General features: G+C 39.0%; 1 long non-coding RNA gene and 2 pseudogenes across 2 annotated transcripts in view; 1 reads left to right on the top strand and 2 right to left on the bottom strand.

Moving 5' to 3' along the window:
• Nucleotides 1-3,233, bottom strand: part of LOC144580543 (uncharacterized) — a 5,746-nt gene extending 2,513 nt beyond the window's left edge. Inside the window, exons 1-3 of one of the 2 annotated variants that reach the window (XR_013530188.1) lie at nt 3,147-3,233; nt 1,719-1,857; nt 974-1,114 (exon numbers count right to left, since the gene is read on the bottom strand). This is a non-coding gene — a long non-coding RNA (uncharacterized LOC144580543). Of the gene's footprint in view, nt 1-973; nt 1,115-1,718; nt 1,858-3,146 lie in introns of those variants that run through there. The other variant, XR_013530187.1, reaches the window with a different exon arrangement.
• A 4,933-nt stretch (nt 3,234-8,166) lies between these two features.
• On the top strand, nt 8,167-9,496 carry LOC144580542 (actin-related protein 3 pseudogene; annotated as a pseudogene).
• A 19,528-nt stretch (nt 9,497-29,024) lies between these two features.
• On the bottom strand, nt 29,025-42,997 carry LOC128931030 (RPA-related protein RADX-like; annotated as a pseudogene).
• Nucleotides 42,998-72,089: the final 29,092 nt, after the last annotated feature.

Genomic DNA, 72,089 nt, shown 5'->3' with positions numbered 1-72,089 from the left:
CACATTCTACTTGCATTTGTATTCTTCAGATATAGAAATGTTTTCTGTATACTAGTAGTTTTAATTACCTATATTAATTACAATGTTAACTCTTAATAACACTTTCTTTTAACTGAAAAATTTAAAAGGTAAGCAATTTTAATTAGCAATCAGATTCAGAGCACAGAACAAATGACAGAGGTGCAGATTATGTCCAATCATTACCAGCATCGTCAGAGGGCATTGTTGTGCTAGGGAGAACTCTACATGCCCCCAGGCCTTACCATGACTACGAGACAAACAAGTGAAACAATTATTTAAAATAACACAGAAGTGGTTTATGACCTTAAAACATTTAGCAAAAACAGTTTCTGACCTTCCTGAGCAGTTCAGACCAACTGTCTAAATTAAGTCTTGAAGATAGTTTTATGTTATGTTACCAGTATCATTAAATTACTTTTATTTACTAAAAATTACTAAAGTCATGTGAACTAAAGGACATTTGAGTGATAGTTTTTATTTTTCTGATAAAATATTTTATTTAAGCACTTGCTTTTTAAAGCAATTCATTAGATCTCTTTTCTGTATTTTGGTAGTGGAATATCACATATACATGACATGTGTAAACAAAGAGGCATACACATAGATAGAAGCACAACTTTCAGTCAACTGAAAAGAATTCTCAAAAATAACATTCAAAAACAATGCATTAAGGTCTTTAAATGTGTATACATAAAATATATATACATATATATGTAATACATAATCTCCCTCTATATATGTGTATGAGCTTAATTAAAAGCTGATATCCAAGATATATATATAATATATAAATGTATATTTAATTTAATTCATATTTAATATTAGCTTTAATTAATTATAAAATTTTAATATCAGCTTTAATTTAATTATATATATGATACCAGCTTTTAATTAAGCAGACTTTTAACCATAGAGCTTTTTAAAAAATCCTTTAAAATATCTTATCATTACATATTAGCCAGGGAAAACAGTTGATATTATTGGCTTTTGAAATTCTTTGTCAAACGTATTCTTCCAAGTGTCTGAACCAAGGTTATGATTTAACTGTAGATGCACAGTGTCTTCAGCAAGGTGGCAAGCAGGTGTTTTCATTCTTCAAAATTTATAGAAAGAAAAAATTTAAGACATGGAATCAGAAGCTGTCAATGGAAGGGCAATGAATCAATAAATGGCCAAGCCACACAAATATTAAAACAGAAAAGACTTAATCCTTGGCTCGGGATTAATCCTAGGCTGCCATGGTAAAAGAGGAGAGTCTTAGCTACCAGAATGCAGCATGAGGCAGTCTCCACTGGTTCTCAGCAAGGAATCTAGAGCTTGAAGTTTTGATCTTGCAAAGGATCAAAACTTTGCCATTGTTTTCATCAGAGACTTCTCAAAGCTAGCCATATTACTACTACCATATAGCCTTCTTTAATTTAACCTTCTCATCAATTGTTTAGGATAAGAGACCTCTATAATTTATTTGTATATCCTTTGGACATTGACAATTAGAATTTTCAATAGTGTACTTTATTTCAATATATAATACTCATAACAAGTCACTAAAGTACGCCAGAGTCACTATACCAAGAATAGTCACACAAATTCTTTCTTCTTCACTAATAAAAACTTGGCATATTAGACTGATTTTTACCATCCACTTAACTAGAGTGTGGTGAAAGAGGTGAGGAGCCTGGATGGTAAGAAATTCTTACCTTCAGCAGGAGAGTAGGTTTCTGTGTTCTCTTCAACTGTGGCTTCTAGAAGAAAAAAGCAACCTTGATCATCCTGCCTGCTTCACCGTCCTGTGGGGGTCATAGGCTCTTGACTCCATAAGGATTTATTGAAAAATAACTGACATGAGGCAAGCCAGAAACAAACACTGGAGATTAGAGTAATTAATAGAATAAAAGGCATAGACATTTATGTAACATGTATACAGCACCGCCTTCAGCATGAAGACCCAACTTTCTAAGTAACAGAAGCTCATAGACTACCTTGAAATTACAGAAAGAATGAAGAATCAGGGTACAGCTAACCAAAACAGATTTTAGAGGCAAGACAGAATATGTGAGGAAGAAAGAAAGAGGCTTGGCTATAAAAAAATGGCCTTGATAAAACTTTTCAGGTTAGTTAATTTTTTTATTCTTCTTAACTGGTTGGTTTTTAGAGATGGAATTTGACTTTTCTAGCTTAGGATTTTTAGTAAACATTAGAAGGGACCAGCAGTTCATCATATATAATGGAAGATAGAAAAAAACAAAGTACCACAAAATCAGAAAAATGCCCATCGCACAATTTTCATACAGCCAAGATCTCTAAGCATAAGTTATAGCCAGCTGACAATAAACATTAACCTTTAGTTGCCAAATCCCCAAATGATATTCCAAACCAGCTCCTACCTTGGAGAGGAGACCCAGCTAAAGACTGCTCTCTGCTTCCATAGAATTAGCAAACTCCCAGAAAAAAAAGTTTTACCACAGAATAAACCTCAGACTTCAACCAAAAAATGTGAGAAATTAGGGATCTCTGGAGGAAGAAGCTTCCAAACCTCAGCACATTGTCCAATTGGTCAGAGTTATAAAGAGCTTCTAGCTAGTACCAAGACCCAAATAGGAGAGTTGCTGCAAGCCAGAAGGCCAAATTCCACTCAGAATCCTTTTGTGATTGCCAAAAATTGTCTGAGATAGATCTCAATCAATGTAGAGGTTTATTTTGCTAATATTGAGGATGCACTCAGTGGGGGAAAAGAAAAAATCACAAGTTACAATAGGATCCGTGGTCTATGCTTTTTCCAAAGAGGGTTTTAAGGTCTGATTTAAAGGGAAAGAGTGGGCAGAAAGAGAAGAAGGAAGGAAAAAAAGGTAGGGAGTATAGGCTGTGAGGCAAGCACTTACATTCTTTATTTTTAACTGCATTTTAGGTTTTGGGGTACATGTGCAGAACATGCAAGATAGTTGAATAGGTACACAGATGGCAGTGTGATTTGCTGTCTTCCTCCCCTTCACCCACATCTGGCATTTCTCCCCATGCTATCCCTCCCCAGCTCCCCCCATTCTGTCCCTCCCCTATTCCCCCCAATAGACCCCAGTGTGTAGTGCTCCCCTCCCTGTGTCCATGTGTTCTCATTGTTCATCACCCACCTATGGGTGAGAATATGCGGTGTTTCATTTTCTGTTCTTGTGTCAGTTTGCTGAGAATGATGTTCTCCAGATTCATCCATGTCCCTGCAAAAGACATGAACTCATTGTTTTTGATTGCTGCATAATATTCCATGGTGTATATGTGCCACATTTTTCTATCATCGATGGGCATTTGGGTTGGTTCCAGGTCTTTGCTATTGTAAACAGTGCTGCAATGAACATTCGTGTGCATGTGTCCTTATAGTAGAATGATTTATAATTTTTTGGATATATACCCAGTAATGGGATTGCTGGGTGAAATGGAATTTCTATTTCTAGGTATTTGAGGAATCGCCACACTGTGTTCCACAATGGTTGAACTAATTTACACTCCCACCAACAGTGTAAAAGTGTTCCTATTTCTTCACATTCTCTCCAGCATCTGTTGTCTCCAGATTTTAATGATCGCCATTGTAAGTGGTTACATTCTTATGAGGCTTTGATAATTGTCAGTTATACAATTGTCTTGCAATAGGTAGATCTGAATTTTACAGAAAATAATGGAAGCTTACAAAACTACAGTTATCTGTTTAGGATCAAAAGGAAGGCAGCTTTTTTGTTTTGTTTTGTTTGTGTTTTGGCACTCTATTCCTATGCTTAACTTATTCCTTTGACATAATGAGTTTTGGATTCCAAGATTTAGCAGGATTGTTGGGAGAAAGTGCTTAGTATAAAATATGGTATTAAATGATTGTTCACACAACTATATATTTTTTATTTTGTTCTCCTTCATTAAAATAACTTTCACTACAACCCCTTACATGAGAAGAATTGCTTGAGAATGATACATATAAGGTTTCTTGAATTTTATCTAAATATGAGTAAATGTTACAGTATTATCCATTACATCAAGAAAGCCTTAAATGTTTTATTTACAATTTTATTATAAGCAAATACAAGCGCCATGTAGCAATCCCAGCTACAAAATATCTGCATTTAGGGTATATAAATTACAAGTTTTCTAATATAAAATGCCTATAAGTGCTAACTATTCTGTAAATTTGTTATTTTTTCTCCAAGATTCAGTAACAGAAATAAAAGAAACAAGCATTACAGTAGAATCATATATGGCTGTTAATTGACAGACTTGACAATTGGGGGTTGTAAATTCTACATTCACTGTCAAGAATGAGTAAGTTGACCAGGGCTTGGCACAATTTACTTTAATATCCTTTTTTATTAAATGGAAATGATGCTAGTGGCTCCACGGAGTTCTCTGAGAACGGAAGGTTAAAAGTAGTGTGAAATGCTCAGATTTGAAGTGTTACCCTAGAGCAATCTACTACTGTAAGTTCTCTCTTAACCTCATTGATACATTCTTGGAAACTGCAACTTTAAGTCCTTAAGCTAAATGCCATGTAAGAAAACCAATTTTGCTACATGCTAATTGATATAAATAAAAGAATAAGTTTCTACAGAATATTTCTGATCACAAAACATCACAAAACTTCTAAATAAAGAATCCAAACACTTCCACATTAACCACTGACATAAATGTGAGATATATATATGTTTACGAAAGCATAATAAAAGCAAGTAAGATAATTATTTACCCAATTATTCAGTTCAGAGTCTGGGGTGGCCAGAATCCACCCCAGCTACTCAGAGCATCAGGTAGGAGCCAACCCTGGCCAGGCAGCCTTTCTATCACACTGTGCTTTTATACACACTTGCATTCACTCCTACTGGGACAACTTAAGACACGCCAGTTCATTTAAAGTGCATGTCTTTAGAATGTGGGAGGAAATGAGTTTCAAAAGGATGCTGAACTATTGTCTTGTTTTGCTAAGGAAGAGTGGAGATTAGAGTGATATATTAATACTCATTTTGAAACACGTCTTAACAAAACACACTCAAATTCTTTCCACACACTCATACACAAATAAACCGATTCTGGGACATCCCATATGTGATGCAACATAAATCCAGTTACAATAAGTTTTTAGTTTTCTATCATATATTGAAACATGATTGACCTTACTTTTGTATTTATGCTAAGTAAATTATATTAGGAAGTGATATAAGTAAACTAAGCCCTACTTGAGGAGGGAGGAAATAATTAGAGGAAAGAATAGGTGTTTGTTCTGAGATAAAGTTTATTAGGACAGATAGCACATGATATCTAAAAAGAACACAATAACATATTAATTTCTAAGCATGGTACAGGAATCCAGGACAAGCTGGGATACAGAAATCTCAGTAGCTAGAAGCAGGACCCATGAGTGGGATGTAGTGGGAAGGCTAGGAATAGTAAAAGAAACGTTTTGTTTACTGTGTAAGGTTTTTAACACTTTTTGTAATTATTGGAGATAGAGTAAAATAAATAATAATGTTTTTGACAACTTCTTGATCTTGCTGAACTCTTTCTGTTTTAAGTAATATTCTAGGTGTTTTTGTAAAGATTAGGTTATTTAAACTCATAACAGTTTATAGAAATAAGAACATTAAGTCACACAGTATTGTTTGACCTAAACCACCCACAATTAGAGAGTAAAAATGAGAATTATTTACTCCTATAGTCTCAATTTAAATCCTCTGTGTTTGATGTCACCATTGTTATGTTTCCTACTATAATAATGTGGCTCCAGAATAATGGGCATCAGATAAAAAGTGGAAAATTTGGGTTTTCAAAACTCTGAGTTAGAAAAACCACCACAAAGAAGACCTGGCAACAAGTTGTTTCCACTGAAAATTATACTTTAAGTGAAGAAAGAAATGTCTTAAATAACATCCTATGGGACAGGACACCAATCACAAATGTTTTTGATGAGATAAGAAATATTGAAGCAGGCAGAATAATGACCTCTAAAGATGTCCTGGAAACTGTGAATATGTTTCTTGACATCCTGAACCCTGGAGACTGTGAATATGTTGCTTGACATAACAAAGGGACTTTGCAGATATGATTATGTTAGGATCTTGATACGGAAGATTAACCTGGATTATCAGGGTGGATCCAAAAAAATCACAAGGTTTAATTGGGTCCACCAAGAGGGAGGCTGGAAAATCAAAGTCATATGGAGAAGTGATAGCAGAATTAGAGGTCAGAGTGATGGGGATGCAATCTTTGAAGATAGTAGGGGGCCATGAGCCAAGGAATGTGGTCAGGCTATAGAAGCTAAAAAAGGGGAGTAACAAAGTCTCTTCTAGAACCTCCAGAAGGAACACAGCCCTACTGAGACCTTCATTTGAGGACTATAAGACCTATTTTAGACCATAGGCAACCAGATAAATAAGATAATAAAGCTGTGTTGTGTTAAGCCACTAAGTTTGTGGTAACTGGTTATGGTAACAATAAGAATCCAATATGTATATTCAAATACCCAAATTAACATCTCGCTTAAGGATTTTCTGATTCATTTTCTTTTATAAGTCTTGGATTCTGAGTAGCAAGTGCAGACCATCTGGCCTTCTGTTGTAATTAATACCACTTAGTCTGTGCTATGATTTTTAAAAATACTGAATACTGGATTTTGTAAACATATCTTTTCCTGAGATAATTATCTTAGGATGTAAGGATTGAAATGACTTCTAAATTAAACAGGTGTTGGCCCACTGCTGTGACAATCTAGTATGTCCTTTTAAAGTTTCAGACTCCAAAAGGGAGGGCAACTCAGAATTTGCAATTAAATTAATACAACTCTCAGGTTTCAAAAGAACTATATCTATTATTAGGAGAAGGAGCCCAGGCTAGTGACACTATTGGTAGCCTCAATTCTATTCAGGCATCAAGAAACCCCTGGCAGTGTAGGCTAGACAAGAAATTGGGTACTATTGTCTTGATTTTATTCAATTTAGGATTGTTGATATGGGGATTTTGATACTCAAGTTTTAAAGTAAATGATCTTAGACTTCTATTCCTTTGATCTTTGCATTTTAGTTTTCAAATAGATTTACTATTTTAACTTCTATTTCTTCTTAGGAAATTTATATGAAGATGAATTTATATTCAAATTTGGCTCATCTACATGTTGTTTGCATTCAGTGGTTGAAGTGTCTTTATAGATTTCATCTTAATGTGGCGTTTTATTCTCAATTTTATGTAAGCTGTTTCTTACAACTGCAAGAAAAATGACTGTATCTTATGGGGTAAGTTCTGGATAATGCCTGTACCCACCCTCTATAGCTGCCTAACATGGAAAATGTGGTAACTGCTATTTCAAATTGTGTTCAGTCACAGACACAAAACTTGGTGGACTTGCATTTTATGTTTCTATAACTTCCCATCCTTCAGGTAACATGTTTTGTGAATTCAGCCGCACTATAGACAAATTTAATAATCCACAGAAGTGCATGCATTATGACAACATACACTTGCAGAAGAGCTTTTTACATTTTTTTTCTAAATATGTGTACATAGCCTTCTGTGCACCATGTATCTTACATGTTGAACAATGTGAGAAGAAAACACTAGAAGGTTTGAATGCAGCTTTGCCAGGGCATGAACTTAATTAGATACAGTTCTGATCCATTACTGAGAGTGCTGGAAACAAAATGTGAAAATCTTACCAGAGTCCCAGAAGATCTGAAAGAAGCAATGTTTGGGAAACAGTCTCATGAATGCTGGCAGAAAACCAGTCACTTACCTGATTGAAAAATCAGCAAAAAATATTTTGGTATGATGAACTCAGCTATTTTTTTCTTCCTTTTGAGAGGAAATCTGCTCAGTGTTTTCTCCCTGGATCCTCCATGTGGTAAGTCTCACCGGGGTAACTCTCCATATCAAGAAGTCTCACCAGGGAAGGCTGCCTATTACTGAGCAATAAATTGCTCTAATTGGACTGCCTGCCTGGGTTGTGGAAGTGATAGCCGCAGACCGAGCCTGCTGTTTTCTTGCTGCTGCTTTGGCTTCCCAGCTACCCCCCGGACGGTGAGGGCAGCCCGGCTGTGAATGGTCAGATAGCCCCTGTCTCCCGCCTCCAATCTCTGGCCCCGAGCAACAGGGAGCAGACAGTGGCGGCAGCAGCAGCGGGCAAGGAGGAAGATGGCGAGATGGCTGCCGGCCTGTGTAGTGGACTGTGGCACGGGGTATGCAAAACTAGGATATGCTGGAAATACAGAACTGCAGTTTAACATCCCTTCTTGTATTGCTATTAAGGAGTCGGTAAAAGTGGGTGATCAAGCTCAAAGGAGGGTGATGAAAGCTGCTGATGACCTAGACTTCTTCAATGGTGATGAAGCAATAGGAAAACCTACATATGCAACAAAGTGGCCAATCTGCCATGGTATATTTGAAGATTGGGACTTGATGGAAAGGTTTATGGAGCAAGTGATCGTTAAATATTTAAGGGAAAAACCTGAAGACTATTATTTTCTCTTGACTGAAGTTCCATTGAATACTCCAGAAAACAGGGAATATACTGCTGAAATAATGTTTGAATCTTTCAATGTTCCAGGCTTGTACATTGCTGTGCAGGCTGTTCTTGCCTTAGCTACATCTTGGACCTCAAGAAAAGTAGGAGAACGCACATTGACTGGTACGGTAATAGACCGTGGAGATGGTGTCACTCATGTCATTCCTGTGGCTGAAGGGTATGTGAAGGGTTATATTAAACACATTCCAATCACAGGATGAGATATAACATATTTTAATCAGGAACTGCTGAGAGACCAAGAAGTAGGAATCCCTCCAGAACAATCTTTGGAAACTGCCAAGGCAGTAAAGGAGCGCTATAGTTATGTCTGCCCAGATTTAGTGAAAGAATTTAACAAGTATGATACAGATGGGTCAAAACGGATTAAACCGTATACTGGAATCAATGCTATCTCAAAGAAAGAATTTTCCGTTGATGTTGGTTATGAGAGATTTTTTGGACCTGAAATCTTTTTTCATCCAGAGTTTTCTAATCCAGACTTTACACAACCTATCTCAGAAGTTGTAGATGAAGTAATTCAGAATTGTCCTGTTGATGTCAGACGTCCTCTCTACAAGAATATTGTCCTCTCTGGAGGTTCAACCATTTTCAGGGACTTTGGACATCACTTGCAAAGATATTTAAAAAGAACTGTAGATACCCAGCTGAAATTAAGTGAGGAATTTAGTGGTGGTAAATTAAAGCCATAACCTATTGATGTACAAGTCATTACACACCACATGCAGAAATATGCAGTTTGGTTTGGAGGATTAATTCTGGCTTCCACACCTGAGTTCTACCAAGTATGCCACACCAAAAAGGATTATAAAAAAATTGGACCTAGCATTTGTCATCACAATCCAGTGTTTGGAGTCATGTCGTAAAATTGACTTCATAATTATTGGGGTTAGAAAGGTGGGAAAGAGACAATCTTTCTGATTACCTGTTTTGTCTGGATGGCTGGTTTTGAGGTTTTAAACCTGATGTGAAATAGTAAGACCAAACATGATTATACAGGAATATTTTAATAAGTTTATCAACAATGCAGATGTATAAGAGAGTGAAAGTCATTGTGTTTTTCTTTAGATTTAATATTTAAATCTTATATGTAACAAAAAGAAGTGGGTTTTAGTTCTTTCTGTGCCCTGATATTTTGTGTATTAATAAATTATCCAAGATTTGATGGGATTTATCCGTGTGTAGAAAGCTCTATAATGCTTGAATTGCACACTTCTAAGTGTGCAATGCAAGAGCTTGTTTATATTACATACTTTTTATACTTTGAGGAAAAAAGTCTAAGAAAAATTGTATTTGAGGAAAAAAAACCATGACCAAGTAAATGATAAATTCAAAGAATAGCCTCATGAGACTTGGCATACACACCCATGGAATTCCAGTTATTATGGAGTGCTTCCATCCGCTTCCACCCTTTTCCCCCAAAGGTTTTCTTTGCAAGTGCTTTTGGAACTAAGAGCTAGTATCTTGGATTAACTGATGGCTGCTAGAGTTTTCTGATTACTCGCATTCTGTTTCTTGCTTTAAAAGAAGAGTAAAGACAAGAGTGTTGGACCAGTATTGCAGTTCTGTAGTGTAATTTCTTATAAAAAACAAAACAACAACAATAATTTGATTATCAAAATTGGCATATTTAAAGCCTAACAACATTCTAATAAAGGCACAAATTTCTTTAAAAATAAAATAAAATAAATAAAATGTTCTAACTATGCATGGTGGCTGACAGATATAAACAATGTCTTCCAACTAGGTCTTTATTGGTAATTAAGGTGATATATCAGCCTCCATCTTTTCTAGGTTTTTTTAAGTCAACTTGTTCAGATATGGACAGACAATGGATATTTCATCGGGTCTAATTCAGAAGATGGAACATATTTTTATGCTGAAGACTACAGTTTAAATATAGATAATGTGTAATATTTTTAACTATACCATAAAGGATTGGAAAAGTAAGGACCCATGCATGTGCACATAGACATACACAAACACCCCTATTGTAGATATAAGTGGGTTTGTGCAGTGCTTTTTATTTAGGTACATTATTCCATTGAGCCACTAAACTTCAAAAAAATTATATGGTTACCAAAGGAAATACTAAGGATAAAACTTGCACAGGAACATGATGGCAATCTCATCAGAGAGAACCTATTGCAAAGGCCAGAAGTGAAACCAAAAAAGTGGTAAAATGCAATAAGGAGAAGAAACAAAGAAATAAACCACCCTTGGAGGGAAGTCACTGGAAATCGAGCTTACAATTTATATCAGTGTAATTTCCTGGAAATACCATCTCTCTATTTAAGCACCAATGCCATAAGGTTCAATGACAAATCTTTAGCAATATAGGTTTTATTAGTTCTACATCCATGCTCACACATTTGCACAATATGATACCCAAGTGTTAATGGACAGTGCAGGGGGCAATATCCATGCTAAGTGTTTTGCAGAAGGTGAAACAGTCCACCTGTTAATGTAGAAAAGTTTATGACAAACGCCAGAGGCACTTCAGAAGGTTTAAGATAGGACTCATGGAGAAAGTACAGCAGGTAACAAAGGGAGTCAGTCTTCTGATTACTGTTCTCTTTGTATCCTTTCCACTGCTATGAAGATGATTTTTCTGTAATGGCTCCAAATTGGAGCAAAGTATTATATATTCAGGAATAATTGTGAAGTCAGATCTGTGTCACACACAAGATATAAAACGGTTATAAGATAGGTAGAAAGCTAGGCTGATAAAATATATAATCTGGAAGTTTGTGGTAAAATTGACTTTAGCTCTCCAAAATACAGCATTCTGAAAAAAATGTCATGGCCCTTTCATGAGCTTTGTGTTCAGTATGTCTCTCACTTTAACTAAAACTAGTCTAATGTTCTGTTATTACTGACCTAACTTAGCACTGGGCTGATATGTTGCAGATTTGGAAAATTGTAATGACACAAATTTTAAAACTTCCAAACATGCTATTATTCATTGCCTAAGGTAAGAACATCTGAAAGCAACAGCAGCATAGTGCAATGGTAACAAACTGTCACTGGAGCTAGACTTCCTGAGATTAATGCCTGCCCCTTCTATTATGACTATAGAATAACAGGTAAATTCTGCACCTTATTTCCCTCAGGCTCCAAAGAGAAATAAAAATATTTTTATCTTATCTCATAGGTTGGATATAAGTATGATCTGGTTTAATAATTTCAACACTGTTTGGCACAAATTAGAATATATGTGTATTAAATACTTTTTAAAATTAATAATCTAGAAAGATTCCTGTATTCCAAGACCTTTTGTGATCTGTAAACCAAATTTATGGTCCTTGTTATGTATTACCAGGATATTAATTCTCTATTTCCCCCTTTATGACTTTTTAAAATTCTTATAAATTTTTATTGTTTATTCCTCAGTAGGGTGTGAACACCAGGATGGCAGTGATATTGCTTATTTTGATACCTATTGATTATCTTATGACTAACAAACAGTGCATAATACATATTAACTGAATATTTGTTAAATGAATGATTGAAAAAATGACTAATTCAAATGATCTCTGATATGTACAAGTGACTACAACAAGAGGTAGTCAGCACTCGATATTTGTGGCATTGAATCGAATAATCTCTACTCTTGATTACTCAGTCAAAATATCAGAAAACTGCAAATGCTATCATGTGGACTATAAATTATATTAGTTTTAATTGTAAATGTAATGAAAGCAATGTACAAAGCTTCAAGTAAACAAAGCTTGGGAGTTAATATAAAATGAAAATTACACCATGCCTGTTTCCTTCTTTTGCCACCTCAAAACTGCTAACAAGTAGTCACTGATTTTGGAATACGAACATCAGAAGAATAATTCTAGTAAAGTTTCTAGGTCATGGTAACTCTATGTTTGTAGAGTTCACCATTCTTCAGATTAAAACTAATATTCTGTGTGTGTAATTTTGGACTTTGTAGACAAATAGATAATCTATATATTTACATGGATTTTATGGTAAAATATACTTCCAAAATGTTATACAATATTTTGAAGAATAACATACAGTTTACTTGACTATTTTTGGTGTAAAGTTCTGTACATTTAACATACATATAGATTCATTTAACATCCACCACAATCGGTATACAGACTAATGTCATCACTACAAAGTATTCCTTTGTGCTATCCATGTGTAGTCAAACCTCGCTCCATGTTTTCTGACACCACTGATGTGTAATGGTTTTGTTTTTGTGAGAATTTCATGGAAATGAAATCATACAATGTGTACCCTTTTGAGTCTGATTTCTTTCACTTAACATGGTGCTTCTGTGATTCATAAAAGCTGTTTTATATATCAATAGTTCATTCATTCTTTGTCTCCAAAAGTATTGCATTGTATGAATTTGCCACTATTTACTTATTCTCCCATTAAAGAAAATTTGAGTTGTTTCCAGTTTTGAGTGATTATGAACAAAATTTTATAGAGCCTACTATGTACCATGTATTCTTTTAGGTGGATGAATATAGTGATGGCCAAGGTAAGGAAAAGTTCCAATTCTTATTATGCTTAATGTTTTTTGAGAAGTTAGCTATGGTTTAAAAAATTTAAAAAAAGTAATATGGTTAAATCTGTGCCTTTCTGATTACTTCAGTTGTCTATGATTTTATTCCAATCAGTGAATTAATACTACTGGGTCATTAATGTTTTTCAGTCTGCATAATGATGATATCATTCTAAAGCATACAGTAGTAGTAATTTAGAATCATGAATTGAGGTTGGTTGGTTGTTTGCTTTTAAGCTATTGAACATAATTCATCAGGGCTTTAAAGCAAGGCCCAGACAACATGTGTTTTGTTTAAGCCATAATAGGTGATTCTGATGAATATTTCAGGTAAACATTGACTCCTTTATGTTTTTGAAATAGAAACCTAGAGCAACACTTATTAATATGTCACTTTAAAAAAGATGGTATAAAGTAGTGTGTGTTAACACCATTTTTTTAAAGTGACATATTGATAAGTTTTGGATAACAAAGATATTATCTAATCTAACCAGAAAGTGAATAATTGGTTAACTTTGAAGAATTCACTTCAGATTCAAGTATTGACAAACTATTTTCTTGATGTCATCATTTTTATTCACTACCAAACAAGTTATTAATAATTATATTCATTATCAAGAGCATATTAAAGTTGACACCAGAAACTGTCTTCTGTTGAAATACATAGAGCTGTGAATCCACATTGCCCCCATTGTAAAAAAGACGGCAATGTTTTGGGGTTTTCTGTAAATGTCAAAGGAGAGAAAATAGATCAATGTGAGGACTCTTCCAATATTGCTAATTTACAATGGTCAAATATGTTTTAATGTTTAGTCTTCTATCCTAGAATTCCTTTCCCACACAATTCTGATCTTTATGCCCAATTGGCTGAGAAATTGTATTTTGTACATAATCCCATGTTTTTCAATAATTTTTGGTCAAATGTGTCTCTACTGTGAATTCTTTCCTTGACTTATTGAAACAAAAAGGTATATGTACATCTCCTATTGCAGTTAAAAATTTATTGGGAAATATTATATTGGCCTATTTTCTGTTTTATAAGGTTTTATGAGTTGTGAAATTTAAATTCCATATGTTTCACAAGAAATAAGATAAGTACAGGTTTAAACTAACATACCTAACCTATCTGGTAAAGGAGCCACTGGAAAGAGGTGAAAGAGTTAACCTGAGCTATTAGAATCAATTCAGAAGAGAAATAAGATAACTTGAGTTGTACATTATTTAAAGCACTGCTTCTCCCCTAAATAACAATATTTTTCTCAAATAGGACTATGGATGAGGAATAGATGGGCATAAAATTTGTAGTTATAAAATGGTACTATTTTCATTGAGCAATATTGGTACAAAAACTATGAATATGATAAAAAACAATAAAAGGAAAACAAAACAATGCATTTATATTGCTTTATATAATAAAACTATTTCAATTTATAAACACTTTCTTATTGACCAGAAGTGGTTAATTCAATTAATGAGAAAAATATCTTTTTGAAATGTATGGAGTTAAGAATAATATCACAGCTTTCTCAGAAAAAAATAGCTTAATGTGTGTTCCCCTCATGTGTGCAAGTATGAATAAGTTAGCTATAATACTCTCAAATTTTTAAAACCCTGAAATTTGAAGTTTAAGGATGACTTTCCATGTTTCTTGGAAAATTGGTGACATGGTTGCATATTTCTTTTTTTTTTATTTTTTTGTGGACTGCTATGGCATGCTGGTAAATTTTTTTTTTGAGACAGAACTTTGCTCTGTCACCCAGCTCTGTCATCCAAGATGAGTGACCCATAGAGAGATCTCAGCTCACCACAACCTTTGCCTCCTGGGTTAAAGTGATTCTCCTGCCTCAGCCTCCCAAGTAGCTGGTATTACAGGCATGCACCACCACACCTGGCTAATTTTGTAGTTTTAGTAGAGACAGGGTTTCACCATTTTAGTCAGACTGGTCTCAATGCCTGCCTTGGCCTCCCAAAATGCTGAGATTACAGATGTGAGCCACTGCACCCAGCCTAGACTGGTAAATTCTTAATAATGATTGTGTTAACAAAAGAAAACGTCAATTTTCTGTTGTCAAGATTAAGTGAATTTCTTTATTTATTTCAATTCATAAGCTTCTTATATAAGCTGTTGATTCAAATTTTCTTACAAAAGATTATCTGAGCTACTGGGAATATCTGCTAAAAGACTTACTTAAGCACTTTAAAAAAACTATCATCTTTCTTGTTTATAATACAATGAAGCTTTCATTATACCTTCCTTGTTTTCATAAATGCCAACCAGGTTAAAATAACATTTAAAAATCCCACTTGTTAATGACATTCACTATCATTTATATTTAAATTAGTGTTCGGCTCTCATAACATAACTAGCTATTTCCTTTGAACATTAACATTTCACAATGCTTTAATTAATATTTCATTCCAACATTCAAATTTTGTTTTAAAAATTACAATGCAAATGAAGTTATGCTTTTAAAATTTTACTTTAATAAACATAATCATGAATCCCACTTTAAATGTCAAAAAGAAATGTGATAGTACATGATCTTTCCATTTCATTGTAACATAACAAAACAAAAACCCTGAGTATGTGTTCCAAAATAAATTTTACAATCCTCTATCAACAAACAATTTTGATGTTTGTTCCTTCCTTCATCATAACTATGTAGGGATCAGCCCCAGTGAAGCAGGTGTAACAACTGAGCTTCCCTGTGAGCACTACACAAGCATGACAAAGACGATTATTTTTTCTTACCATCACTGGGACAAACTGGATGTCTAAATAAACAACCAACAAAACAAGCATTCTTTTTTTGTTAGATATTCTATTTGGTATCATTACATAGTCTTTATAATATATCCTATGCAAAGTTACATAATTCCTTTTATATTTAATATTATAAAAACTAATTTTGAAAATACTTTTATCAACTATTATAGGTAAACTTATATGAGCTAAATCAATACCAATTGCCTCTTGATTATTATTAAATGCTTATGTGTCACAAACTGTGACAGACAAACAGATATTCTTTCACAAAAGGGAAGACATACAATAATAAAACTATGACAATAAAACGAGGTGATTATCGGATCCTACATTATGTTTATCTTGTTCTAGGCACTACTAACTCATTTAGTACAGTAGAGTGTGAGTGTGACTGATGTGTTTTGAGCTACTCATAGTTGAAACAGTATCTTTTTTTTTTTGAGACGGAGTTTCCCTCGTTACCCAGGCCGGAGTGCAATGGTGCGATCTCGGCTCTCCGCAACCTCCACCTCCTGGGTTCAGGCAATTCTCCTGCCTCAGCCTCCTGAGTAGCTGGGATTACAGGCACGTGCCACCGTGCCCAGCTAATTTTTTGTATTTTTAGTAGAGACAGGGTTTCACCATGTTGACCATCATGGTCTCGATCTCTTGACCTTGTAATCTATCCTGCTCGGCCTCCCAAAGTGCTGAAATTACAGGCGTGAGCCACCACGCCAGCCCCGAAACAATATCTTATTCATCCTTTAATTCCAAGTTCCTCAAAAAAGTTATTGACTACTATATAAGCCTCAATAAATAAGTATTTTGGAAACATAAATTTAATTGTCCCAAATAAGCAGTGTACTCGATTTTTTTTGCATTGGTAACTGAATATCAATGACACTCATACATTTATTAAAATTGTTATAGTTGACTTTGACAATTAATTTCTATCCGTGATATTTAATGCAACATATTTTTGAAATAGTGACATAGACTAAAGAATTCTATAATATTGTTACATACCCAGTATATGTTTGTGGCTTTATAAATCATTACATAAGGTTATTGATCTGTATGTTCAGTTAACACATAGCTAAATTATAAATGTAAAGATTGAAAGTAAATATGTCTCTTTAAAATTGCTGTAGTTTTGCCCCTATTCATGAGTGCTTTATTATGTACTTTATAAGCATGAAAATGTTACCATCTTTATTTTAAGTTTGAAGATCAATTTCTGTATTTAATTATGAGCTTGGAAATTGTGTTTAGATGTTTGAACACCTAACTGGTTATGCTACGTTTGTTTGAGCATGGTTGAAATGTAATTTTATTGCTGTTGGTGATACTTTTTTGTAAAGTATTAAATGGATTTGCTGCTTAGGAGTGAATCACTTATTAAAACAGGTTTTCTGGAGTCTTCCAGGAAGAAAAGCACATGTTTTGATCCTTATTATTATTATTTTTAACAGAGAATGAAAATAAATGGTTAGAAATCCAGGAAGTAATCAGAAAGCAAGACTTGAACTGAATTTAAAACATGAACTCCTATTTGACATTGTAGTGTTTGCAAAAATGTTTTAGCTATTGCATTAGTAAAACCAATACTCATATTTATTTTTTAAGGTGAATTATTGTTCTACTAAGATAACTTTGTGTAAAATTTCAGTTTGTCAAATTTTCTAAGCATGTGCCAAATGCCAATAACAATGTAAAAAAAATAAGAGTAAGAGAAATATGGTTCTTGAGAAATGTTGGATGAAATAAACAAAATAGTATTTTTAGTGTTCTTCATGGGTAATCAGGGGACACAAGCAAAACCTATCATTCTGCCCCTGGTGACTCCCAAATGTCTTAACATTTCAAAACCAATCATGCCTTCCCAATAGTCCCTCCAAGTCTTAACTCATTTCAGCATTAACTCAAGAGTCCGCAGTCCAAGGTCTCATTTAAGATAAGGCAAGTCCCTTCTGCCTATAAGTCTGTAAAATCTAAAGCAAGATAATTACTTCCTAGGTACAATTGGGGTACAGGCATTCAGTAAATACGGGCATTCCAAATGGGAGAAATTGGTCAAAACAAAGGGGCTACAGCCCCAATACAAGTCTGAAATCCAGCAGGTTAGTCAAATTGCAAAGCTCCAAAATGATCTTTTTTGACTCCATGTGTCATATCTAGAAGAGGTGAGTTCTCATGGTCTTGGGCAGTTCTACCATTGTGGCTTTGCAGAGTACAGCCTCCTTCTCGGCTGCTTTCATGGACTGGCATTGAGTGTCTGTGGCTTTTCCAGATGCATGGTATAAGCTGTCACTGGATCTACCATTCTGGAGTCTGGAGGACGGTGGCCCTCTTCTCACAGTTCCACTTGCAATGCTCTAGTATGGACTCTGGGTGGGGACTCTGATTCCACATTTCCCTACTGTACTGCCCTATCAGCAGTTCTCCATGAGAGCCCTGCCCCCACAGCAAACTTCTGCCTGGACATTCAGGTGTTTCTATCTATCCTCTGAAATCTAGGCTGAGGTTCCCAAACCCCAGTTCTTGACTTTGGTGCACTGGCAGGCTCAACACCATATGGAAGCTGCTAAGGTTTGAGGCATGCCCCCTCTGAAGCCATAGCCTGAGCTGTACATTTGCCCCTTTCAACCACAGCTGGATTGGCTGAGATACAGGGAACCAATTCCCTAGGCTACAAACAGCAGAGGTGCACCTGGGCCTGGTCCACAAAACTTCTTTTTCCTCCGAGGCCTCCAGGCCTGTGATGGAAAGAGCTGCTGTGAAGGCCTCTGACAGGCCCTGGGGACATTTTCCTTTTTGTCTTTGGGATTAATATTCCACTCATTACTTATGCAAATTTCTGCAGCAAGGTTGAATTTCTTCTCAGAAAAGGGGTTTTCTTTTTATCATATTGCCAAGCTGCAAATTTTTCAAGCTTTTAATGCTCTGCTTCCCTTATAAATCCAAATGCCTTTAATAGCACCCAATTTATCTCTTGAATGCTTTGCTCCTTAGAAATTTCTTCTGCCTGATATACTAAGTCATCTCTATCAAGTTGAAACTTCCACAAATCTGTAGCGCAGGGGAAGAATGCTGCTAGTCTCTTTGCTAAAGTAAGAGTCACCTTTTCCTCAGTTACCAACAAGTTCCTCATCTCCACTTGAGATGATCTCAGCCTTGATTTTATTGTGCACATGATTATATACCCATTCAACAAGTCTCTAGGAGGTTCCACAAGATACAATTTCAACAGGTTGATCCACTAGAGGTCTGTAGTTCAAGGCCAGCCTCGCCATTATGGTGAAATCTTGTCTATACTACAATTCCAAAAATTAGCCAGGCATGGTGGCAGGTGCTTGTAATACCAGCTACTCAGGAGGCTGAGCCTGAAGGGTCACTTGAATCTGGGAGGCAAAGGTTGCAGTGAGCCAAGATCACGCCACTGCACTCCCTCCTGGGTGCCAGAGTGAGACTCCATCTCAAAAAAAAAAAAAAAACCCAAAACTCAAATTGTACAGTTTATTCCCTTCTTCCAGATTTCACATCACACCTACATTAAAAAATAAACTGCTTAACTTCCCCCACCTCCTCAAGGCCCACAGGCCCTGCCCAACCCATCATCCTTCCCTGCTCCCTCTCTCTCATTCCTCACTCTGCTCAAGCCACACGGACCTCCTTGCTGTTCCTCCAACACGACACACACACTCCTGCCCCAGGGCCTTTGCATGGGCTGTGCCCTCTGTCCAGAAAGTGCTTACCCCCAAATACCTTCCTTCTCACACTGGTTACCCCTTTCCATTAAGATGTTGGCCAAGGCTGGGCATGCTGGCCAGTGTTTATAATCCCAGCAATTTCGCAGGCTGAGGTAGGAGGATCACATGAGCCCAGAAGTGTTTGCTTTTGTTTTGCTTTTCATTTTGTTTGAGACAGAATATTGCTCTGTCACCCAGGCAAGAGTGCAGTGGGTGATTTCAGCCAAGTGAAACCTCCACCTTCCAGGTTCAAGTGATTTGGCTGCCTCAGCCTTCTGAGTAGCTGTGTCACCATGCCCAGTTTTGTTGTTTGCTTTCTATTTTGTTTTCAGACAGAGTTTTACTCTCATTGCCCAGGTTCGTGTTCAGTGGCAGTATCTTGGCTCACTGCAGCCTCCGCCTCTCAGGTTCAAGCAATCCTGCTGCTTCAGCCTTCCAAATTGCTGAAATTACAGACATGGGCCACCATGCCCAGCTAATTTTGTATATTTAGTAGAAACTGGATTTCTCCATCTTGGTCAGTCTGGTCTCGAACTCCCAACCTCAGGTGATCCACTTGCCTCCCCCTCCCAAAGTGCTGGGATTAGAGGTGTGAGCCACCAATGCTGACCAATATCTTATAATTAAAACATAAATTGAAAACTGAGGCAGTTTAATCCACTAGAGGTCTGTAGTTCCAGGCCAGCCTGGCCATTATGGGGAAATCCTGTCTCTACTATAATTACAAAAATTAGCCAGGCATGGTGGCTGGTGCCTGTAATACCAGCTACTCAGTAGGCTGAGCCACAAGAGTCACTTGAGTCTGGGAGGCAGAGGTTGCAGTGAGCTGAGATCATGCCACTGCACTCCCACCTGGGTTGCAGAGTGAGACCCAGTCTCAAAAAAAAAAAACCCAAAAACTCAAATTGGACCGTTTCTTCCCTGCTTCCTTATTTCCCATCACACTTACATTAAAAGATAAACTGCTTAACATACCCCACTTCCCCAAGGCCCGCAGGTCCTGCCCAACCCGTCCTCCTTACCTCCTCCCTCTCTCCCATTCCTTACTCTTCTCAAGCCACAGGGACCTACTTGCTGTTCCTGCAACCTGCCAGAAATAGTCCTGCCCCAGAAACTTTACATGGGCTGTTCCCTCTGTCTGGAAAGTGATTAACCCCCAATACCTTTCTTCTCACACTGGTTACCCCTTATTATTAAGATCTTGAGCCAGGCTGGGCATGGAAGTATGTGCTGATAACCCCAGCTATTTCGCAGGCTGAGGTAGGAGGATCATATGAGCCCAGAATTGTTTGCTTTTGTTTTGTTTGAGACAGAATCTTGCTCTGTCACCCAGGTAGGAGTTAAGTGAGTGACTTCAGCTAACTGAAACCTCCACCTTTCAGGTTCAAGCAATTCTACTGCCTCAGCCTTCTGAGTAGCTGGAACTACAGGTGCCTGCCACCATGCCCATGATTTTTTTTTTGTTTTTTTGAGACAATGTTTTACTCTTGTTGCCCAGTTTGGAGTTCAGTTGGCATGATCTTGGCTCACTGCAACCTTTGCTTCCCAGGTTCAACTGATTACCGTGCCTCATCCTCCCAAATGGCTCAGATTACAGGCATACACCACCATGCCCAGCTAATTTTGTATATTTAATAGTAACGGGATTTCTCCATCTTGGTCAGGCTGGTCTGGAACTCACAACCTCAGGAGATCCAGCTGCCTCAGCCCCAAAGTGCTGGGATTACAGGCATGAGCCACCAACCCCGACCAATATCTTTTCATTAAAACCTAAATTGGTGGCAGAGACAGGTAGATCCACTTGAGGTCAGTAGTTCCAGACCTGCCTGGCCATTATGGTGAAACCTTTTCCCTATTACAATTACAAAAGTTAGCCGGGCATGGTGGTGGGTGCCAATAATACCAGCTACTCAGGAGGCTGAGCCACAAGAATCACTTGAATCTGGGAGGCGGAGGTTGCAGTGAGCTGAGATCACACCTGTGCACTCCCACCTGAGTGACAGAATGAGACTCCTCAAAAAAAAAAAACCCAAAAATTAAATTGGATTGTTTCTCCCCTGCTTCCTTATTTCCCAGCACACTTACATTAAAAGATAAACTGCTCAACTTCCCTCACCTCCCCAAGGCCTGCAGGCCCTGCCCAACAGGCCTTCCTTCCCTTCTCCCTCTCTCTCCCTCCTCACCATGCTCCAGCCACAGGGACCTCTTTGCTGTTCCTCCAACAACTGAACATTCCATGGCTCCATGAGCTCACTGCCCTACTTCACTCTGGGCCACCCACCAAGGGGCTCTGTCTTGGTCTGGAAGCCCAGGGACCCCTGCAGACGCACACAGATACACACACACACACACACACACACACACACACACGTGCGCAGACATCCAACAGTTGCAAGCAGCTCCTGAGGCTGCGGAGTTCTGCTCTCTCCTGGGAAGCTTCTCCGGGAGAGAGCAGCCCCGGGGCACACAGGCTGGCGGTACCTGGAAATCCCAGCAGGGACAGATTTCAAGGAGACGCACCCCCCACAGCGTCTGAGCAGGCCTGAAGCATCACGGGGATCCTTGGGGATCGCCCTGCGCATCCCTGAAGTTCCGCTGCAGCTTTTCTCAGCCTGGTCCCGCCCTGCTGGACTCCTGAAATTGCAGGACCCTGGCGACGATCTCGGGGAGAGGGGGGCCATCGCCCAAGGTCCAGGCACTTCCACGGAAGGCCGCTGTTCTGCCAAGCCCCTGAGACGGCCGTTTCCCAGGCCACAGGGACTGTCACTGTGATGCGAGCCGCGGATGGACGCTAGCGCTTGTGACGCGCCGCTTGCACATGCACATTGGCGTGCCCGGCTGGCCAGCGGCAACGTGGGCGCTCTGTGGCAGGGGAGCCTCAGCGGCACCAGAAAATGCTGGCGGCGGTGTCCCAGGCGGCCCCAGGGAAGGAGGCTGCCTGCCACAAGCGGAGCAGGAGCCCGACCGTCCTGACCTCAGTGGCTCCCTGAGCCGACTTTCCTGTTTGGGTCAGCTGGATGGGAAGGTGCTTGATACCGTGAGGTGGGCACCCGGGTCTGCTCTTCCCACTGGATTCCGGATCGGACGGCGTGGGCAGCGATTGGGTCCCGCGGGGCTGGAGATTCAGTCTGGTGATGTGTGGCGGGGGTCGGTGGACCTCAGAAAGATGCCTGAGACCCTCCGGGAGGGTGTCAGCAGAACGTTGCCCGGCTCTATGAGCTCACTGCCCCGCTTCGACCTGGTCCACCCACCAAGGGGCCCTGCCTTGGTCTCCAAACCCTGCTTCTCAGCGCTGCTGGCCGGAGAAGGTGTGAACAAAGACAAAGCGGCCAGCCCAGCCAGCCGCAGAGGTGGCCACACCCGCAACTGGCCTCCCCCGGGGGTGGATCTGATGGAGAGAGTATCTCAGAAGCTTTCTGGTGCGAAGCCCAATCCCGAGACGGATGTCCAGGTATGCCGCTGAGGACCTTCACGGAAGCCAAGCACAACATGCTAAGGATCTTAGTCACTTTATTGTTTTCACGGAAAACATCATCATCTTGCTACAATGTGTTTCCCTCAAATTGCTTTGATGGCCTGTACAGGGAGACCCGTGGTCACCTTGTCCTGTGGAGAGAAAAACAATTCCGGGTGTTAAAAATGCAGATTCTCACTCTTACGTGCTGTGCCCTCTGTCTAGAAAGTGCTTAGCCCCCAATACCTTACTTCTCACACTGGTTACCACTTTCTATTAACATCTTGGCCCAGGTTGGGCATGGTGGCACTTGCTTATAATTCCAGCAATTTCGCAGGCTGAGGTAGGAGGATTACATGAGCCCAGAATTGTTTGCTGTTGTTTTGCTTTTTGTTTTGTTTGAGACATAATCTTGCTCTGCACCAAGACAGGAGTGCAGTGGGTGATTTCAGCCCACTGAAACCTCCACTTTCCAGGTTCAAGAGATTCTCATGCCTCAGCCTTCTGAGTAGCTGAGACTACAGGTTCCTGCCATCATGCCTAGGGTTTGTTTTTCTTCAGACAGGGTTTTACTCTAGTTGCCAAAGTTGGTGTTCAGTGGCAGAGTCTAGTCTCACTGCAACCACCGCTTCCCATGTTCAAGCGATTCTACTGCCTCAGCCTCACAAATGACTGTGATTACAGGCATGCAACACCATGCCCAGATAATTTTGTATATTTAGTAGAAATGGGATTTCTCCATCTTAGGTTGGTCTCAAACTCCCAACCTCAGGTGATTCACCTGCCTCAGCCACCCAAAGTGCTGGAATTACAGATGTGAGCCACCAACCCCGAACAATATTTTTTATTAAAATGTAAATTGGAGGCTGGGACAGGTTGATCAACTAGAGGTCAGAAATTCTAGAACAGACTGGTCATCATGATGCAATTCTGTCTCTACGACAATTACAAAAATAGGCCGGGAATGGTGGCAGGTGCCTGTAATACCAGCTACTCAGGAGGCTGATCCTGAAGGGTCACTTGAATCTGGGAGGCAAAAGTTGCAGTGAGCCGAGATCACACCACTGCACTCCCTCCTGGGTGCCAGAGTGAGACTCGATCTCAAAAAAAAAAAAAACCCTCAAATTGGACAGTTTATTCCCTGCTTCCTGATTTTCTATCACACCTACATTAAAAGATAAACTCCTAAACTTCCCCCACTTCCCCAAGGCCCACAGGCCCTGCTCAACCCATTCTCCTTCCCTGCTCCCTTTTGTTCACTCCTCACTCTGCTTAAGCCACACGAACCTCCTTGCTGTTCCTCCAATATGCCACACACTCCTGCCCCAGGGCCTTGACATGGGCTGTGCCCTCTGTCCGGAAAGTGCTTACCCCCAAATACCTTCCTTCTCACACTAGTTACCCCTTTCCATTAAGATGTTGGCCCAGGCTGGGCATGGTGGCCCATGTTTATAATCCCAGTAATTTCACAGGCTAAGGTAGGAAGATCACATGAGCCCAGAAGTGTTTGCTTTTGTTTTGCTTTTCATTTTGTTTGAGACAGAATATTGCTGTCTCCCAGGCAGGAGAGCAGTGGGTGATTTCACCCAACTGAAACCTTCACCTTCCAGGTTCAAGTGATTCGGCTGCCTCAGTCTTCTGAGTAGCTGGGACCACAGGTGCCTGTCACCATGCCCAGGTTTTTTGTTTGTTTGTTTGTTTGTTTTTGTTATATTTCTTTGTTTTCAGACAGAGTTTTACTCTCATTGCCCAGGTTCAAGTTCAGTGGCAGGATCTTGGCTCACTGCGGCCTCTGCCTCCTAGGTTCAAGCAATCCTGCTGCCTCAGCCTTCCAAATTTCTGGGATTACAGGCATGGGCCACCATACCCAGCTAATTTTGTGTATTTAGTAGAAACAGGATTTCTCCAGTTTGGTGCAATCTGGTCTCAAACTCCCAACCTCAGGTGATCCACTTGCCTCGGCCTCCCAAAGTGCTGGGATTACAGGTGTGAGCCACCAACCCCGACCAATATCTTTTTATTAAAATGTAAATTAGAGGCTGAGGCAGGTTGATCCACTAGAGGTCTGTAGTTCCAGGCCAGCCTGGCCATTATGGGGAAATCCTGTCTCTACTATAATTACAAAAATTAGCCTGGCATGGTGGCTGGTGCCTGGAATACCAGCTACTCAGTAGGCTGAGCCACAAGAGTCACTTGAGTCTGGGAGGCAGAGGTTGCAGTGAGCTGAGATCATGCCACTGCACTCCCACCTGGTTTGCAGAGTGAGACCCCATTTCAAAAACAAAAAAGTAACCCCCAAACTCAAATTGGACTGTTTATTTCCTGCTTCTTGATTTCCAATAACACTTACATTAAAAGATAAATTGCTTAACATCCCCCACCTTCCCAAGGCCCGCAGGCCCTGCCCAACCTGTTCTCCTCACCTCCTCCCTCTCTCCCACTCCTTACTCTCCTCAAGCCACAGGGACCTCCTTGCTTTTCCTGCAATCCACCAGAAGCAGCCCTGCCCCAGGGATTTTGCATGGGCTGTGGCCTCTGTCTGAAAAGTGCTTACTTCCCAATACCTTCCTTCTCACACTGGTTACCTACCCCCTTCTTTTGAGATACAGTTTCACTCTTGTTGCCCAGGCTGGAGTGCAATGGCATGATCTCGGCTCACCACAACCTCCACCTCCTGGGTTCAGGCAATTGTTCTACCTCAGCCTCCTGAGTAGCTGGGATTACAGGCATGCACCATCATGCCCAGCTAATATTTTGTATTTTAAGTAGAGACGGGGTGGCACCATGTTGACAAGGATTGACTTGATCTGTTGACCTTGTGGTCCACCCACCTCGGCCTCCCAAAGTGCTGGGATTACAGGCATGAGCCACCGTGCCCGGCTACACTGGTATTGTTCCTAATCGTTGCTTAACACTTTCTCCCATGCAGCACATTTTCCTACTTCACTGTTCATTCTTTCTTCAATTACATTTTTATTCATTTCTTTTTCCTTTTTTTACATTATTACTTTGTTACATTATTAAATTTTTAATATGGTTTACTGTCATTAGTCTTTTATTTTACTATAATTTGTTTATCTTACATAGGTGTTACCTCATTAGACTAACTTTTTTAAGTAGAACTGTATATTACTGACTTTTTTGCATCTTTTGTGTCTAACATGATTTATAGAACTGTCCTTTTTTCTCATTAAAAGATACTTAATCATGTTCTGGCCTGGCGTGGTGGCTCATGCCTGTAATCCTAGCATTTTGAGAGGCCAAAGCATGTAGATTACTTGAGGTGAGGAGATCAAGTCCAGCCTGGCCAAAATGGTGAAACCCTGTTTCTCCCAAAAATATAAAACTTAGCTGGGCATGGTTGTGTGTGCCTGTAATTCCAGTTACCTGAGAGGCTGAGGCAGGAGAATTGCTGGAACCCAGGAGGTGGAGGTTGCAGTGAGCCGAGATTGTACCACTGCACTTTAAGTTTGGGTGATACAGCAAGACTCTGTCTCAATAAATAAATAAATAAGACAGTCACCTTTCTACTCTGTTTCTATAGGATCAGCTTTTTAGATTCCACTTATGAGTTAGATCTTACAGTATTTGTCTTTCTGTGCCTGGCTTATTTCAATTAGCATAACACTCTTCAAGAATCTAAAAAAGTCAATCTCATAGAAACAGAAAGTAAAAAAGGAGGTTACCAGAGGTGGGGTGGGGAGGGTGGCTCAAGTGGGCAGTGATAGGAAAAAGCTAGATGTTGATCAAAGGGTACAATTTTAGTCAAATTAAAGGAATAAGTCTTAGGAATCTATCACCTTGGATGGTGACTACAGTTAATAATAATGTATTATATATTTCAAAATGACTAGTAGATTTTTAATGTTCTCACCACAGAAAAGTGGTAAGTTGGTAAGGTGATGGATATTTGATTGAGTTTTTCTATGATGTATATACACAGATCAAAATGTTACACTAGACCCTATAAATATGTTTAATTATTATTTGCCAATTAAAAATGAAGAAAATGCTAGGATAAAAAACTCATTAGTTTTAAATAGGTAATTTTTAAAGATCATAAAGGCATAGCTCCCAACCTTGGCTATACCTTTGGGATCAGCTGAAAAGTTTTAAACCCATAGCAATGCCTTGGTCCCATTCTCAGAGTAATTACATCAGAATCTTTGAGGATGGGGCATCAGTGGCTCTTTAAAACTCCCCAAATGATTCCAATATACAGCCAGAGTTGCAATCTACTGATACATGTAGTCTAGGGAAACTACAGGCTGTAGATGACTGCCTCTTTTTGTAAATAAATGTTTATTGGAATATTGCCATAGCCATTCCTTTACATACATATGGCTGCCTTCAGTCTACAAAGACAGAGCTGAGAAGTTGAAACAGAGACCATATAGCCTGGAAAGTCAAAATATTTACTACTTGGTGCCTTACATAGTCTATTGTTTTCTGAAAAATAGGGCCAAGTCCTGTTACTTATCAAAAATATGAGGAAGAAAATAGAGACTGCTGCTAACATTAATAAGAAGTAAAACTGTTTTAAATACCAAAATGTACATTTTAAATATATTCTCACCAAGGCTATCATTTAAAAAATAATTTCTGTATCTTCAATTACTTACTTGAAAGAATAAATTGTTTCTCATACCTTAGAGAGTTTTCATGATGAAAATCTGGTCCTATAATTCTATATAGCAGAGGTAGCATGTTGTAAATTAGCATCCTCTCACCATCTTTTATTGTGTTTTCTTAATAAATCACAATATCTCTATCAGTTCAGTTCCTCACATTTCTATAGCAAAAACTAATGAGATAATAGACTATGTGTACCAGACTATCTAGGTAATAACTTCTTCATCTAGGGAGATCTGACCAATGTCTACAAAATGCTTAAGATTTTAATAAATAATCATATAAGGTTTTTGCAAATAAACACATATTTAAGAAAACAATGAACAATTGATACCTTCATCTGAATATTCTCTAAGTAATTAAGCTGAATGCATTAGCTGAGAAATTTAGAATACACAGAAATTCAGGTTCAGAATAAAGCTATTATAAACCAAAAACAGTATTTAAACTGAAGCAATGTAATCTATAATTCTTAAAAATGAAAATGAATAAAATCATGTTCATATCTAAAAACAATTATTTAATACTTTAATTTTAATGGTTCAAAAATATTTAAGATGTCAAGATATCAGTACTAATTAGAAAAAGCCCTTTCAAGATTGCAGAAATTGGCAAAATTTGAATACTGATTATAGGTTAGATATTAGTATTGTATCTATTTTAAATTTCCTGATTTTGGTAATTGTACTCCGATTATGTAATAGAATACTCTTCTTATTAGAAAATATACAATGAAATACTAGTGAAGTGTTTAGGCTTAAAGGGGTATGTATGATGGCTGCTACTTTCTCTTACTGGATCACAGGGGATACATACATGTGTATGTATGGTGTGTGTATGGGTGTGTGTGTGTGTGTGTGTGTGTGTATAGATATGTATATATGTGAAGAGAGAGATACAATGATAAAGCAAAGGTAAATGTTAGTAATTGTTGAATATGAATAAAGGGTATATGGGAGATCTCTCTACCATTCTTTCAACGTTTATGTAAGTTTGAAATTATTTCAATACAAAAGTTAACGGAAGTCCTTTTGAGATAGAAACTAGTAGTAAATGCAAAATATATTCATTGTTAACTTAGTATTAGGTGACCAAAAGTAAAAGAAAACAAAATAAGTACAACCCAAGTGGAGCTCATTCTTCAATCAACAATAAATATCTCAGATGATTTTTCTTAATAATGAAATAATAAACAGGTATATTTATTAGGTTATGTGATTGCTTGAAAATTCTATGAACAAATAAATTTAAAGCTTCATTAGGTTCTAACAGTTTCAGTAATTTTTATGGTCTTATTTCTAATATGGTATATTGCAAATTTATATAAATAGCCATAAGACAACAAATTTATTGAATACTTAACCCATTGTAGAAATTAGTTTGATCTGTGGATCCACGGGGACAGGCTGTATTCTAAATGAATAATTTTTTTAACAGAATAATCTTGAAGCAGAAAAACTAAACCATCTCACAAAATTTTAAACCACTCAGGACACAGGGCATTCCACATAATCACCGACACCATGCCTGAACTGTCAACAACCTCCAAACAGGTCTAGAAAGAAAGAGTAAAAGCATATACATATCTGTCACTTTTATGTATACAGATGGTATATAACATATTATCTGTGATCATTTAGAGTGATGGAAAATAACATTTAATTTTTAATTATTAATAATGATTCAGTTGTCAAATCTGCTAATATTGGTAATCTAAAGAAGAGACAGCCACCAGATCCATGGGAGTACTAAATGTACTACTAACTTATTGTGTGAAGGAAGCTCTGAGGACACAGGCCAAATCTTATTTATATTTGATTCTTCCATAGTATTTAGCATAGTGCCTTACAGAATGATCCCACAACACATTTGTCAAATCAATGAGACAAATCACATGTTACAAGTTTTACCTTAACATTTTGACATCATTCTTGGTTATCTGAACTGTGAAATGGCTTTGATATTCATATTTGAGAACTTTAGATAAACATATAATTGAGTGGGCACAATGCCATCAATGCCCTGGTTACATTAATTTATTTATAGCAATACACAAGGCTGGTACATAAGACATGGAAATCATTTCTGAGACACTATTTGAGAAATGATGCTATCAGAAAGGGGAATGTTAGAACAAGTGTGTGCATTATTGCTGACTCTGAGTATAGTTAAAGTACAGAAATCTGTTGAGGTAGAAAGTATCTGATGGAGTTTTTCTCGGTATTAAAATACAGTGACAACTTCAGCTTGCCTAAAAGGCAATCATTAATGTGGTTTCTAATTCTTAATTTCTTCTTAAATAATGTTATTTTCTCAGACCCTTTCTCTTAATGATGAATATAGATTTTGGGCAATTCATTCCTTTATTCATTAAACATTTACTGGTTCTCTACTCCAGATGTTATGTTAGGCACTGGAATGAAGAGATGAATCAAACGTCATTCCTAATAATAATGACTAAAATATATATAGGACTTATGTGCCTGGAACATAGGTAAATTCTTTACTTATATTAACTACTTCAATCCTCACATCAACCCTGTAAGGTAAGTACAATTAGTATCCATATTTTACAGATGAGTAAACTGAGGCTTTAAAAGGATAAATTTCCCTATATCATAAAGCTAAGAAATGGTAAACAGAGCCAAAACCTGAATTCATTTCATATGACTAGAGGAAGTGCACTCTTAAGCACTATAAAATACTTCTTCCCTACAGTCAGAGAGCTCACAGTAGAATAAGGTTAGCAAATCTATTAACAGATATGTATAACTGGGTTATACATGCTCTATAGTGGGGTCCTGAGTAGCATGTAGTTGATTCTCCTTAGTGACTAGGCATATGGGTATATATGGAAAGATTTAAATCAGAGTTAGGCACTGAACTGAATCTTAAAGATGGCTTTGCCAATGTGATGATAATTGAAAGGAAGAGCATTCTAGGCAGAAGAAGTAACATAAGTAGAAGTATGAAAAGTAGAAAACAATTGATTACCATTAGAAAATTCCAGGTAGGGCACTTTGGTTATTATGGGGCATAGAAAGCTCAGGAAGAGATGAAACTGGAGAGGCAAGCAGGGACAAAATCATGAAGACACAAAGAGACAGGAAGGCAACAAATACGTAAAGTTTAAAAATCAGGGAAGAAAGTATTGCAACAGTGAGAAGGCAAACAAATATCAAGGAATGACTGAATAATTTATGATACCATGTGCTAAAACTTTATAACTGCAAAGTTATGAATGATGAATTTTTAGTCATAAGAGCAAATATTTAAGAAAATGTAAAATAATACAAAATTGTATTCAGAATATAGTTCCCATTTTTTAGGAGAACATCATTCTCAGCAAACTGACACAAGAACAGAAAATGAAATACTGCATGTTCTCACTCATTGGTGGGTGTTGAACAATGAGAACACATGGACACAGGGAGGGGAGCACTACACACTGGGGCCTGTTGGGTGGAATAGGGGAGAAACAGTGGGGGATAGGGAGTTGGGGAGAGATAGCATTGGGAGAAATGCCAGATATAGGTGAAGGGGAGGAAGGCAGCAAATCACACTGCCACGTGTGTACCTATGCAACTATGTTGCATGTTCTTCACATGTATCCCAAAACCCAAAATGTAATTTAAAAAATTAAATAATAAAATAAAATAAAATAAAAAAAGAAAAATTACTGTAATATATGACATATATAGTTACATGAAATATATGATACCTGTACCTATGTACATATATGTTATATTTATGATATGAATATAATAGATATGTATATGTAAATCTAGTTTATGCTTATATATGTGTATATAAGTGATGTACACACACACAAGAAAGGGAATAAAACACACCATGTTAACAGTGGCTCTCTCTGAGTAGTAAGATCTTCAAATAGCTTTCTACATTTTCCAAATTCCCTATAAGAAGCATGTATACTTTTGTAATGAAAGTTTAATGAAATATGTAAAATAGTTCTTGATATCATGGGAAAATACAGTATAATATTAAGTAAGAAAAAAACAGAACACAAACATATCAAGGAAGTAGAGCTCATGAGCATTATGCAGTGTGGAGTCAAAACAATAGAAAAGTATCACACAGATTTGACAGTGAGTTACTAGTGAATGATAAGCTAAGGAAAAAAGCCAAAGTAATTGTGTTGAGGAATGGGAGGTAAGAAAGTAAAAACATCTAGTGTAGACTACTTCTTCAAGAAGCTTACCTGAAGAGAAAGAGATAGGGAATAAAAGAGTCATAAGGCCAAGGCAGATTATTTTATTTTCTCTTTTAAATGAAAGGCTAGAGTATGTTTATATGGTGGTGCAGAAAGCATAGCTGAGAAGAAAAACTTTTAGGAAAATAAAAAGGTGGGAAGAAGACCACCTAGATCAGGAAAATAAAGGCACCAATACAGAAATAATTTTGTATGTACAATAAATTATGCAGAAAAATACAACATATATTTATGTACATTTTAAAATTACATTGAAGTGACTTACGCTATTTAAATGAACAGGTTATTATACTATTAAGTGTGTAAGTTATAATTTTTAACCTTAAATTCACATACTATATCTTATCATTACTTGTACTTGATATGGTTCAGTCATCTTTTTATCAGGTTTCCCATAGTATCACCATTTTGATTTATGTATGATCCTCATAAGCAATGCAGGAAAATTTCTTCTGTTAGCCCAGGTCATTTCAAGGTGAGAAAGGGAAATTATTTTGGTATCTAGAATGTAAAAAAGAGAAAAGAAATTCTGTTTTACTTGTAATGATAACTTCAAAGATCTATTTTAATAGTTAAAAATAGTAGCTCAATTATACCTAAAGCGAATCCTTCTTGCCAGCTAAACCCTGCCAGCTAAGTCTATATACATCTCTCACATAAACTACATTTGATCCCTAATATTAACAGCTGAAATATATATAAGGCTTACCATGTGCCTGGAACATAGGTAAACCTATATTAACTAACACATTGTTCCATCTAGAATGCCTTCCATCTTACATTTAATAATTTCCTGGAAAACCTGGATCTAAACTCACCTCCCATAAGATATTTTGTGAAAAAACAGACCTCAATGTCATGGAATGTTATTCCCATTACTAAGCACTTATATATTTAATTTATAGAATTAAGCCAAGCACGATGGCTTACGCCTATAATTTCAGCACTTTGGGAGGCTGAGACCGGTGGCTTGCTTGAGCTCAGAAGTTCAAGATCAGTCTGGGCAACATGATGAAACCCCCCTGTTTCTCCAAAAAGACAAAAGTAGCTGGGTGTGGTGCATGTGCCTATAGCTCCAGCTACTCTAGAGGCTGAAGTGGGGTGATCACCTGAGTCCAGGCATCTGAGCTCACTGCAGCAAGGCTGAAGTGAACTGTGCTCATTCCACTTCAGTCAGGCTGCAACGAGCCATGATCACACCACTGCATTTCAACCTGAGCGATTGAGAGCCTGTCTCAAAATCTATATCAGTATATATTTCTTTTATTACACTTTTTTGTATTGCCTCCACCTCAGTTTCATATGTATAAATTCCATCTCCCCAAAATATACCAGACATGAGCCTGTATCAGGACCTTTACATTTTTTGTCTTCCCCTTAGATATGCAAGTGACTTTCTCACTCCCCTCCAAGTTTTGCTCAAAGGTCACCTTCTCAGTGATATTATCCCTAGCTATCCTATTAAAAACTGACCCCTTTACTTATCCTCCAATCCACTTTATTTTTCTAGATAGCCCTTACTATTTTCTCATATGCCATATGATTTAATTAGAAACATTTTAATCTGCAAGCTCACTGGCAAGTTGAAAAACTGCTTAAAAGGTATTTATCAATTTAAAGAATTAATTTGTAATCCTGATGTAGTCTTCCTTGGATTAAGAGACGTTCCATCTGCAACTGTCTCCACATTTTTCTTTCTCACAGCCCACAGTCTCAACTATTAAGACTTGAATTTGCATTATTACCAATATTTATTTTGCTAAGGCTCCCTTCATTTCTATCTTTTTTAACATAATATTTTACCTAGTCAACACTTTTGACAAGAAAAATCACACTTGTAATTTCTTTTTAATAAGAATTTAAGTGGTATTATATAATTATGCCCATACCACAAAAAAACACACACAATTTTTCTCTGTAACTTTTCTTTCAGATTCTCCCAATAAATTACTAGCCCAGAATCACAGATCCTAACATTCGATCTGATATAGTTTAGTGATTTTATTTTAATGTCAGATGAATCTCAGATGAGCTTTGAATTGTCTTGATCAATGGAGTACTCTTGATAAACGAAGGCATGTACAGCTCCTTTATTGTCTGAAGTAAATTCAAGAGCTACATAGTTTGTAAAACTAGAGTTCTAAGAGCCTCTGTTTCTGTTATAATAAGGTGCAGAGAGTTAGGTGTAATCAGATGTCTTTCTGGTTAACATTTTTCCCAGTTTGGGTTTTTAACTTACAAACTTCAGAGAATACACATTTTATCTCTCAAATCCAAAAAAGAATTAGAGGCTGTCTATAGACAAAAAAGAATTTGTGTAAATTTATAAAAATAAACATGTTCATTATCAAAAAAGAAACAATGAAAATAAATAAACTGGATATTCAATATGCAATAGAACAGTGATTCTCAAAACGTTTCGATCTCAGAATCCCTATACATTCTTAAAAATTATTAAAGATCTTCAATAGCTTTTTTTTCTTTTGTTGAGTTGGAGTATCAATCTGTTGCTCAGGTGGAAGTGCAGTGGTGTGATCTCGACTCACTGCAACCTCCACCTCCTGGATTCAAGCAATTCAGTCTCCCAAGTAGCTGAGACTACAGGCGTGCACCACAATGCTCGGCTAATTTTTGTATTTTTTAGTAGAGATGGGGTTTTACCATGGTGGCCAGGTTGGTCTCCAACTCCTGACCTCAAGTGATCTGCCTGCCTCAGTCTCTCAAAGTGTTGAGATTACAGGTGTGAGCCACTGCTCCCAGCCTGAAGAGCATTTCACTGCACTATAAAGCAGACTAAGAATTTTTTTTAAATTATCAGTTCATTAAAAATAGCAATAATAAACTAATATGTATAATTACAAGTAACTTTTTTTTGTAAAAATGTAAAAATGACCGTATTTTGCAAAATCAAAAAATAATGTAGTGAGAAGTGTGGTATTGTTTTACATTTTTGCAAGCCTTGTTAGTATCTACCTTAATAGATGAAATTGGATTCCATCCAATTTGGCAGGTGGATACTCATATCTTCTTTGATATTTAGTTGGCTTCGGTGTCACATGTCATTTAACCTCTGGAAAACTACACAGTACACTTGTGAGAGAATAAGGGTGAAAAAAGGTGAGTAAAGCCTTAGTATTGTGAAAATAGCTTTGACCTCATGGATTTTTTGAAAATGTCTTGGGGCACCACTAGAGGTCCCTGGACCATACTTAAAAATCATAGCAGAAGAGTAAATTTAAAAAATGAAGAAGGAATGAATATTAAAGCTAAAAATAATGAATCAGAAAACACTCTACCACAATTTAAAAAAAACCAACAGCACTGATAAATTCAATTTTCTGGAAAAATTAATGAAAAGTTAAATCTTTCACAATTCTAATCATGAAAAAGAAAACAAAAATGTAATACTCAGAATGTAAACAACTATACACACAAAGAAAAATTATTTAAAAATTATTATATATGATTTTATATCAGTAAATTTTAAATATCAGTGACATAGTTAATCTCTTAGAAAAATATGAATTACCAGTATTGCCACAAGAAGCAAAAGAAAACTAAAGTATATTTTCACTCATGGAAGAAAATGAAAAATGTTCACTAATGATGGCTTCCAAAACTGGGAGCAGGTTCACGTGGTTTTACAAGAAAATTCTAACAAATGTCAAAGAATAGCTCTTTCCCTGAGCTATAAATTGTCCCAGAGCCCAATAAAGCATAGAAATTGTACCACTTCACTTTATAAACTTAGAATAATCTTGAAAAATTCCAACAGAAATAATACAGGAAGGGAAACTATAAACGAAAATCACTTATAATGGCAAAAATCCTAAATACTTCAAATTTAATATAGCAGTATGCTCAAAGACAACTGTGTCATGATCAAATGGAATCCTAAATGTCTTCTCTTGTTCATTCGAAGTATGTTATATATTCAGAATAATTCTGGAGACTGAAACAAACACATAAGTTTAAATAATTTTGTTAAAATATTAATACATGTACTCCATAAATATATACACCTACTATATACCCATAATTTTTTTCAAAAACATTGAGTAACCACTAGGAGTCTAGGAGAATACAAATATAATGTATAACTTCCAAACTACTAGAAGAAAAATAATATTTTAATCCTGCAAAAGTAAAAGAAACACATAAAATGGTATATTTTATACATAAAAAAATAATTTCAAGAACAGTTACAAACATCATTATTCACATTAAATATAGATAAATTAAATTGATGTTTTAAAAAACGTAATTGGTTTTGTTCAAAAGGCAGAGTCTTAGCTATATACTTTTTAAAAGAAACAACCCTAAAACAAAATGGAAATAAAGGGATGGACAAGCATGCACTAAAGTCAGTGGTTCTCTCTTTTTTTAAAATTTTTTGAGACAGGGTCTCACTCTTTTGGCTCAGGCTGCAGTGCATTGGCATGATCAAGGCTCACTGCAGCCTCAACCTCCCAGACTCAGGCTCCCCCCTTCACCACCCTCCCACCAAGTAGCTGGATTACAGGCACAAATAACCACGCCTGGACTATGGTATTTTTATTAAAGACGGAGTTTTGTTATGTTACCTTGGCTCATCTGGACTGGTCTGGACCTAGGCTGGTCTCAACATGGACTCTGTACTCAAGCAATCTGCCTGCTTGGGTTTCCCAAAATGCTAAAATTACAGGCATGAGCCACTGCATCCCCCTTTCCAGTGGTTCTCCAAGTGTGGTCTCTGTACCAGCAGCATCATTAACACCAGTGAACATGTTAGAAATGTAAATTCTACAGCCCTACCCCAGATCTAATAAACCATGCACTGCGAATGGTGCTGAGCAATCTGCATTTTATCTTGTTTAATTTTGTATTTTTGCATTATTGAATTATAGTAGTCATTTTTGAAATAATTACACTCCAGTTGAATGGCCTTTTGTTAGTGTTTTCCATCTTTCAAATCCAATTTTTAAAAAAGGCAAAATTGATTTAAACAATCATGTTGAAAACTGTTGTGATAATTTATTGTGCATCAACTCATTTTGATTATATACTTTCATGACCTTCATGTGTTCTGATTAGCTTTTTGTGGTCTTCTCTGTCATTTCAAGTGAGAATTTTACTGATACAGTAATACCTTTAAATACCTTTCTTTATTTTCTTGGCTTTTTTTTTGGTTCAAAATTTCAAACATACTGCTTTAATGATTTACTTAAGTTTTGGTGTATTCTTTATATTAGCAAACTTTTCCAAATCTTTTTTTTTGCTTAATTTTTTCTCTCATTTTTGTAAGTATAATTTTAACCTGTCAGTACCTGAATGCTTATTTGTCTCCAATTCCAATTGCTCATTTTTGCCTCATTCATTCTTTGCAGTGTTTCTTGTTGTTATTTGTGAGTTCTTAGAGTTAGGAAGCATTTAAGTTATTTTTCTGACTGGCACTCTTGAGTTGATATGCATGCCTTCTCATGTTTGAGAATCATTGTCCTAAAATGCTACCAAAAAAGACTGCCGAAGTGGCAAACATTGCTATCAGGAAAAATGAAATTCAAGGCAAAAGGGACAAAGGCAAATTTCATAAGTGTGAAACTCACCAGTAATATACTACTTAATCAGTTATGAAACTGTACATGTTATAGTAACATCTAAAGCAAAACCTTTTAGAAATGTAAGGAGAGATAAAACTATCATCATAGATGGAAGTCAATATTTCTCTCAGATAAATGAGCAAATAAAATTGATTAAAAACAAGACTCTGGAATATGTGAATTATATTTTTAAAAACCCGGTATAATAACAAACTTTAAGCCTAATAAGCTTTTTCTAAATGTTCAGAGATTAAAGAAGTGAAAACAAGTCAGGCATAATAACCCACACCTGTAATCCCAGCACTTTGGGAGGCTTAGGTGGGTGAATCACCTAAGGTCGGGAGTTTGAGGCCAGCCTGGTCAACGTGGCAAAACCCCATCTTTACTAAAAATACAAAATTAGCTGGTGTGGTGGTGTATGCCTGTAATCCCAGCTACTCAGGTGGCTGAAGCAGGAGAATCATTGCTGGAGAACCAGGGAGGTGAAGGCTGCCGTGAGTCAAGATCTTTGCCAGCAATCCACCCTGGAAAACAAATGAGTCTCTGTCAGGAGGAAAGAAAGAAAGAAGGAAAGAGAGACAGAGATGAGAGAGACAGAGAGAGAGAGAGAAAGAGAGATTGAGAATTAAAGGAAGGGAGAAAATAAAAAAGAAATGCCAATTACATGTCAAAAAAATAAGAGAGGTTTAAAGATATTACCATCTCAGTAAAATTCTCACTTGAAATGGCAGCGAAGACCCCTGAAGTTTGAAAATATCAGTGAAATTTAGAACCCAAAAAGCTAAACAGAATACAGGAAGGTAATGAAAGTATATAATCAAAATGAATTGATGCACATTAAGTTATCTCAACAGCTAGTTTCCAACACGATTGTTTAAATCACTTCTGTCATTTTTTTAATGGATTTGAAAGATGGAAAACACTGAAGATGATAATTGGGCTGAAGTGTAATTATTTAAAAAATGTCTACAATAATTCAATAATACAAAAATACAAGAATAGAATAAGATAAAATAAGAAAATATCAATAATGAGTAACAATAAAATCTCTGTACTTCCAAACCTGGGGGATGCAGCCTAAGCAATTTCCATGGGAAATTTCAAAATTTTAAATGTTTTTGGAGGAAACAAACAAGGAAATATATGCACCAAGCATTCAACTCAATAAAGTAGTACAAGAAAAGTATGAGCACAGGAAGCATATAGAAGAAATTAAAGATGATAGCAGAAATTAAGTCTATCTCCTCACTATAGACTTTGTTCTTAGCAAAACCAAGTGTCTTTAAAAAACCAAAAATACAACAGATAATGTTCTGGTAAGGCTGATCATTAGAAAAGGTGAACACACAAACAAGAGGATTGTGAAAGGAGTCCTAATTGACAAGATAGGTAAAAAAATGTAGATTACTACGTACAACTTTGAGATCTAGGTGAAATGAGATTCCCTAGCAAATTACCAACTCTCAAAAGTGGGCTCTTGAAAAAGCATTATTAGTTTAATCATTTTCTCTAAAAGAAATTGCAAGAGTCATCTCACTTAACCCCCAATCCTGGCCCAAGACACGAGGTTCAGATAGTTTTAGAGGGGAATTTTACTAAACCTTTAATGAACATATAATGTCTGTAAGCGTAGGAAGACGGGCAAGCTTTCCAACTCATTCTACTAGGCTAATATTAACTCAATATAAACAATTCATTCAAAAAAATACTCCCCTAGCAAAAATCAACAAAAACAAAAACCAAACCTATAGACCAAATTAATTTAACAGATGTAAAAATAATCATGACCAAGTGGGAATTCAAAAGTGGCTCAATATTAGTAAAACCATTAGTTTATTTCATTCATTCCTTTGTTCAACAAATACTGAATGCCTACTATGTGCCAGACATTGTTCAAGCTATAAGATATGGCCCACAGGCAAAAAAAAAAGTCATGGATCTTATAAAAAGGTAGGGGGGAAAAATAAAACAGCTAAAGAATATAATTTCAGAATGCTATGATTATATGAAGAGCATTTGCAGGGTAATATAATAAGTGGGGGAGGAAATATTTATTTAAAAAGGCACTTTTAATATGTTTTAATTTGAGCTGAAATGGGAGGATGGAAAGAAACTTTTCAGAAAGAGGAGAAAGGAGGTGCAGGAAAAAGACTGGTGGTTTGAGGATCAAAAAGAAGGCTGGTTCCCAGAACAAGATGGTGGAGGAGAGGGCTTAGAGATTAGAGAGGTGAGTAAAAGATTCTGTAGGGCAGGGTGTCTACAAACTATATAGCCTATAAGCCAAATCCTGCTTGTTGCTTGCTTTTGTAAATAAAGTTCTATTGCAACACAGCCAGACCCATTTATTTACATACTGCTTAAGGCTGCTTTCTATATACAATGGCAAAAGCGAACGGTTGTGGCAGACATTATGTGTCTTCAAAAGACAAAAAGATTTACTGTTTGGCTCTTTACAGAAAGTTCACCATACTCTGATGAACAGCCTTGGAGACCCCGGTAGAGTTTGAATTGCTGCCTAAATGCAATAGTGAGCCGCCTGAGAGATTTAGGCAGAAGGATGTCGCACAGGCTAACTTGTACTTTTTAAAGCTATCTTTGAGGTCACAATATGTGTTAGCTTTCAGATAGGGTAGGGACGAGGAGGAGACATGAGGGAGACTTTGGGGTAACAAGATATAGAAATATACTATATCTTGAAGGGAAGAGGGTGGTGGTTACACAGGTGTATATGTATATAAAATTTTATCAAGCTGTATTTTTAAAATTTTGTTTTTACTGTGTACACGGTAAACCTTAATGAAGAGTTTCAAAAACACAAATGTGTACCATGAACAAAGTTAAGAGAAAAAGAATAGATTGCAAGAAAACAATTTGCAGACAAAGTTTTAATACCCCTTAGCAAAGAAATTCTATAAATTAATTAGAAAAATGACAAAAGATATATTTTAAAATAGTAAGATATGGAGAAATGGGCATTCTCATACATATGCTGGTGAATGTGAATTTGTACAGCCTTTTCAGGAGAGGATTTGTATACATCCACAACATTAAAAAAATGATACTAATACCTTTTAAGGTGGCAATTTCACTAAAGGAAGCCATTTAACAGCAATACTTGAACATAGTAAACAAATATATGTGTACATTCTAATGATGCTTGTAAATACAATGCTTGTATTTAATACTAATAAACAAATAAGTGCCTAAAATTACAAATTACCTATTCCCATGGGCATGATTACAGAAATTATGACACACCCATGCTATGGTATGTACAGAAGTTCAGGAAATATACCTGCGATGTGTTTAGTGGAAATAGCAAATCACACAATGAGACATTACTTCCTTTTGTATTCTTCAAAGACATACACCAAACTACTGAGAGTTTGGGATTTTTAGAGGAAAAGTGAAGGCACCAGAGAAGGCAAAACAGGTCTTTCACTTCTCCCTAATATTTTATTATTGACTATTTGAAATAATTATATTGACTATTTGAACAAATTTTACGGTGAACATCAATATGATCACTTCCTAGACTTTATCACTAATATTTTACTACCCTTGGGTTAAATATTTCTAACACAATGTGTTTTAAATGTACAGATTGGGTTTTATTTTGGCACACAGACATTACCTTTTGTAATATAAATATGGTTTTAATGAATAGATAGTATGACAAAATAAACACAAAGTATTAACCCCCTCAACTCTTCTTTAGGACACAAATTTGTCATTTACATATTCAATTCTAAAAATTAAAGTAATCAACATTTAGAGTAATAATGCAATATTGCCTTATTTCACACTTGAGATAAAAATCATTCCATCTTTTTAAGTCCCAGAAGTATTTATCTTGTTTTTAAAATTTAGTTATTTAAGACATCCTTGCCTACACATTGCTATAACATCTTTAACTGAATGTGACTATAATTGCATGTTTTTTTGAGCTAAGCTATCCTTTTACTTTCAAGTTTGTTGCTCTTACATGTTACAGCAAGATTACCTATGATTTAGTATTGTGACAACATTTTAAAAAGGACTGAAAAGCAGTAATGCAGAAAATTATAATCTTTCTCCTTCCAGTACTTATTTTATTTTTTGCATTTTATTTCTTTCCCCGTTTCAAACGTGTTCATGCATATAGTACTATCATTCCCCTTAATTTCATTTCTTAGAGGATAAATTTAATTGACAAGCAGTTGCTGATGACAAGCTAGTGTTTTCAGGTTAACTTCCTACTTCTGATACAGAAAATTTGAACTTCTTAGATCAGTACTGTCTGTGGTGAGTAATAAGAAACAAGAAAATGAGAATGCCAAGCCTTCCCATAAAACCACACATTTAAAACGTGATATTTACATAATTCTTACACAGCGTTTCAATCAATGTAAAGCACAAATGAATACATTCCGGAACATCCTTTTCGAATGAAGATTAAAACATGCAAAACCGCAAATTTTTACAACCCTTACACTAAATTAAAATCTATTAGCTCTTCAACCGTCACAACGTACTAATTCCACAATTGGATTGGGAATAAAACGAAGATTAATTCCACCACAATTAAACATGTAAAGAACGTATAAGGTATACTGACTCCCACATCGGTACGTATGCCAGACTGAATTTTAAGATGTAGTCAGACACTTCCTGAATTGGCTACTTTTGCAATCAAAAAAACAAAGAAAAAACCAACAAAAACCACAGGCTGTGCAAATTTCATTAAGCATCCTTGGGTCATTCAAGAAAACTTGTCGACCTGTCACTCCTGGCTTGCAATTAACAATATGAAAGCATCTTCATTTTTTTCCCATTCAAGCAAGCTCCTGAAAACTATTTTAAAATAACCCTCTGCCATTCGTTCCAAACACTTACCGCTAAAGTTGAGTTCCTCGGGTTGCTTGTCTGTTAACCAGGTATCTCCATACGGATCTTCGTTATTCCACATCGCCAAGTAATGACTCTTCCTTCCTCTTAAAAGCCTCTCTGCTTTGTCCTCATGTGCTCTATTTCTGAAGGGAGTTTCTAAAGAAATAGCGTCTGAGGTCTCCCCACAGTGGACGTTACCTAAGCACAGGTTCCCCTGGCCTATCCTTATCTCATTGTAAAGACATGAGAGTCTGGAAATTCTCATTTGTATGCCAACTTTAAGAATATTTTGATATACGAGACAGTTCAAGCTGAGGTCCAGACAGCACTTCTCCTGGTACACCTCGTCTGAGATAGTGACATCATAGCAATAAAGGGGAGGCTTGGGCACTGTGTCACATGGCTCATCCTCTAACAGGTACCTTTGAACGGCCAGCACAGTGACAGGCACCACCTCCGAGGGGGTGCCACACTGGAGAGGTGAGCCTATAATCTCTTCAAGAACCTTTTGAATCCAGGACATGCGCCCTTGGGCAGCAGCTCTTCAGATCACCCCTCCCGGGACCCCAGCCCGCATTCTCTCAGGGTTCGGCCAACCTATCCCTGCATGGGAGGGATCAGCTTCAGGCTGTCCTGACTCACCAGACATTGTTGGATAACTGCGTACCTGCTTCACTACCAAAAGCTAGTTTGCCTCGTTCAAAGCGGAGGGAAATAAAACCGCGCGCTTTGACGCCAATAGCTACTCTGCCTGCTGACAGGCAAAGCTCAGCCCCGTAGCGGAGCTGCAAAGACGTTACGGGTGCGCGCACCAGCTCTCACACCCCGCCTCTGGTTCGGTGCACTTAGGACTCGAGACACTGTTACTAGGCAGTCACATGCGCAAATTACCTAGCAGGTCGTCTGACCTTGTGCTGGCAGGGTTGCCATCTTGGGGAGGGATGACAGGGGAAGGGGAGGGGGAATCGGTGGTTGTCACGGTTCTCAAAAAGAGATGGGAAGGAGCACTTGCGGCTCCCCTGGAAAGGAGGATGCCTAGAGGCAAGGAATAAGAGAAAGTGGCAAGAATCGGGGTGCAGAGTCAGTGCTCAGGAGTTTGGGGTTTGGGCTTTGCGCCGGGAACAGAAAGTGATTTAGAGTTGGTTAATATACATTAATGTAGTAACATGGGTTTCCTGCAGTATGAACAAAACCAGATAATGTATGCACAGCCTCCAGGTTGGTTCCTGGCACAAAGCCTGCAATAAACATTAGCTGCTATTGTGACTAGCATTAGCATAATTATCTGTAGTGGTTCCCTGAGTGTAGGGTGGGTGAAGTAGTGTTTAAGTGCAAATGAAAGTAGAGAACTAGAATTGGATTGTAAAGGGCTGCCTTTAGATGACACTTCTTAAAATGCACATAATTTTAATATAAATATTTCAGAAACTTAGCTTAATGTAAGGCATATATCAGGAATCAATGTAAAGTGAAAAAGCAGGTAAGAATAGTTAAAACTAAGAATAAAATATTTATCAGATGTACTTCGATGTACCAGTATACACAGAAGGAAGTAACTGTTCTCAGAATACCTTTAAAGACAGTGGTGAGCTAATTTTGTTTATATTAATTTCCTTTTGCTCTCTAGTTTATCATTCTTTATTCACTATTTATGAAGTCTCTATATGAAGTAGGCACCGTTTTAGGCCACTAGGGATAACTGTAGTCAGGGCCCTACCCTCAAGTTTCTTCTCATTGCTTGGGCTAAAGAATCCTGCTGTTATTAATATATTTAACTTATTTACTCATTCTATACAGAATTCTTTTTTTTTTAATTTTTTATTGCATTTTAGGTTTGGGAGTACATGTGCAGAACATGCAAAACAATTGCATAGGTACACACATGGCAGTGTGTTTTGCTTTCTTTCTCCCCTTCACCCACATTTGGCATTTCTCCCCAGGCTATCCCAGTGTCTGGTGTGGGCCGGGTATAGCCTTGCTAGGGAGACCAAAAAGCATAGAAAAGGGAAAGAAAGTGGAGGGAACAGGAATTAATATTTTGTAGAAACTATGATTACAGAAAGGCTCTCTAGTAAGAGATTGAACAGAACGGAGATGTACAGGAAGTAAGGAAGTGAGCTATATGGATTTCTGGGGGAATGGCACTTGAATCAGAGAAAACAAGAACAAATTCCATGAGATAGAAGCATACTTGATATTTTTGAGGAAATGCAAAAGCCAATCAGCTGTGGAGGGGTGAGGGGGAGAGTGGTAAGAGGTGACATCAGAGAGGTAACAGGGTTTCTTCTGTTATGAGTGAAGGAGTGACATGACACTTCAGCTTGAACCCCACTTCCTTCATGATGCCTCCCCTAACCAATTCAGTCTAGAATAATCTTTCTCTTCTCTGTATCACTTTGTATCACTCATTTGATATTTATCATCTAATACTTGCAGTTAAAAGCAAGTTTAATGTATGTATGCACAACTCAATATTCCTCAATATGGGCACTCTTGATTCTTTGGGCCCGAAAGCTTTTTGTCATGGGTTGACTTGGGCACTGTAGAATATTTAGCAGCATCTCTGGCCTCTACCCATTAGATGCCTGTAGTACCTCCCCCTTCAGCTGTGACAACCAGAAATATCTCCAGACATTGCCAAATGTACCCTGGGGGGTGAAGGTGCTCCAAGTTGGAACATCTGATTATGATCTGCATTAACTATATCTTAAACTCTTCAAAAGCAGAAATTGATTTGCTCTTTTTTGCTTCCTGTAGTTCCTTCATTACTGCTATGCATAAAAGACACTCAAATAGTTTAAATAAGTAAAACATACTATTCCCAGTGTCTTTACCAAAGGGAATATACAAGTGTGGCTCTCCATAAACAAATACAATATACAAAAATCCAAGCTTACCAAACATGAAATAAGTTTCCTTAGTGTAGGTACTTTATGTTCGCTGCTGAATATCCAGTGGCAAAATCAGTATCTAGCATATAGTAGGTACTCAATAGTATTGTGGAATGAATAAATAAAATTATGGATTGGTATTGCATTTATTATATGGGTCATTAAATGTCAGCTATCTCTGTTGTTTATCCAAAGAGAACATGTTTGAAATCTTTCAATCCTATTCCATCAACCGCCCCTAAACTATATATGCTCAGTGAAATTTATGAATAATAGTATTGTCTCATCACATTCTGGGTCCTTCCAGCTAATTTATGAAAGATGAATATTGGCAGTGGTGCTTAGTATTTGGATAATTACTGGCATTGGGAAGAAATAGCACTAATGTTTAGTTTTACACTACTACTAACAAAGATGTATGGTGACTGTGGGCACATATTTGGAGACTTGTATTGTTCTACTGACAACCTACTGATAGTGCCCATCTCCCCAAGAATTATATTGTCTACTTGAGTAGCAGTCACACCTATGAAAGTATGAATGCTCTCTGATTTGGCATTACTAAGAGCCTGTTTTAGGATCAATTTCACAATAATAGAAAAGAAAGGATATGAACTTCAAAGCCAGTAATAAGTATTATTAAGATTATTGATCTTTTTCTCTTCTCAGATCTGACAGGTTTATTCTAGTACCTTCCAGGGTTTAAAATGATAAGGGTAGACAAGACAAAATTTTATAAAATGGAAATATTAAAATATATTCAAAACACCTTAAATAGGTTATGAAATGTATTTTGGTAGTCCACTAAATTTGGTGCAGCTATAAGTCACATTGATTTATCTCATTTTTAAAATGCAACCAAAAAAGTAGTCATAGTTGTTGAATAATTAAGTTAGTTCATATGGGCAAAGTGCTTAAAACAATGCCTGGCACATAGTAAGAGCTCAATAATTATTAGCTATTGTTACCATTATTCTAAAAAGAAGATAAATGCATATCATAGAATGCTAGAACTATAGAGAGCCTTAGATGACTATTAGTTCAGTGATCTTCAAACTGTAAGCTGTGAAACATTAATGAGGCTGTGAAGTCAACTTATTAAGTCACAAACAGCAATTAAAATATGTCAAAATAGCACAGAAACTTTGAGAGTGCATCACATATATTAAAGGTAAGAATTGCTTTGTAAAATGTTTGTGTTAGATTTGATGTATGTATACGTGTATACTGGGTTGTGATATAAAATGTATTTCTTATTATGGGTTTGGCCAAAATGTTTTAAAGAAACTTCTACAGCTCAACTATCTCTTATTATAAATGAAGAAACTTGGGCTAGAAAGGGGGATGAGTATGAACAAGATAATAGTGTGATAAGTGGCAGAGCATAAGAACTATTAGCCAAGCCTTAAGAAAAGGCTTTGCATGACATTAGGTAGTGCAGATCCTGCATTATCTTCCAAATATATCATTTTTTTGTTTGTTTGAAGAACCTTGTTTTTCCTAACCTCATATTTACTTAACAATCCTTTTATTCATTGGCCTGGGTAGGCAAATTAGCATCATTCTCCAGCCTTGGACATTGGAGGTACACATGTAGGTTCATCAAATTCATAAGATTATGAGAGTGTGGGTGGAATTGTTGGGGAGGGAGAAAAAGAAATGGCATAACTAGTTGGTGCTAAAAGGATGTGGAGAGTTTGCTGCTATCTCAAAGAGTATTTAGGTAAGCTCTCCAAACATCACCATGGTAACAAGAGAGGGCCTGAGGGTGGCTTCCTGAAAACCAGAGCACTACAACCTCCAGTGCAGAGCTGCCCTTTTCCAACATCTTTCCCTTTCAAGGCTGCACTTGATGATTTTATTAACTCAATTGAATCTATATACAAGGAGTGATCTGTATGGCTTATAATACAAGGATCGATCTGTATAGCTTATCATAGCTCATCGAAATCAAGGTTATTTCCATGTTATCTTTCTATTAGATGTCGAATGATGTTTGATTGATATATTTGAAGCACACAGAAGTTTTTAACACAGACTTACCATTAAAGTGGTACCACATTTTCCCAATCCAGTCTATGGGAAAATGTGGCACATATACACCATGGAATATTATGCAGCAATCAGAAATGATGAGTTCGTGTCGTTTGTAGGGACATGGATGAATCTGGAGAACATAATTCTCAGCAAACTGACACAAGAACAGAAAATGAAACACCGCATATTCTCACTCATAGGCGGGTGATGAAAAATGAGAACACATGGACACAGAGAGGGGAGTACTAAACACTGGGGTCTATAGGGGGAAAAGGGGAGGGCCAGTGGGAGGGGGAGGTGGGGAGGGATTGCCAGGGGAGAAATACCAAATGTGGATGAAGGGGAGAAAGCAAACAAAACACACTGCCCTGTGTGTACCTATGCAACTGTATTGAATGCTCTGCTCATGTACCCCAAAACCTAAAATGCAATAAAAAAATAAAAATAAAAATAAAAAAAAAATAAAAAAAAAAAATAAAGTGGTACCACAGACTCCTTTTGCCCTTCAGTAACACAAGCGAATATTTATATTGGTTCCCTTTATTGCTTGACCTGAGCACCTATCAAACATACTATAAATGGATGATTGAAGTTGTTCCCCCTTCCTTTCTTCCATCTAAATCTTACTTCTATTTTTAATAAAGACCTAGACATGTTAGCTTTTCTTCTGAGTCTTAATATTATATATCTGTAAGAGACTTGGATTTTAGAATGTAGATTTGCTGTTTTAAGTTTATCAGGTATTTCTTTTCTCTGACTATTAGAGAAAGTGGTATTGCCAGTAAACTGGGATTCTACAGATTAACTTAGCCCTTCTTATACTCACTTATCATCCTCATTTGTCATGATGTGTCCAGCATGCTTCAGTGCTTATATTATTTCTTTCAGAATTTTGTTTGTTAAAATGTGTGGCTAAATTTTGATGATATTTTGGAAATCTGAACTCTAGCATCTACCCTGTGTTGCTATACCTGAAACAGAACTGGACTGAAAGTTGGTTGGAAATAGGCTAATTATCTAAAGATGTCTTTGTTGGTTTTTTTTTTTTTTAAATATATAACAGCCTCATTAAAATAGAATTCACAGACCATACAATGGACCTATTTAAAATGGAAAATTAAGTTGTTTGTGGTATATTTAAAGACTTGTGCAACCATCACCACAATCTAATTATAGAACATTTTATTATCCTATAAAGAAACCCTATACAAATTAGCAGCCATTTCCAATTTCAACTGGCCACTGGCAACTCCTAATCCAATTTCTGTCACTGTGGATCTTCCTATTCTGAACATTTCATATAAATGAAAGTACACATTGTACTTACCTTCTTTCACTTAGCATAATAATTTTAAAGTTCATCCATGTTGTAGTATACTTCATTCCTTTTTATGACTGAATAATATTTCATTGCATGGATACACCACATTATGTTTATCCATTCATCAGCTGATGGACATTTGGGTTGTTTCCACTTTTGGCTATTATCAATAAAGCTGCTATGAATATTTGTGTATATGATTTTGTGTGGACATATGTTTTCAAATCTGTTTTGTAGATACTTAAATGTAAAATTTCTGGCTCATACAACAAGTCTATGTTTAACTTTTTGAGGGACTGCCAAACTGTATGACAAGAGTTGCATTATTTTACATTCCTACTGGCAATGTATGAGTTCCACTTTCCCACATTCTTGTCACTTGTTATTTTTCCTTTTTAATTATTATAGCCATCATCGTGCATTTGAAATGGAATATTTTGTCAAATATTGCAAATATATTCTAGTCTAGACCTTGATTTTTATCCTCTTCACAGAGCAAAGTTCTTCAGTTTTTAATTTGATGAAGCCCAATTTATTTATATATATTTTAATTTTGAATTGTGAATAAATAGCAGGTGTATATATTTATGTGGTACATAAGCTGTTTTGATGCAGACATACAAGGCATAACAATCCCATGAGGGTAAATGTGGTGTCATCACCTCAAGCATGTATCCTTTGTGTTACAAATAATCCAATTATGCTCTTTAGTTATTTTTAAATATACAACTAAATTATTATAGACTACATTCACTGTGTTGTGCTATCAAATTCCAGATCTTATTCATTTTTTTTTGAGACAGGGTCTTGCTGTGTCATCCAGTCTGGAGTGCAGTGGAACTATATTTTTGTATGCATTAACCATCCTCATTTTCCTCCAACCCCTTATTTGTGGGATCTAATATTTTCTTTTAGTATCAAGTCTGGGAATTCTTTGCTTTGCACTAGATTTAAAAAATAATCTCTCTGAGGTTTTTTTTTTTTTTCTAGAAGTTGTATTCTTTTACATTTTTACATTTAAGTCCGTGATCCATTTTGAGTTTATTTTTGTGTAAGATGGGAGACTTTGGTCAAGATTCACTTTTTTTAACCCATGGATGTCTGATTATTCCAGCACCATTTGTTGAAGACCAACCTTCCACCATTGAATTGCTTTTGGACCTTTGTCAAAAAATCAGTGGCCAGTCTTTGTGTGAGGACATTTCCAGGTTCTCATTTAATTCCATCAATGTATGTATATATCCCTCCAGAAATACTACAGAGTCTTTTTTTTTTTTGAGACAGAGTCTCACTCTATCACTGGGCTGGAGTGCAGTGTCATGATCTCAGCTCACTGCATCTTCTGACTCCCTGGTTCAAGTGATTCTCCTTCCTCAGTAACTGGAACTATAGGCATGCACCACCACATCCAGCTAATTTCTTTGTATTTTTTGTTTTGGGGGTAGAGATGTGGTTTCAGAATGTAGGCCAGGATGGTCTGGATATCATCACTTTGTGATCCACCCCCCTTGGCCTCCCAAAGTGCTGGGATTAGAGGCATCAGCCACCGTGCCCAGCCACAGTTTGTATTATTGTAGGTGTTCCAGTCTTGAAATTAGATTTCTCCTTTATCCTTTTATCAAATTTACTTTAGGTATTCTATTTGCCTTTCCATAGAAATTATAGACCTATTTTGTCCATATCCACAAAAATCTTCATAGGATTTTGATACCAATTTCCTTTTTTCTTTCTTCACTCAGCCAATACCGTAACTCCATTCTTTTTTTTTTTTTTTTAAGAAAAAAAGAGAAAGAGAAAGGGGAAGAGAGAACAGTAGTCTTGCTCTATTTCCCAGGCTGGAATGCAATCTAAAAATAGGTATTAAAAACCCTTTTTATGCTGATAATTGTACTTATCAGTGGAGACAGGAAGGAAAAAGGGAAGAAAATAACAAACAGCCAACCAATATTTCATTTAAGTCTGTGAAATGCTTTGAAAATGCTGAAGAATGATTTACTTCCAATTATGTCATCACTTTCAAAACAGGTGTAATGTGATACTGAGAAAAATGTATGTTCTGTGCACCTAGAGTAAAGAATTCTATAGATATTCATTGAATTTACTTGTTGCAGGTCTGAGATCGAATCATAAATGTCCCTCTTAATTTTCTATCTCTTTGATCCATCAAATATCAACAATGTGGTGTCAAAGTCTCCCACTATTATTGTGCAGGAGTCCAAGTCTCTTTTTAAGTCATTGAGAACTTGTCTTATGTATCTGTGTGTTCCTATATTGGGTGCATGTAAATTTATGATCATTGACTCCTATTGTTGTATTGATTCTTTTACCATTATATAATGTCCTCCTTTGTTTCTTTCAGTCTTTGTTACTATTAAAGTCTATTTTGTCAGAGACAAAAGTTACAACTCCTGTTGTTGTTTTTTTCTCTCCATTTGATTGGTAAGTCTTCAAGCAAAGCTTTGTTTTGAGTCTTTGTGTGTCCTTGCTTATAAAATGGATTTGAATACAGTGGACCGATGGGTTTTGACAGGTTGATCCACTAGAGGTCAGAAATTCCAGACCAGCCTGGCCATTATGGCAAAACCTTGTCTCTACTACAATTCCAAAAATTAGCCGAGGATGATGGCCAGTGCCTGTAATACCAGCTACTAAGGAGGCTGAGCCCAATGGGTCACTTCAATCAGGGAGGTGGAAGGTTGCAGTGAGCCTAGATCACACCACTGCACTCCCTCCTGGGTGCCAGAGTGAGATTCTGTCTCACAAAAATAAAAATAAAAAAGAACCCAAAACTCAAATTGGACAATTTCTTCCCTGCTTCCTGATTTCCCATCAAACCTACATTAAAAGATAAACTGCTTAATTTCCACCACCTCCCCAAGGCCTGCAGGCCCTGCCCAACCTGTCATCCTTCCTTGCTCCCTCTATCTCACTCCTCACTCTGCTCAAGCCACAGTGACCTCCTTGCTGTTCCTCCAACACGCCACAAACACTTCTGCCCCAGGGCCTTTGCATGGGCTGTGTTCTCTGTCTGGAAAGTGCTTACCATGAAATACCTTCCTTCTCACACTGGTTACCCCTTCCATTAAGATCTTGACCCAGGCTGGTCATGGTGGCCCATGTTTATAATCCCAACAATTTTGCAGGCTGAGGTAGGAGGATCACATGAGCCCAGAAGTGTTTGCTTTTGTTTTGCTTTTTGTTTTTTTTTTGAGACAGAATCTTGCTCTGTCACCCAGGCAGGAGTGCAGTGGGTGATTTCAGCCAACTGAAACCTCCACTTTCCAAGTTCAAGTGATTTTACTGCTTCAGCCTCCTGAGTAGCTGTGACTACAGGTGCCTGCCACCATGCCCAGTTCTATTTATTTATTTATTTTTCAGACAGAGTTTTACTCTCATCGCCCAGGTTCAAGTTCAGTGGCAGAATCTTGGCTCACTGCAACCTCTGCCTTTCAGGTTCAAGCGATCCTGCTGCCTCAGCCTTCCAAATTGCCGGGATTACAGGCATGAGCCACAAACCCCGACAAATATCTTTTTATTAAGACATCAATTGGAGGCTGAGGCAGGTTGATACACTAGAGGTCTGGAGTTCCAGGACAGCCTGAACATTATGGTGAAACCCGGTCCCTACTACATTTACAAAAATTAGCTAGGCATGGTGGCCGGTGCTTCTAATACCAGGGCTGAGCCCCGAGAGTCACTTCAGTCTGGGAGGCAGAGGTGACAGTGTGCCAAGATTATGCCACTGCACTACCACCTGGGTGACAGTGAGAGTCCATCACAAGGAAAAAAAATCCCAGAAACTCAAATTGGACTGTTTATTTCCTACTTCTTGATGGCCAATAACACTTAAATTGAAAGATAAACTGCTTAACTTTTCCCACCTCCCCAGGCCCACAGGCCCTGCCCAACCCTTCCTCCATCCCTCCTCATTCTCTCCCACTCTTTACTCAGCTCAAGCCAAGGGACCTCCTCGCTGTTCCTTCAAGACCCCTGACATAGCCCTATCCCAAGGCCTTTGCATGGACTGTGCCATCTGTCTGGAAAGTGCATACCCCCCAATATCTTCCCTCTTACACTGGTTACCCCTTTCCACTAAGATAGTGTCCTTTGCTGGGCATGGTGTCACCTGCTTATAATCCCAGCAATTTTGCAGACTGAGGTAGGAGAATCACAAGGGCCCAGAAGTGTTTGGTTTAGTTTGTTTTTTTGTTTTCTTTTTGACAGAATCTTGCACTGTCACCCTGGCAGGAGTGCAGTTGGTGATTTCAGCCCACTGAAACCTCCACCTTCCAGGTTCTAGCAATTCTGCTGCTTCAGCCTTCTGAGTAGCCGGGACTACAGGTGCCTGCCACCATGCCCATGTTTTTTTTTTTTTAAGACAGTGTTTTACTCTTGTTTCCCAGTTTGGAGTTCAGTGGCATGATCTTGGCTCACTGAAAACTTCACTTCCCAGGTTCAAGTGATTATCCTGCCTCAGCCTCCCAAATGGCTGAGATTACAGGCATGTGCCACCATGCTCAGCTAATTTTGAACATTTAATGTCAACAGGATTTCTCCATCTTGGTCAGGGCTGGTCTTGAACTCTCAACCTCAGGTGATCCTCCTGCCTTGGCCTCCCAAAGTGCTGCAATTACAGGCATTAGCCACCAACCCCGACCAATATGTTTTCATTAAAACCTAAGTTGGAGGCAGAGACAGGTAGATCCACTTGAGGTCAGGAGTTCCAGAAAAGCCTGGCCATTATGGTGAAACCTTTTCTCTACTACAATTACAAAAATTAGCCGGGAATGGTGGCAGGTGCCAATAATATCAGCTACTCAGGAGGCTGAGCCACAAGAATCACTTGAAACTGGGAGGCGAAGGTTGCAGTGAGCCGAGATCATGCCTCTGCACTCCTACCTGGGTGACAAAGTGAGATTCAAAAAACAAAAAACCCAGAAACTTAAATTGAATTGTTTCTTTCCTGATTTCGTATTTCCCATCACACTTACATTAAAAGAAAAACTGCTTAACTTCCCTCGCCTCCCCAAGGCCTGCAGGCCCTGCCCAACAGGTCTTGCCTCCCTTCTCCCTCTCACACCCTCCTCACACTGCTCCAGCCACAGGGACTTCCTTGCTGTTCCTCCAACAGCTGAACATTCCCTGGCTTCATGAGCTTACTTCTCCACTTCGACCTGGGCCACCCACCATGGGGCACTGCCTTGGTCTGGAAGCCCAGGGACCACTGCAGATGCACACAGATACACTCACACACACAGGAAGGAAGCAAGACACACGGAGACATCCAACAGTCGAACACATCTCCTGAGGCTGTGGAGTTCTGCTCTCTGCTGGGAAGACCCTCAGGGAGAGAGTAGTCCCCAGTACACAGGCTGGTGGTACCTGGAATTCCCAGCAGGGATGGCTTTCAAGGAGACGCACCACCACACCATCTGAGCCTGCTGGAAGCATCCTGGGGATCCTTGGGGATCGCCCTGAAGATCACTGAAACTCCCCTGCAGCTTTTCTCAGCCTGGACCTGCCCTGCCCAACTTCTGAAATGGTGGGACCCTGCCAACGATCTCAGGGAGAGGTGGGGCCATTGCCCAAAGCCCAGGCAGTGCAATGGAGGACCCCTTCATTGCCAAGCCTCTCAGATCGCAGTTCCCCAGGCCACGGGGGCTGTCACTGAGACGCTACCCCTGGGTGGGAGCTCACACTTATGATGCACCACAAATGCATGTGCATTGGCGTGTCCGGCTGGCCAGCGACAACGTGGGTGTTCTGTGGCAGGGGAGGCCACAGGGGCACTGGAACATGCTGGCGGCAGTATCTGAGGTGGCCACAGGGAAGGAGGCTGCCTGCCACAAGCTGAGCAGGAGCCCGACCGTCCTGACCTCAGTTGCTCCCTGAGCCGAATATCCTGTTTCAGTCGGCTGGATGAGGAGGGTGCTTGAGATGGTGAGGTGGGCACCCGGGTCTGCTCTTCCCACTGGATTCCAGGTCGGACAGTGTGGGCAGGTATTGGGTCACGTGGGGCTGGAGATTTAGTCTGCTGAGGTGTGGTGGGGTGTTGGTGAACCCCAGAAAGATGCCTGAAACCCTCCGTGAGGGTGTAAGCAGAACGTTGCCTGGCTCCATGAGCTCACTGCCCCGTTTCAACCTGGACCATGCACCAAGGGGCCCTGCCTTGTTGTCCAAGCCCAGGGACCCCTGCTTCTCAGTGCTGCTGGCCAGAGAAGGAGTGAAGAAAGATGAAGCAGCAAGCGCAGACAGCGGCACAGGCAGTAAAACCCGGAACTGGCCTCCCCTTGGGGTGGATCCGGTGGTGAGAGCACCTCAGAAACTATCTGGGGTGAAGCCCAATCCCAAGACCGGTGTCCAGGCAAGCCGCTGAGGACCACCATGGAAGCCAAGCACAACATGCTAACGGATTTTAGTCACCTTATTGTTTTCACGGAAAAGATTATCATCTTGCTACAAAGTGTTTCCCTGAAATTGCTTTGACGACCTGTACACGGAGGTCCATTGTCAATTTGTCCTGTGTAGAGAAAAACAATTCCCGGTGTGAAAAATGCAGATTCTCTCTTTTATGTGCTGTGCCCTCTGTCTGGAAACTGCTTACCCCCAATACCTTACTTCTCACACTGGTTACCACTCTCTATTAACATCTTGGCCCAGGCAGGGTATGGTGGCACTTTCTTATAATCCCAGCAATTTCGCAGGCTGAGGTAGGAGGATTGCATGAGCACAGAAGTATTTGATTTTGTTTTGCTTTTTCTTTTGTTTGAGACAGAATCTTGCTCTGTCACCAAAGCAGGAGTGCAGTGGGTGATTTCAGACAACTGAAAACTCCACCTTCCAGGTTCAAGCCATTCTGCTGACTCAGCCTTCTGAGAAGTTGGGAATGCAGGTGCCTGCAACCATGCTGAGGTTTTTTTTTTCGGAAACAGAGTTTTACTCTTGTTGCCCAGGTTTTAGTTCAGTGGAACCATTTTGGCTCACTGCAATCTCCACCTCCCAAGTACAAGCAATTCTCCTGTCTTAGCCTCCGAAATGCCTGAGATTACATTCATGTGCCACCCCACTTGTGACATGGAGCCTCCTTCCTAGGGGCCTCATCCGACACCTCCGCCAGCATTATCCCACGCCACTGCTGCAGGTTGGTGCCGGAGAGCCTACATAGCGGATGGCCAGTCGGGAATGCCAATGCATATGCGCAAGTGGCGGGTGACAAGCTCAAAAGACCACTCGGGGCTCATGTCACAATGACCGCCCCCATGGCCTAATGAACTGCCATTTCAGCGGCTTGGCAAGGCAGGGGCCTTCCTCGGCAGTGCTTCAGTTTGGGCCATTACCTCCCTTCTCCCGGAGAACGTTGCCACGGTCCCGTGATTTCAGGAGTCAGGCAGGGTGGAGCCAGGCTGAGGAAAGCTGCAGAGGAGCTTCAGGGATGCCCAGGGCAATCCCCAATGATCCCCAGGATACTTCAGGCCTGCTCAAATGCTGTGGGGAATGTGTCTCCTTGAAAGCTGTCCCTGCTGGGAATTCCAGGTCCAACCAGCCTGTGTGCTGGGGGCTGCTCTCTCCCCAAGGGGCTTCCTGGCAGAGAGTAGAACTCCACAGCCTCAGGAGCTGTCTGCAACTGTTCAATGTCTCCGTTTGGCTTTCTTTCTGTGTGAGTTTGTGTGTGTGTGTGTGTCTGTGTGTGTCTGTGTGTGTCCATGTGTATCCTTCTGCATGTTTACATATGTGTGTTTGAGTCATGTATGCTAAACATAAGTGTGACCAGTGCACTCCAGCACGGTTGCTCTCTAGTCTGGCTACATTTTGGTAGATGTGCGTCCTCAGTGGCTTAGGCACAGTGGGGCCCCACCTTCTTTGTGTTGCTCCTGGTTTCTGAAGCCTTAGTGTAATGGAGGTCTGGCTCCCTCCTGCAGCCCTCCTACTCACCTGCAAATCCCGAAGGGGCGTCACTCCTGCAGAAAGTAGACGAGCACAGCAGAGCTAAAACCATACGCTTCCATGGGCCCTTAGTCCTGCCGCATAAGTAGGGCTGGTACTGTCCTCAGGTCCCCTTTAAGGACTACAGTGTTGGTAGGTTTCCTAGATAGAATTCTTGTGAAGAACACAGATTTTCATTCCTGTGTCAGAGAGAGCCTGAGATTCTGTATTTTGAGTAGGTTCTTGAGATGACAGTATTGATGGGTCATGATTGATATTTGCAGGAGCCAGACTCAGTATTGTTCTTTGGAAGTCATTACTGTAGACTTGGCTTCTGCATTTAAGGGCCTCTTCTGGATATTGTCTTCACTTTTCTTCCTAATTTCCTTTGTGACATAATTCACACACATTGATGGGCAAGAGAGATGGAAACAGAGACATAGTTCCTAAATTGCCATTTCTTGACTTACTCATTGAATGGACTCTTTGCTTCTTCAGGGACAGATTAAATGGTCTGCAGCTAGCCATAGGATGAAATCACACTGGGCTTGCTATGAGGAAGAATTGAAATGTCAATAAGGTAGAAAAACATTAACAGATTACTAGTATCATGTCATTGTGTTCAGAATGATTTGGTACCTACTCTCGCTTGGGAATAATCCTTGACCTAAGCTGTCCAAGTAATTCTGGGGAGCAGTGCCTGCTTTCTTTTCCAGTCTCTAAGGAAAAGTGGTCTGCATGTGGGAATGGCAACATCTACGCAGAGGCTGTGATGTGATTGGTGGAGTTTTCTAAATATTGACTGCAAATACGCATGTACTTATAGTTTTTTTTAAACATCTGTATACCTTCATTGAAATGGTCAGTGTAATCTGAACTGTACAATGTGAATTTTAGCTGAATTACTTTACAGGGATGCTTTCTCTGGCATTGTAACTGGTTTGACCTTAACTAGGACTTAGGAGCTGTGAGACCTTTTCCTTCTACTTTTCTTCTGCTGCTGGCAAATTCTCTCTTTCCATCAAGACAAATGAACCTGCCTACCTGTGGACAAACTATGTGTGTAAGATGATCCCAGGTTTAGTATTTCAGCTGTAGAAGTAACACCTGACAAGCTGGGAAAACTGACACGATCTGAGTAAATGCTAATCACAGACATTTATGAAAGTATACATACAGTACACTTAATTTGTTACTTTTCATTTTCCATGGCATCGATGGTCACAACATATACTGGTCCCATAAAGTATGAATGATAAATAAATATTTTCTCAAGAGCCTAACTAAAGCAACCATGTTTGACAGAGGAAACTTATTTTGTCCTTAAGCAAACCCTTGATATGGTCTGGAGTTTCCATGTTGTTGTTGTTATTATAGCTTTGCCAGAGAAGCAGAGGAGGAAAACAGCTTTGTTCCTGAGGGAGGAAAACATGAAGTTGGAAGAAGTTACGCACCTTTCCACAGACTTACCTTTGAGAAGATTTCTTTCTGAAAATTGTTTGCCTTATATTCTTATCCTGTTTTCTTTTATTAGCTCTTGGATGGCAGGAAAGAGCTCCAAAAGAGAGAAGAAAAAGAGAGTCTGTGCTGGAAAAGAAGCCCCAGGCTGAAGACTGGAGATCTAAATGTGCAACTTGCAAGAGCACTGGAGACAATGAAACTCCTGTCAGGTAAGTTGGATGCTCAAAGCTTGTGTGGAGGGGATGAAGGCATCATGTTTAGGATTTGCTCATCGCAGCAAACATGTAAAACCAAACGGCAGGGTAGGACCTTCCTTAAACTAAAATTTAGTAAAAACAGTCCTTCAGAAACAGATTTCATCCACTGATTCACCTCCCACACACGGTTACCGTCTGGACTTAGGTGTCCATAAGAGTGAGAATCTGCATTTTTCACAACGGGAATTATTTTTCTCTCGACAGGTCAAGTTGTCAAGGGGTCTTTGTGTGGAGGCCATCAAAGCAATTCTGATCAAAACACTTGCTCGGAAGGTGATGAAGTTTTCTCTCAAAACAATAAAGTGACTAAATCCGTTAGCATACTGTGTTTGGCATTCATAGAAGTCCTCAGTGGCATGCCTGGATATCCGTCTCGGGATTTGGCTTTGCCCCAGAAAGCTTCTGAGAGGCTGTCTGCACCCAATCTGCCCTCAGGAGAGGCCAGATGCAATTGTTGCCTCCTCTACTGCTAGCAGCGTTTGCCCTGGCTTTTTCTTTCTTGCCGCCTACTCTGGACAGAAGGGATGAGAAGCAGGGGTCCCTGGGCTTGCAGAGCAAGGCAGGGCCCCTTGGTGGGTGGCCCAGGTCAAAGGAGGTGCAGTGAGCTCAGGGAGCTGGGGAACATTGGCCGACACCCTCACGGAAGGTCTCAGACATCTTTCTGGGGACCCCACCACACCTCACCAGACTGAATCTCCAGCCCCGTGGGACCCGATCCTTGCCCATGCCGTCCGATTCAAAATCTACTGGGGAGAGTAGTCCGGAATGCCCACCTGGCGGTCTGAAGCGCCCTCCCCCTTCAGTGGAACGGAACAGTGGAACGGAAAACCGGTTCAGGGAGTCGCTGAAGTCAGGGCGATAGGGCTCCTGCCCTGCTTGTCGCACGCAGCCTCATTTTCCGGAGCCGCCTCGGACACCTCCGCCAGCATCTTCCCACGCCACTGCTGCCAGCCAACCGGGGAGCGCGGACATCGCGGCTGGCCGGCCAGGAACGCCAATGCGCATGCGCAAGCGGCTGGTGACAACCGCGAGGGCCCACCGGAGGCTCACGTCACAGTGACCGCCCCCGTGGCCTGGGGAACCGCCGTCTCAGCGGCTGGGCAAGGCATGGGCCCTCCGTGGCAGTCCTTTGGCATTGGGCAACGGCCCACCCCCGTCTTTCGGGATCGTCGCCCAGGTCCCGTGATTTCAGGATTCCCGCAGGGTGGAGCCAGGCTGAGGAAAGCTGCAGGGGAGCTTCAGGGATGCCCAGGGCGATCCCCAAGGATCCCCAGGATACTTCAGGCCTGCTCAGACGCTGTGGGAAATGCGTCTCCTTGAACGCTGTCCCTGCTGGGAATTCCAGGTACTGCCAGGCTGTGTGCTGAGGGCTGCTCTCCCCCCGAGGGGCTTCCCGTCAGAAAGCAGAACCCGAAGCTTCAGGAGCTGTCTGCACCTGTTGGATGTCTCCGTGTGTCTACCTGTGTGTGTGTGTGTGTGTGTGTGTGTGTGTGTGTGTGTGTGTCTGTCTGTCTGTCTATATGTGTTCATGTGTATCTTTCTGCGTGTTTATATGTGTGTGTTCGAGTCTTGTATGCTGGACATAAGTGTGAACTGTGCACTCAATCGCGGTTGCTCTCTAGTCTGGCTACCTTCTGCTGGATGTGTGTCCTCAGCGGCTTAGGAGCTGCGGGTCCCCGCCTTCTTTGTGTTGCTCCTGGTTTCTGAAGCCTTAGTGTAGTAGGGGTCTGGCTCCCACATGCAGCCCTCCTAATCACCTGCCCATCCCAAGGGAAGGTCACTCCTGCAGAAAGTAGACGAACACAGCACAGTGGAAACCATACTCTTCCATGGCCCCTTGGTCCTGCCGCACAGGTAGGGATGGTACTATCCTCAGGTCTTTTTCAGGGACTACTGTGTTGGTAGGTTTTCTGGTTAGGATTCTTGTGAAGAACACAGATTTTCATTCCTGTGTCAGAGAGAGCCTGAGATTCTGTATTTTGAGTAGGTTCTTGAGATGACAGTGCTGATGGGTCATGATTGATATTTGCAGGAGCAAGACTCAGGATTGTTCTTTGGAAGTCATTACCGTAGATGTGGCTTCTGCATTCAAGGGCCTCTTCCTAATTTCCTTCCTGAGATAATTCAAACACATTGATGGGCAAGAGAGATGGAAACAGAGACATAGTTCCTACATTGCCTTTTCTTGATTTACTCACTTAATGGACTCTTTGCTTCTTCAGGGACAAATTAAATGATCTGCAGTTTGCCATGGGATGAAATCACACTTGGCTTGCTATGAGGAAGAATTGAAATGACAATAAGGGAAGAAAACATTAACAGATTACTAGTATCATGTCATTGTGATCAGAATGATTTGGTACCTACTCTCACTTGGGAATGATCCTTGATCTCAGCTGTCCAAGTAATTCTGGGGAGCAGTGCCTGCTTTCTCTTCCAGTCTCTAAGGAAAAGTGGTCTGCATGTGGGAATGGTGACATCTACACAGAGGCTGTGATGTGATTGGTGGAGTTTTCTAACATATTGACTGCAAATATCCAGGTACTTACAGTCTTTCTTAAACATCTGTATACCTTCATTGAAATGGTCAATGTAATCTGAACTGTACGATGTGAATTTTAGCTGAATTACTTTACAGGAATGCTTTCTATGGCATTGTAACGGGTTTGACTTTAACTAGTACTTAGGAGCTGTGAGACCTTTTCCTTCTGCTCTTCTTCTGCTGCTGAGAAATTCTCTCTGTCCATAAAGATGCATGCACCTGCCTACCTGTGGCCAAACTACGTGTGTAGGACAATCACTGGATTTAGCATTTCAGCTGTAGAAGTCACACCAGACAAGATCGGAAAACTGACATGCTCTGAATAAATGCTAATCACAGACATTTATGAAAGTATACATACAGTACATTTAATTTGTTACTTTTTATTTCCCATGGCATCGATGGTCACAACATATGCTGGTCCCATAAAGTATGAATGATAAATAGTTATTTCCTCAAGAGCCTAACTAAAGCCACCATGTTTGACAGAGAAAACTTATTTTGTCCTTAAGCAAACCCCCGATATGGTCTGGAGTTTCCATGTTGTTCTTGCTATTGTAGTTCTCCCAGAGAAGCAGAGGAGGAAAACAGAGCTTCGTTCCTGAGGGAGGAAAACATGAGGTTGGAAGAAGTTACACACCTTTCCACAGCCTTACCTTTGAGAAGATTTCTTTCTGAAAATTATTTCCGTTATATCCTTATCCTGTTTTCTTTTATTAGCTCTTGGATGGCAGGAAAGAGTTCCTAGAGAGAGAAGACAAAGAGCGTTTGTGCTGCAAAAGAAACCCCAGGCTGAAGACTGGAGATCTGAATGTGCAAACTGCAAGGGAACTGGAGACAATGAAACTCCTGTCAGGTAAGTTGGATGCTAGAAGCTTGTGTGGAGGGGATGAAGGTTCCGTGTTTATGATTTGCCCATAACAGCAAACAAGTAAAACCAAACCGCAGGGTAGGACCTGCCATAAAATAGAATTTAGTGAAAACAGTCCTTCAGAAACAGATTTCATCCACTGATTCACCTTCCACACACGGTTACAGTCTCGACTTGTGTCCATAAAAGTGAGAATCTGCATTTTTTACACTGAGAATTATTTTTCTCTCGACAGGTCAAGTTGACAAGGGGTCTCAGTGTAGAGGCCATCAAAGTAATTTTGGTCAAAACACTTGGTGGCAAGATGATGAAGTTTTCTGTTGAAACAATAAAGTGACTAAATCCGTTAGCATGTTGTGCCTGGCGTTCATCGGTGTCCTCAGCAACATGCCTGGATATCCGTCTCAGGATTTGGCTTCACCCCAGAAAGCTTCTGAGAAGCTGTCTTCACCCAATCTGCCCCCAGGGGAGGCCAGATGTAGTTGTTGCCTCCTCTACTGCAGGCTACACATGCCGCAGCTTTTCCTTTCTTGCCGCCTTCTCCGGACAGCAGTGATGTGAAGCAGGGCTCCCTGGGCTTTCAGAGCACTAGGCAGGGCCCCTTGGTGGGTGGCCCAGGTCTCAGGAGAGGCAGTGAGTCTAGGGAGCTGGGAACATTCGCCGACACTTTCCCGGAGGGTCTCAGGCATCTTTCCGGGGTCCAGGGACCCCCACCACACCTCACCAGACTGAATCTCCAGCCCCTTCGGACCCGATCCCTGCCCATGCCGTCTTATCCAGAATCTACTGGGGAGAGTAGTCCAAAATACCCACCTCGTTTTCTGAAGCTTCCTTCCTCTTCAGAGGACCGGAATAGGAAAACCGCTTCAGGGAGCCGCTGAAGTCAGGACGATAGGGCTCCTGCCCTGCTTGTGGCCTGCAGCCTTCTTTCCAAGGGCCGCCTAAGACACCTCTGCCAGCATTTTTCCAAGCCACTGCTGCCGGCTGGTGGGGGTGCAGACATAGCGGCTGGCCAGCCGGGAATACCAATGCTCATGTGCAGTCGGCGGGTGGCAAGCGCGAGCGCCCACCCGAGGGTCACGTCACAGTGACCGCCCCCGTGGCCTGGGAAACCGCCGTCTCAGCGGCTTGGCCAGGCAGGGGCCCTCCGTGGCAGTGCTTCGGCGTTGGGCAACGACCCCTTCTCTAACGTCGATCGTCGCCACAGTACCGCGATTTCAGTAGTTTCTGCAGGGCGGAGCCAGGCTGAGGAAAGCTGCAGAGGAGCTTCAGGGATGCCCAGGGCGATCCCCAAGAATCCCCAGGATACTTCAGGCCTCCTCAGATGCTGTGGGGGATGCGTCTCCTTGAAAACTGTCCCTGCTGGGAATTCCGGATACTGCCAGCCTGTGTGCTGGGGGCTGCTCTCTCCTCGAGGGGCTTCCCGGCAGAAAGCAGAACCCCACAGCCTCAGCAGCTGTCTGCAACTGTTGGATGTCTCCGTGTGTCTTTCTGTATGTGTGTCTCTGTGTGTGTGTGTGTGTGTGTGTGTCTGCATGTGTCTATGTGTGTCCATGTGTATTTTTCTGCGTGTTTATATGTGTGTGTTCGAGTCGTGTATGCTGGACGTAAGTGTGGCCTGTGCACTCAGGCAAGGTTGCTCTCTAGTCTTTCTACCTTCTGGTGGATGTGCATCCTTAGCGGCTTAGGCGCTGTGGGGCCCCGCCTTCTTTGTGTTGCTCCTGGTTTCTAAAGCCTTATTGTAGTGGGGGTCTGGCTCCCACCCGCAGCTCTCCTAATCGCCTTTTCATCCCAATGGGGGGTCACTCCTGCAAAAAGTAGACAAGCACAGCACAGTGAAAACCATACTCTTCCACGGGCCTTTCGTCCTGCTGCACAGGTAGGACTGGTACAGTCCTCAGGTTTCCTTCAGGGAAGGTGAGAGTGTAAATTAGTTCAACCATTGTGGAAGACAGTGTGGCAATTCCTGAAGGATCTAGAAATAGGAATTCCATTTGACCCAGCCATCCTAATACTGGGTATATATCCAAAGGATTATAAATCGTTCTACTATCAGAACACATGCACACGAATGTTCATTGCAGCAATGTTTACAATATCAAAGACCTGGAATCAACCCAAAGGCCCATCGATGGTGTACTGGACAGTGAAAATGTGGCCCATATCCACCATGGAATGTTATGCAGCAATCAAAAACGATGAGTTCATGTTCTTTGTAGGGACCTGGATGAACCTGTAGAACATCATTCTCAGCAACTGACACAAGAACAGAAAATGAAATACCACATGTTCTCACTCATAAGCGGGTGTTGAGCAATAAGAACACATGGACACAGGGAGGGGAGCACTACACACTGGGGTCTGTTGGGGGGAATTGGGGAGGGACAGCAAGGTGTAGGGAGTTGGGGAGAGATAGCATGGGGAGAAATGCCAGATGTAGGTGAAGAAGAGGAAGGCAGCAAATCACACTGCCATGTGTGCACCTATGCAACTATCTTGCATGTTCTTCACATGTACCCCAAAACATAAAATGCAATTAAAAATAAAGAAACAACAAACAATCATCACTCTTTGAACAACATATTTGTCTAAGTTTTTTGATAACCATGATTTCTTCTTGTCGCTCTGAATTGTTTCTAGAAAATAAGGTGTCTTGATACCCAACTACCATTTTCTACTCTCTTAATGCACTTTTAAATCACCAGAATCTCACCTTAATTTTTCCAATTAGCCTTATGATATTTGTTCTTCAAGGTCCAGTGCTCTTTGGTGTAACACAGGCAATGTCTACAGGATGAACAGTTCTGCTCTTGTTTTTGTTTCTTCCACAGTTCCAGCTGCTTCTTGAAAACCTGACTGCTTTATTCGGAGTTGGTTTTCTTCACTAGTTCTTCTTAATACCTGCATCTTTTAGAAAACTATTCATATCATTTGATATTATTTCAAAAGCAGATGCTTTTTTCAATTAAGATACTTAATAATTTTCACGATTGTTAACCTGAACATTTATCATTTGAAAGTTAAGATTCAAACAAAGTTCAAGAAGCAAGTATACATACATGAAAAAATTTTATCTCCAAAAGTCCTTTACTAAGTTAATTCTTAAAGTAGATGAACATCACCCGGGCCTGGGTTTCAAACCTATCAATGCACCCTCCACTGGACTGCTCAGGCCTGGGTTCTGTGCCCACTGTTGCAAAGAGAGTGGGTGAGAACTAACTCCCAAATGATAGAGTCCTTTTACCAGAAGAATGGAGAATGGATGCTGGGCAGGCAAAGCCAATAAAAAAAAACGTATACTTGAGCAGGGGCAAGAGCTCATGACTGTAATCCCAGCACTTTGGGAGGCTGAGGTGGGCAGATCAGAAGGTTGGAGATCGAGACCGTCCTGGCTAATATGGTAAAACCCTGTCTCTGCCAAGAATACAAAAAATTAGCTGAGCTTGGTGGTAGGTGCCTATAATCCCAGATACTCAGAAGCTGAGGCAGAAGAATAGCTTGAACTTAGGAGGTGGAGATTGCAGTGAGCCGATATCATGCCACTGCAGTCCAGCCTGAGCGACAGAGCAAGATTCCATCTCAAAAAAAAAATGATATACTTATTTCTCTTCTCCTCTCCCTTGCTCTTGCTTTGCTTTTTTCATAGAATGTCAGAGTAGGCCCTAGATATAAAATCATAAGTTTAACATCACAATCAATTGAAGAAAAAAGTGCTAACATTTCATAATTAAACATAATTATAACATCACAATGCTATGTTAAATAGATGTTAAATTAAATCAGAAGATAGAAATATATAATTGGCTAGTGCAAAAAAATATTTCTCATGTAGATGTTTTCTGTAATTAAAAAATGTCAGCTAGAATACTTCAAAAGTTCTTCAAATTTATCATACTTGAATACAGGTCTTGGAAAAAGTAATTTTTGTCAACTTTAAAAAATTTAAAAACAAGCCCTTCTTATGAGAAAATAAAATAAATCTTTATCTATTAAAAAGTCTAATTAAAAGATCAAAATTCAAAGCTTTTTATACATGTATCCCACAGATAGCTATAAATTAAGCCTTAAACTGTCATGTTATAATGCTGCTTCAGTGTCTAAATAAAAATCTAAGTTTCTAATTTTCAGCTGCATGAAACTTCTGGATTTTCAACAAAACCTTAGCATTAATAACCATGTGAATATAAGAACTCTCTTGGAATTGCATAATTTATCTTCAGTGGTTTTAATTATATTTTTCCTCCCACAAAATGGGAGCCTCATGATGTAGTCATCAATATATCTAATCCTTTTGGAAGCAGCATTTCTCAAGAGACAAAATATATATATTTAATATTAATGAAGCTCCACAACAGAAAAGTATCATGTTGATATATATATATTTTTCTGTATGTAGAAAACATATTATTTATTTTATTAGGTGAAAATAATATTTCTTACAAAATAGTTTCTGATATTTAAATACTTTATATTTAGAAAGTACTAAGTAAAGCAAAGCATCACATGATTGTGAAATTTGGACCCTTCTTTATGTGACTCATTTTTTTAAAAATACAGTTTCATAGTGTACAGTTTCAACAAACAGTACAGTCTTCAAATTTTTCTCTCAGCCATTAAATAATAATTTCTAATGACTAAAATACAGAACTAAAGGTAAAATTGCACCCTCTACTATCCAAATGTTCTACTCCATATGGAGCACCTTGCTGTGTGTGTTTAACACATTCATTATATAAGTCACAGGTAAATAACTGCTTTCCTTTTGATATTAATCAGTGAATCCTCAAAAAATTAAGTTCTAGTTATAAAATTACCATTATAATACAAATGGAAGTTTGCCACTTCTATAGTTACCTGTGCTAAACTAATTTAGAAAACAATTCTTAGTAAGGTACAGCCATGCATCATGTAATGACTTTTCTGGCAATGAAAAACTGCATATACAATGGTGATCTTTTAAGACTATAATAAAGCTACTATAAATAGTTGTAATTTTTATGTTTCATACCATACTTTTACTGTACCTTTTCCATGTTTAGATATGTTTAAATACACAAATATTTACCATCATGATACAATTGCTTATAGTTTTCAGTACAGTCACATGTGGCACAAGTTTGTAGCTCAGGAGTAATAGGCTCTGCCACATAGCTTAGGTGTGTGATAGGCTATATACCATCTAGGTTTGTGTAAGTACAGATTTTGGTGTTTGCACAGAATTGCCTAAAGACACGTTTCTTACTATGGATCCCTGTTGTTAAATGATCCAACTGCACTTGAATGAAATATTCATTAACTTACTGATAATAAATGGCAATATAAATAATCTTTTCAACATTACTCATAACAAGAAAAAATATGAAATAATTCAAGCAAACAGTTGGTATATTTTTCTTTTTTTTCTTGCATTTTAGGTTTTGGGGTATGTGTGCAGAACGTGCAAGATAGTTGCATAGGTACACACATGGCAGTGTGGTTTGCTGCTTTCCTCCCCTTCACCCACTTTTGGTATTTCTCCCCAGGCAATCCCTCCCCACCTCACGCCCCCGCTGTCCCTCCCCTATTCCCCCAAATAGACCCCAATGTGTAGTACTTCCTTCCCCGTGTCCATGTTTCTCATTTTTTTCACTCGCCTATGAGTGATAATATGTGATATTTCATTTTCTGTTCATGTGTCAGTTTTCTGAAATTGATGGTCTCCAGATTCATTCATGTCCCTACAAAGGACATGAACTCATCGTTTTTTATTGCTGCATAATATTCCATGCTGTATATGTGCCACATTTTCCCAGTCCAGTCTACAATTGATGGGCATTTGGGTTGGTTCTAGGTCTTTTCTATTGTAAACAGTGCTGCATTGAACATTCGTGTGCATGTGACCTTATAGTAGAATGATTTATAGTCCTTTGGATATTACCCAGTAATGGGATTGCTGGGTCAAATAGAATTTCTATTTCTAAAACTTTGAGGAATCACCACACGGTTTTCCACATAACTGAACTAATTTAAACTCCCACCAACAGTGTAAAAGTGTTCCTATTTCTCCACATCTTCTCCAGCATCGGTTGTCTCCAGATTTTTTAATGATCGTCATTCTTACTGGCGTGAGATGGTATCTCAGTGTGGTTTTGATTTGCATCTCTCTAATGACCAGTGATGATGAGCATTTTTTCATATGTTTGTTGGCCTCATGTATGTCTTCTTTTGTAAAGTGTCTGTTCATATTCTGTGCCCATTTTTGAATGGGCTCGTTTGTTTTTTCCCTGTAAATCTGTTTGAGTTCTTTATAAATTCTGGATATGAGTTCTTTGTCAGATGGGTAAACTGCAAAAATATTTTCCCATTCTGTTGGTTGTCAATTCACTCCAGTGACTGTTTCTTTTGCCGTGCCGAAGCTGTGGAGTTTCATTAGGTCCCGTTTGTCTATTTTGGCTTTTGTTGCCAATGCTTTTGGTGTTTTGATCATGAAGTCCTTGCCTACTCCTATGTCCTGGATGGTTTTGCCTACATTTACTTCTAGGGTTTTTATGGTGCCGGGTCTTATGTTTAAGTCCTTAATCCATCTGGAGTTAATTTTAGTGTAAGGTGTCAGGAAGGGGTCCAGTTTCTGCTTTCTGCACATGGCTAGCCAGCTTTCCCAACACCATTTATTAAACAGGGAGTCCTTTCCCCATTGCTTTTGTCAGGTTTATCAAAGATTGTATGGTTGTAGATATGTTGTGTTGACTCCGTTGCCTCTGTTCTGCTTCATTGGTCTATATCTCTGTTTTGGTACCAGTACCATGCTGTTTTGATTACTGTAGCCTTGTAGTATAGTTTGAAATCCAGTAGTGCGATGCCTCCTGCTGGGTTCTCTTCGCTTAGAATTGACTTGGCTATGTGGGCTCTCTTTTGGTTCCATATGAAGTTCATGGTGGTTTGTTCCAGTTCTGTGAAGAAATTCAATGGTAGCTTGATGGGTATAACATTAATTTTGTAAATTACTTTGGGCAGTATAGCCATTTCACGATATTGATTCTTCCTAACCATGAACATGGAATGTTTCTCCATCTGTTTGTGTCCTCTCTTATTTCATCAAGCAGTGGTTTGTAGTTCTCCTTGAAGAGGTCCCTTACGTTCCTTGTGAGTTGTATTCCTAGGTATTTTATTAATTTTTATCAAGTGTGAATGGCAGTTTGTTCTTGATTTGGCTCTCTTTTATTCTGTTATTGGTGTATAGGGATGCTTGTGATTTTTGCACATAGATTTTATATCCTGAGACTTTGCTGAAGTTGCTTATCAGTTTCAGGAGTTTTTGGGCTGAGGCAATGGGGTCTTGTAGGTATACTATCATGTCGTCTGCTAACAGAGACAATTTGGCTTCCAACTTTCCTATTTGAATAAACTTTATTTCTTTTTCTTGCCTGATTGCTCTGGCTAGAACTTCCAGTACTATATTGAATAGGAGTGGTGAGAGAGGCCATTTTTATTTAGTGCCAGGTTTCAAAGGGAATGCTTCCAGTTTTTTACCATTAAGTATAATATTGGCTGTTGGTTTGTCATAAATAGCTTTTATTACTTTGATATACATTTCATCAATACTGAGTTTATTGAGGGTTTTTATCATAAAGAGCTGTTGAATTTTGTCAAATGCCTTCTCTGCGTCAATTGAGATAATCATGTGATTTTTGTTTTTGGTTCTGTTTATGTGCAGAATTATGTTTATAGACTTGCATATGTTGAACCAGCCTTTCATCCCTGGGATGAATCCTACTTGATCATGATGGATATGTTATTTGATGTGTGGTTGCAATCGGTTTGCCAGTATTTTTTGAAGGTTTTTGCATCTATGTTCATCATGGATATTGGCCTGAAGTTTTCTTTTCTTGTTTGGTCTGTGCTGGGTTTTAGTATCAGGATGATGTTAGTCTCATAAAATGATTTGAGAAGAATTCCTTCTTCTTGGGTTATTTGCAATAGTTTCAGAAGGAATGGTACCAGCTCCTCTTTGTGTGTCTGGTAGAATTTGACTGTGAACCCATCTGGACCTGGGCTTTTTTGTGTGGTAGCATCTTAATTGCTCCCTCGACTTCAGCTTTTTTATTGGTCTATTCAAAGTTTCATCTCCCTCCTGGTTTAGGCTTGAAAAGACAGGTGTCCAGGAATTTATCTATTTCTTCCAGGTTTACTAGTTTATGTGCACGGGGTTGTTTGTAGTATTCTCTGATGATGGTTTGAATTTCTGTGAAATCTGTGGTGATTTCCCCTTTAGCGTTTTTTATTGCATCTATTTGGTTGTTCTCACTTTTCTTTTTTATCAGTCTGGCTACTGGTTTGTCTATTTTGTTGATCTTTTCAAAAAACCAACTCTTGGATTTATTAATTTTTGAAGGGTTTTTCGTGTCTCTATCTCCTTCAGTTCTGCTCTGATCTTAGTTATTTCTCATCTTCTGCTAGGTTTGATTTTTTTGATCTTGGTCCTCTAGCTCTTTCAATTTTGACGATAGGGTGTCAATGTTGGAACTCTCCATCCTCCTCATATGGGCACTTATTGCTTTATATTTTCCTCTGGAGACTGCTTTAAATGTGTCCCATAGATTCTGGTATGTTGTGTCTTCATTCTGATTGCTTTTGAAGAACTTCTTTATTTCTGCCTTCATTTCATTGTTTATCCAATCAATATTCAAGAGCCAGTTGTTCAGTTTCCATCAAGCTGTGAGGTTCTGAGTTAGTTTCTGAATTCTGAGTTCTAACTTGATAGCACAAGTCTGAGAGACTGTTTGTTATAATTTCAGTTGTTCTGCATTTGCTGAGGAGTGTTTTTCTTCCAATCATGTGGTCGATTTTGGAGTAGGTGTAATGTGGTGCTAAGAATGTATATTCTGTGGATTTGGGGTGAGGAGTTCTGTAGATGTCTATCAGGTTTGCTTGTACCAGGTCTGAGTTCAAGCCCTGGATATCCTTGTTAATTTTCTGTCTGGTTGATCTGTCTAATATTGACAGTGGAGTGTTAAAGTCTTTCACTATTATTGTGTGGGAGTCTAAGTCTCTTTGTAAGTCATTAAGAACTTGCCTTATATATCTGGGTGCTCCTGTATTGGGTCCATATTATATATGGACTTAGGATCATTAGCTCTTCTTGTTGTATCGATCATTTTACCATTATGTAATGACCTTCTTTGTCTCTTTTGATCTTTGTTGCTTTAAAGTCTATTTTGTCAGAGATGAGAATTGCAACTTCTGCTTTTATGCTCTCCATTTGCTTGGTAAATCTTTCATTATTTCTTTATTTTTAGCCTTTGTGTATCCTTGCATGTGAGATGGGTTTCCTGGATACAGCACACCGATGGCTTTTGTTTTTTAATCCAATTTGCCAGTCTGTGTCTTTTGATTGGTGCATTTAGTTCATTTACATTTAGGGTTAATATTGTTATGTATGAATTTGATACTGCCGTTTTGATGCTAGATGGCTGTTTTGCCCGTTAGTTGATGCAGATTCTTCATTTTGTTGATGCTCTTTAGCATTTGGTATGTTTTTGGAATGGCTGGTACTGGTTGTTTCTTTCTATGTGTAGTGTCTCTTTTAGGAGCAGGCCTGGTGGTGACAAAATCTCTGAGTACTTGCTTGGTCACAAAGGATTTTATTTTTTCTTGACTTATTAAGCTCGGTTTGGCTGGATATGAAATTCTAAGTTGAAAGTTCTTTTTTTTAAGGATGTTGAATATTGGCCCCAACTCTCTTCTGGCTTGTAGGGTTTCTGCCAAGAGTTCTGCTGTGATTCTGATGGGCTTCCCTTTGTGGGTTACCCGACCTTTCTCTCTGGCTGCCCTTAGTATTTTTTCCTACATATAAACCCTGGTAAATCTGACGATTATGTGCCTTTAGGTTGCTCTTCTTGCGGAATATCTTTGTGGTGTTCTCTGTATTTCCTGGACTTGAATATTGGCCTGCCTTGCCCGGTTGGGAAAATTTTCCTGGATAATATCCTGAATAGTATTTTCCACCTTAAATTTATTCTCTTTTTCACATTCTGGTACACCTATCAAACGTAGGTTAGGTCTTTTTACATAGTCCCACATTTCATGGAGAGTTTGTTCATTCCTTTTTGCACTTTTTCCTCTAATCTTGGCTTCTCATTTTATTTCATTGAGTTGATCTTTGACTTCTGATATTCTTTCTTCTGCTTAGTTAATTTGGCTGTTGAAACTTGTGCATGCTTCGCGAAGTTCTCATGTTGTGTTTTTAGCTCCTTCAATTTATTCATATTCCTCTCTAAGTTGTCCATTCTTGTTATCATTTTCTCGAATCTTTTTTCAAATCTTTTCCCAAGGTTCTTAGTTTCTTTGCATTGATTTAGAACATGTTCTTTTAGCTCACAGAAGTTTCTATCAGAAGTTATTATCCACCTTCTGAAGTCTGATTCCATCATTTCATCACATTCATTCTTCCTCCAGCTTT

The sequence above is a fragment of the Callithrix jacchus genome, chromosome 20, assembly GCF_049354715.1.
Source record: "Callithrix jacchus isolate 240 chromosome 20, calJac240_pri, whole genome shotgun sequence".
NCBI classification, from domain to species: domain Eukaryota; kingdom Metazoa; phylum Chordata; class Mammalia; order Primates; family Cebidae; genus Callithrix; species Callithrix jacchus.
The sequence above is the reverse complement of the archived record's forward strand: the minus strand, read 5'-3'. Positions and strand labels throughout refer to the sequence as shown.